Source organism: Peromyscus maniculatus, chromosome 4 (genome assembly GCF_049852395.1).
Source record: "Peromyscus maniculatus bairdii isolate BWxNUB_F1_BW_parent chromosome 4, HU_Pman_BW_mat_3.1, whole genome shotgun sequence".
NCBI lineage: Eukaryota > Metazoa > Chordata > Mammalia > Rodentia > Cricetidae > Peromyscus > Peromyscus maniculatus.
In genome coordinates, this window is record NC_134855.1 from 87,465,384 (window position 1) to 87,537,472 (window position 72,089).

Sequence of the window (72,089 nt, forward strand, 5' to 3'; positions counted from 1 at the left end):
ACTGTCAGAATATGTATGCCTGGTGAAGTAGTGGTGGTGGTACTTGTACCCTTTTTTTAAGCTATAATATTTTAAAGGTAGTTCAACATTCAATATTTATCTTTATGATAATGCTTACAAAGGTTTTATGTAAATATCACTGTCTTAATTAGAAAGTTTCAAAAATACACAGGTGAATATATACCTGATTTGACTAAGTATATGAAATTATCAAGTGTAATAAAAAGCAGAAAATATCAAATATCCTAATCTATAAGAGTGATCATTTAAAAATAAGTTTATGCAATAGTATTATTTCCCAAATTTATATCACATAACTAACATTCACTTTGTCTAAACAATTCTTATAGGAATTTCACAAATAGTTCTTTGCTAAAAATTAATTTTAGAGACAAATGAATAAACTTATTGGGCTTTCTACATATATGTGTTTTCCTTACTTGTTTAGGTAATATTGAAGTGATTTTCTAATGCTTAATTCTTCATGATGGAGGTACTTAGATCATTCCAGTTCCAATGCACTTAATGCTCCTCTGCTAACTTTTTATTTAGAGAGTGTAGATTTAAGGCTTCTAATTTTGGTTTCCATCACATTTATTGTTGAAGCTGTGTGACTCTCAAGAATTCTGAGTATGGTTTAGTTGTTGTTTGTGCCTGAAACATTAAAAGCAAAACAAAACAATGTCAAAAACAATTGTACTCAGCTAATGCAGGTGTTTGATGACTGTAGTTTTAAGTCAGTGAGTAAGAGAAAATACAAATATACAGTAATTAAGTGATACTAGAATCTCAAGTCTTCATCAGTATCAATTGTATTATGCCAGCACAAAATTTGACTTGCAAAATTGTTTACATCTGAGGCACTTGGACATCAAAACCAGATCTTTCCATTTGTTAGGTACATGCTCTAACACATGAGCCACATCTTCAGCCTTTAAATGTGATATGTTCTGTATCTTTAAAAGAAAGAGCCTCAAAAGATCCAAAGTTATTGCTAGAGGGAGCTCATGGACCACAAAGAGACTGACTGGAAATTATAAAGGTAATGAAGCTTAGAGGAAGCTACCTAACAGCTGAATATTAAATTTACTTGATACACAAGTTAAAAATCCATGTAACACAGAAGAGCCAACATTTACTGTGTGCAAATTCTGGTTTCTAGTTTTTACACTACCCATGTACAAATTGTTAAAAAAAAAATGGCAGTGTGAATGACTTCTAATGAGATCAAACCCAGATGCCACTGGGAATCCACACTCGTAAAAGGACCATGGATGTAAGAATTCAGAAAATTCTAAGGCAAGGTCACAAATTTTCTGGTGAACCTTAGAGTCCTGGTCTAAAACATTGTCATAGTTGGCCTAAATGGGAAGCCAAGATAATGAGTTCATCTCAAAAGGATTTCTGAAAGTTCCTTTTAGAATGGCATGAGTTCCAATAGAATTCCAAGGAGATTCAAAGCTCTTAGAAGAAATGTGGTAGCTGTTTGCTCACTTGAGTGAAGGGAGACCAATATAAATTTGCATAAACACATACATACATACAAAATAATATATGTATGTAACAATAGCAGTGAAGAAGATGCTATCAACTTAAAAGGAGATCAGATGGGTTTGAGGTAGGGTTGCTGGGAGGGGAGAGAGGAATGAAAAAGAGGCGTAAAGTGATGGACTTTTATTTCAATGAAGATTGTGTTAAAATAGAGAGAGAGAAAAAATAATATTATTGAAAGAGGTGACAAAATGTAGCTAGAAACCAAGATGAAAAAGTGATTCCGTTGCTCAGACACAGGCTGTTTCTTAGATAAAGGAAAAAGTGGAGGATCTAGGGCATAGCAAAGAGTCAAAAAGAATGATCTCAATATGGAGGGCTAATTTCTCAACGTGACCTCACAGCCTGCACTTAATAAATACTGTACACAGAGGAAAGAGAAGGGGTCCCAATTATGGGACACAGGAAAGAATAAATACCTTAGGAGCAGTATCTGAACAAAGAGTTGGAATGAATCCATCATGTCCCACAAAATAAATCAGCACAGGCCCTGAGGCTAACTGGGGAGAATGATGAAGCTAATAATAATGCAATACACCAGAAAATCAGGCAATAAAAGTTCAGTTATTAATAAACATCTTCAACAATAACTTTACACTTAAGTAAGCCAAACACATCAATAAATAAAATCTAGATTGGCTTATTGCATTAACAAAAGTGCATCCAATGATCTGAGGTCTCCATGAAATACTGGTAAAGGAACTCATGGACAAAGGGTGAAAATCAACCTACCAAGTGATTAGAAACAAAGAAAGTAGGCATAACTACTCTGATAGCTGATAGTAAACTTCAAACTAAAATTAGGCCATTGCATATCAACAGATAATAGATAACAGAAACATTTATTGACATTTTCCTTGGGTATAATCCTCACAGCAACAGCAAGGCTAATTTGTGGTTTCAATTATCAACACAGGAGCACTGAGAAGAAACAGACAGATTAACAACTAATAGTTTTGTTAATTAGGAAGTAGAATTCCATTCTAGCAAGCAGCTTCCTTTTGCAACTCTCCAGATGTAGTTTTAGAACAAAATTTGCTTCAGATGTGCTATCAAAATCCATGTCTCTGGAATATTTTACTGGCAAAATTGTGAGTACGGTATAGATTGAAACTCATTTTCTTAAATATTCACATACTACATTTTATATGGATTAGGTAATCTAATTCCTTACTGATGGTTATTTTAAGTGTAACACTATAATCTGATGATGCTTAAATAAATACCCTTGTTTCTTGAACATACATCTACATATGCATTCAAATTCTGTATATTATTCTTCAACTTTGTTTAATATGTATCACATATGTTTGCATCTTTTCTATTTTGCCTATGATAGACAATATTGTTTTTCAGAATGTCTGTGGTTGTGTTTAAAAGCAATATTTTCCTAATCTAAAAGAACTCATCCTCAAAATGAAATTGTTAGATAAAAACAGTGATACTTTGGAATTGTGTGAATCATTGCTACTATATTATACACACTGGTTCCCAAGTTTGTTTTGCCTCACATTTTTGACAACCTTGGTTATTATCTTTTAAACAAAATGCATCAATATTAATGGGACACAATGGTACATAATTTTGTTATTTATTTTTTTAGTTATTTGTTGTTGTTTGTTTGTTTGTTTGTTTGATGTCTTCCCATTCAGGATTATCCCTAGTAAAATCAAGTTAGGTATGGAAATTATCAAGAAGTAGAATTCATTCAACAGGCAGGAACAATACCTAGTTTTAAATCTTCCTAGTTTACCCATCATGTTCTTCTGCCTCCTCAACGTGGGGTTGCTGCTTTCTTGCTTCCACATGCTTTCCTTGTAGAATCAATGCTGTGGGATGTTCTGTATGTCCTGTGGGAGCCCATTCTCAGGTTCCTTGTGGCGTTACCCAGCAGGTCCGTATAGAGGATGATTAGGACCATGGGCCTGAGTGCAGGTGTTTGAGATGGTCTGCACTTGGCTGTGCTGGGGGATGGTCTGTATGTCAAGTTGTTCTAATTGGTCAATAAATAAAACCTGATCAGCCTTGGCTAGGCAGGAAAGATAGGCGGGACTAACAGAGAGGAGAAATAAAAGGACAGAAAGGCAGAAGGAGACGCTGCAGCGGCCGCCATGACCAGAGAGGCTGCAGCCGCCGCCATGACCAGAGAGGCTGCAGCCGCCGCCATGACCAGCAGCATGTGAAGACACCAGTAAGCCACCAGCCACATGGCAAGGTATAGATGTATGGAAATGGACTAATTTAAGATAAAAGCACAGTTAGCAAGATAAGGACAGTTAGCAGGAAGCCTGCCACGGCCATGCAGTTTGTAAGCAAAATAAGTCTCTGTGTTTACTTGGTTGGGTCTGAGCGGCTGTGGGACTGGCGGGTGACAAAGATTTGTCCTGATTGTGGGCAAGGCGAAAAAATCAAGCTACAAATCAATCCACTTTTTGTAGCAGCAGCAGCAGCAGCAGCAGCAGCAGCAGCAGCAGCAGCAGCAGCAGCGGGTGCAGCAAAGGAAGCATCAGGAGGATCCAGGGCTGCACCAGCAACAGCAGCAGTAGTAGTAAACGCAGGAGTACCTGGAGGAACAGCAATGGCAGTGTCTAGAGCAGCAGCAGCACCAACAACAACAGGAACAGCAGAACTGTCCAGTGCAGCACCAGGAGCAACAGCAGTAGAGGCAGCAGGGGCTGCAGCAGCGGGAGTAGTTGCAGCAACGATAGCAGCGACAACAGAAGCCTCGGAGGACCAGGAGCGGCAGACGATGCTGCACAACCGTAGGAGTGTGTTGCTTCTTCCGGTTCATTGCTTGCACGTTTCTTCCTGTTTGCTGCAACCTTTAATGAGAGTTGAACATTAAAGATAACTGTTTTCATAATAAAGATCTATTTTTCCCAATAGTCTTTATGAGTTGACTGTTGAAAATACTGAAGAACTTATTTCATAAAATCTTTATGTGCTTAGTTTGTTATAAGAGGTCATGGAAAGTTTAGGGGGAAATGTTTCATTTATTTCTAAGTAAAAACGATATGCCTTCTTTTATTTTTTAAAATTTTAAATGGGGCATTCCTCATTTTGAGCTTTTTCTTCCATGTATGCTTTGCTAACTCATACTTCTAACTCCTATACAACTGTTATAAAAGAAACGCTCTGTTAGTGATATGTAACATTAAAAGCCATCTTTAGAACTGTAACTTTTAGTTCTTCCAAAACAAAGGTGTTGGGGGGGGGGGGAGTGTCTCCTCTATCTGCACTAAGGTATTTTCTCATATAGTCTTTTATGTTCCCTCCTTTTTCACTGGGATTTGGGGTAACCAAAATCTGAAGGAGCCCACAAAAATGAAGCCAGGTTTGCTCAAAGCAAGGGAGAGAGTGGAACTTCAGAGTTCTAAGTATAATAATTTGAAATAACTGGAAAATGTAAGATAATTTCCAAATTTCACATTGATCCACCATAAAATTTGACAAATGCGAGAAATTTTTATCACCATGATAGAGTCAAAATCCAATTATAAAATTCAGCAAAGTATCTACTTTAATTAAACAGTATAGCTGACAAAGTGGTTTGATGTCTTTGAGGAAGATGGGAGCCTTAACATAGTTTTACTTTTAAGACTGCCTCTGGAACCCACAGCCAAACATTAGGCAGAGCTCAGGGAATCCTGCAGAAGAGGGGGAGAAAGGACTGTAGCAGCCAGAAGGGTCAAGGACACCATAGGACCCACAGTATCAAGTCACCTGAGCTCATAGGGGCTCACAGAGACTGACTCAACCACCAGGGAGCCCGCACAGGACTCATGTAGGCACTGTTTATGCTACAATTATATAGTTTGATGATCTTTTGGAACCCCTAATAGCAGGGGCTGTCTCTGACTCTGGTACTGGCTTTTAGGACTCCTTTCCTCACACCGGATCACCTTGCCTAGCCTTAACACATGGGGAGGTGCTTTGTCTTGCTGCGACTTGATATGCCACGTTTTGTTGATATCAATGGGAGACCTGCCCTATCCTGAACAGAAATGGAGGAGGAGTGCATTGGGGGTAGGAACAGAGGGAGAGTTGGGGAGAGGGGCTGGGAGGAGGGAAGGGAAACCACAGCCAGGATGTAAAGTTAATTAATTCAAAGAAAGAATGCCTCTGTATATTTTTTACTGTCTTTGATTCAATATACCTCACAACTCAGTCTTCTACTTATTAACATATGCGGATACAAAGCAAAGAAGGTGAATTAATTCTATTTGATAACAATAACCTGTTACCTACCTTAAAGTTTATTGTTTCTAGCCTAACAGTAACTATAGCTCTTCTAGAAGGAACATTTATCATTTAAGGATATTTAAAATAAAGTATGAAATTATTACCTTTCTATCCCATGGAGAAGTTTAAAAAACATTAGTGCTATTTGCTCTATGCTACAGTATTTAAAACAAAAACAAAAACAAAAACATTGTAACGTTAGTCTTTTAAATGTAATATTTACATACCAATGGCTGGTTATTTTGCTTCCATCACACATAATTTGATCATCTTGAATGCCACTGTTCGTAATAAATAAATGTATTTAGTTATACCACAAACATTAAAGAAAACAACACAGATTTAATATTAGCCAAAATTTTTTAAATCTGCAATAATAAGTACTATTTTTTCTAAGATCTGCAATAAAAATATTATTTTTTTTATTTGCCCATTTGAGAATTTCAATTCAGCTTATTTATCTTTAGCTGAAAACTTTACTTTAGGAGATAATTCCCATTATCTAAAACTTCAATATAACCCTTTACAGATGCCAAATATTTCTTAGCTTTAAGGCAACAGAATTGGGAGATTTAGTCAAAATTGTATCCACCATATCTATCTATCTATCTATGGCCAATATTTTTTAAAAATTTAAAACTAAAGTTAAATGTAAAAAAACAACACACACGCACACACACACACACACACACACATATGAATTCACCATGTATACCATTCATTACTTCAAAACAGAAAATTTAAACAGCCTGCTAAACACTACAGTCATTTTCCTGATATAACTTTTCATTCATTTGGTCACTGTGGTGCTAACTTTCCTTGCTCCTTTTAAGGTTCAGTTGACTTTGAGAAGTTTTCCTTCACTCTTTTTCCCCCTGAATGCTAGGCCTCTCTTTTGAATTAAATTAATGCTTTACATGATTTTTTTCTACTTTGGCTTTACCAGCAAAACTTTATTTGCTTTTCAAAATTATTCCTTTTACTCCTGGTTAGGTACGTTAAACTTTTGCAATCATCTTAGTTTAAATAGTCACTATTTATTTTTCTCAGTAAATACTGAGGTCCTCGAAAATGCAAGGTGCTTAAGATTATTAAAAGCTATTGGTGAAAGTTTTCAGGCATGATATTCCAAGAGGGAAAGATAGAGCTGAGATTTGTAGAGTGACTTAGGCAGATGGAATAGTGTGAAACATGAGCAGCAACAGAAAAAGAATATTAAGTGAGTTATAACTTGAAAACCCAAGAAAGGACTATTAATCCATGCAAGAGGGAAACAGGAAAGGTGAGAAAAAAGTTGTAATTAAATCACTTTAGTGAATGAATAATTTATTACATGTGACTTTCAGGTTCTAATCCAGAAGACAGTTTATAATGATGAGTTACATACACTGTCAATATGAAAACTGATATATATTTTTATATAATGTATATATTATGTAATGTGATTTGTTGTCACAGACTTCATTCCATGATCTCTTAAAAACACTGAATAAATTGGGTCAAAAATCAAACCAAATGCTGGATGTAGCTAGTTATTAGACTAGTGTTCATTGTACTAGAAAATAATCTGTGAAACACAAATTGCTAAATGATCTTATTAATAGAAAACCTGGAGCCAGATATTCAGGTGAATGCTGAAAGATCAGAGAGACAGAACAAGCCACAGCCAGCCTCACCTCACCAACTCCTCAACTGATCCTGTTTCCTCAGACTGAAAGCCTCTGAGTCCTCACCTGAATAGATCTCAGCTGAGCTGCTCCAAAGCCTCTAGTTTCTGATCCACACACCTTATACACCTTTCTGCTTCCTGCCATCACTTCCTGAGATTAAAGTTGTGTGTCCTTCAACAAGCAAAGATATGAGATTTCAAGTGCTGGGATTAAAGGCATGTGCCACCATGCCTGGCTCTGTTCCTAGTGTGGCCTTGAACTCACAGAGATCCAGATGGATCTCTGTCTCCCAAGTGATAGGATTAAAGGCGTGTGTGGTACCACTGTCTACCCTCTGTGTCTAATCTAGTGGCTGAATCTGTCCTCTAATTCCTAGATAAGTTTATTAGGGTATACTATGAGGTACACAATATATTGGTGTGAACAATATATCACCACAAATCTGCATACTACTGAAGGAGAAAGGAAAACACCACCCCTTAGGCTACAATGGTGACATGCATGGAAGATGTGCTAGTCCAAAAGTGGCACCAAGCTTGTGGGAGTAACACCCAATATCTGATTGGATTTAAGATCCACTCTGTGGTCTGGAACTTATCCCTGATACCTCTCTGGTCATCAAAAACCTGAAGTTAGATAGGCTGGAGACAGAACCTAAGGGAAAACCAAATATAAAAGGGATGTAGACAAAGTGACTCCTAGCAGTATTCTGCTACACTCATAGATCTGTTCTTATTCAGCCATCATCAGAAAAACTTCCTCCTGCAGTAGATGGGAACAAATATAGAGACCATAGCTAGATATTATGCAGAGAATGAGAGACCTCTGAACACCCATGGAGGTCTCCATGAACTCCCTCCCCTCAAAATTCAGGGAACCCTGTGGAATAGGAGGTAGAAAGAATGTAGGAGCCAGAGAGGATGGAGGACACCAAGGAAACAAGTCCTTCTAAAAACAGAAGGACTGATACACATGTGAACTCACAGAGACTCTGGCAGCTTGCATAGGGCCTGAACAGGTCTGCACTAGATGGAGTACCAGCACTGAGAGAAATGGACGTAAGCCACCATTTCTAACCCAGAGGCTATCTCCAATTGACAACCACTCGCAAGTGAAAATAGTTTTCTCCAGTGGATTCTCATTGGACAGACAAACCTTTTTTTAAAGCAAGGACCTCTTCCCAGCAGTAGATGGCCAACACATTTTGCTGTTGTTGTCTCTGAACGATTTGTCTGACATTTCTTTTTACTTTTAACTTACTTATTTTTAATCTACAAGTCTCGTTTGTGTATCATGGCTTCCAATGTTGTTTTTAGGGAATTCTAGTGTGTGCCATGCGTGAGGCTCTGTCTTCATCTGTTCCTGTGCTGTAGCTATCATTTTAATAATTTCCCATTTTCTATCCAAATTCTTACTTCTTGAAATTATCCAGATAAAAATAATTTACCATATAATTCTTATGCAGCATTCATCTTGACAATAACAGCCTAAAATGTTACTGAAATTTCATAAGCTGTATAATACCTTATCACTGAATAAATCTGAACCCACACTACACATTTGATATGCAATTTTTGGGCTAGTAAAATATATTGTGTTCCCTGATTTAAAAAAAAAAATGTGTTCAATGACTTACTGATGACATAGGAGTCTTAGCTTCTCCTGAATTAAGATCTGTGAATCTTGGAATTAGTCTCATTGATGAATGAGGACTATGCCCTGGTTGCAGATCCATGATGTTATTCTGACAAAGTAAATATCAATAGTGAATTCCATGAATTTTTTTCAAGGAGTTTATCATAGAAGATTTCCTATTTTGAAGAAATATTATTGAAACCAAAAGAAACATGTTTTCCAAACTTAGAAAAACACAGGCATACAAAATGTTACAAGACACAAATTTTAAAAAGTTATAGAATAACTTGATGATAAGTACTTCATTGTTCATATATTCATGTCCTTCTCATTAAAAATTTTCAAAGAAAGGAAGTGTACAGGATAAAAACTTAAAGACGAATCTAAGAAAGTTCTAAGTTTCTAAAAATTAAATATTTTTAAAATTAATTTTAATTATGACAAATCAATATAAAGGCATATACATAAGAAAACTTCATTGAGCCTATGATAAATTATTTCACAAAAGAAAATATCTAAGTAGCAACTCAAATTTAACATTGACTTACAGATAGTTGAGTATTTTTATTGTTCTCAAGATTGTTTTGACTTTTCACTGATTTCTTTTGTAATTCAGCCTCTGTTGATTGTTTATGAATTTGAAAAAAAAAGACAGAAAACAAAATGAAGAATAGCATTGGAAAGAAGTCTGTATATCCAAAAATAAAGATTAAAATTTATTTTTATGGAAAAGAATGTTTGTCTTTCTAACTTTAGTGCTCAATTGAGCTTAACCTTTAACTGCACATATACAGAAAATATAGTTAGCAAGTACATCAGTGACTTGGATCACAAAAGGTTCCATATTCAAAATATGAAGATATGTCAGATGTTCATTCCACATTACCTCCCATTTAGAGTATTGCTTACAAAAACTTAAAAGACATAAATTCAATTATGTGCTAATATCCCTAAATAAGACAGAATTCCATATAGAACTAAACTGGTAAATTAATGTAGGATTTCTCTGGGGGAAAAGTTACTGGAGTTTGGAAATATAGTCAATTATCATATTACTTGTGCTGTAGCCAAGCTGTGTCATAAGTATACATAATATTCATGTAAAAATAAGACCAAGTATTTGACTAAATGATTCCAAGGTTATGATCCCACTAAACATAGTTAATTAAATTCAAGAATAAAGTTTAAAATTCTTAGAAGTGAATGAATATTAATACACATCATAAAAAAATCTATAAGGCACAATGGCTATACTAAGAGGACATGCAGATATTCAAGGGATTTGAATTTAATAAATTAATGATGTATCCAGAAGCCTAGGGAAAATGATATCAAGCAACACTCAAAAAGGAAAATGAAAAGACATAATCAAAATAAGGTTTGAAATTTACCAACAGAAATTATAAAATACAAAAGAATTAGTTGGTTCTTTTGAAAAGAAAAAACAGATTGACAAACTTTTAGCCAAGTTAAACAAAGTAAAGAGAGAAGATTCAAATTTAATAAAAATAGAAACAAAAGGGCAAACATTACATCAGACATCTGGAAAATTCAGATAATCACAACATACTTTAAAATCTACCAAACTGAAAAAACCTAAAATAAACAGATGAATATATGTGGCCTACAAAACTAAATAAAGATGAAATTAACAGTTTAAATAGACTAATAATATGAAATGAGATAAACATTAATTTAAAATCTCTCAGTAAGAAGTCCAGAACCATATGGTCTCAGCAAATAATTCTATCAGAACTTCAATGAAAATAATACCCAATACTCCTCAAATCACTCCACAAAATAGAAAATGAAAAAATCTTTTCAAATTCTTTTTATGAAGTCCCTATTATACCCAGATATCAAAACTAGTAGGAGAGACACACCTGCCCCCCCAAATATAGGCCAATATCAAAATATCTTTATTTACAGATGATACAATTCTATACATAAAACCCAAAAGACTCCACTAGAAATCTCCTACAACATATAAATAAATTCATTACATTATCAAAATACAAAATTAACATAAAAAATCAGTAGCCTTTCTACACAATGACAAGCATACCAAGAAAGAAGTAAGCAAAACAATTCCATTCACAGCTACCTCAAAGAAAATAAAATGTCTTATAATATACTGAAGTGAAAAACTGGCACAATAAAAACTCCAAGACAGTGAAAAAGGAAACTGAAGAGGATTTCAGAAGATGAAAATTCCTCCCATGCTCAAGATTTGATAAGATTCATATTATGAAAATGGCCATGCTACTAAGGGAGTATTTTATATATTTAATGCAATCCTTATCAGAATTCCTATGCAATTTTTCACAGTGGTTGAGAAAATTAATCATAATTTCTATACAAAAACACAAGACATCCTGGATAGCCATAACAATTCTGAACAATAAATGAATGTATAAAGGTATCAGCATTCTAGATTGCAAATTATGCTATAGACCTATAGCACTGAAAACAATGTGGTACTGGTTTAAAAACAAAGTCATTGGTCAATAAAATAGAATTGAGGAACAAGGTATGAGCCCATGTTTCTACATGCATATGTTTTTGACAAAGAGCTATTGAAAAGGAGACAGCATCTTCAACAAGGGGTGCTGGTCAAATTTCATAGCTCTATTTTGAAGAATGAAAAGAGATTCTTTTGTCTCACCCTGCATAAAACTCAACTCCAAATGGATCACAGACCCCAATATAAGATGTGATACCCTGAATCTGACAGAGGAGAAAGTATGGAATATACTTGAACTCGTTGACACAGGAGAGAGCTTTCTGAATAGGATTGTAATAGTTAAGGCTCTACCAGAACATTTAGTAAATGGAACCTCAGGAAACTAAAATGCTGATGACATTGTTTATTATCCCTTGCTTCTACCTGATGTTCTCATTTTGGCTTATATATCAGTATCATGAAAGGAGCAACATTATTTGTGATATTAAATTGTGAGTATATTTGGCTAACATTGGTATTTATTATAATCTGTTATGAATGAAAGAAGCTATGCTAAGACCCAGTCCTCCAATCTTTCATGTCTTTTTATAATTGATAAGGCAAAAATTATAACACCCTTTTCCTACCTCTCAGTCATGTTTCCATACCACTAGCTTATTCTTTGGAATTCCTCGGATAACAAACACTCCATCATGTAGTTACATTTGAGCTTTCATCATGATACTCTCAACTTAAAATTTAATGGAAACTCACAAGATTAATAGTGTATTACAACCTAATAAGTTATATTCCTTACTAACTAAACATTTTATATGCAACTTTTTGTTCTTGTAAAATATGTTACTCCCCCAATTTTAATAAAAAGTCTTTGAAATGACTTGCTGATGACATAATCTTTACCTTTTCGTCCTTCAATTAGAAGATGCCTGGGGATTGAAGTTAGTTGTGCTGGTAAGTGAAGATCTGTCATGGTATCCTAGTAAAACAGATATCAGCAGTGGGTTTGTTCCATGAAGATTTACAATCATGATGCAGTAAAATAAATTTATTTCTTACTATAAAAGCATATCATTTTATGCAGGGTGCCTAGTCCAGTCCCATGAAGGCTCCACAGCTGTGGGTCTAAAGTTCATGAGTTCCCTGGTGTGGGATGTTCTTTATGGCAAATATGTTAATAAATAAAACACTGATTGGGCAGTAGTCAGACAGGAAGTATAGGCAGGACTAACAGAGAGGAGAATTAAGGGAATAGGAAGGGAAGGAGGAGACTGCCTGCAGGACAAGGAAGATGTAAGGTACCAGTAAGCCACAAGCCATGTGGCAAAGTTTAGATTAATATAAATGGGCTGAATATAAGAGTAAGAGCTAGACAATGATAGACCTGAGCTAATGGCCAAGCAGTTTAAATAATATAAGCCTCTGTATGTTTATTTTATAAGTGGGTTAAGGGACTGCCAGGGCTTGGCGGGACCCAGAAAGAAAACTCTCCAGCTACAGTTCCCACTAGCTTTGTTTGGTTGATCTTTATGCCCCTTGCTGATAGAATCTCTCTTCTCTCTCTTCAATTCGACTCCTGGAGCTCAGCCTGGTGCTTAGCTGTAGATCTCTGTATCTGCTTCCATTAGTTAGATGCAGGGGGAGGGTCTTGGACCTGCCTCAACTGAATGTACCAGGCTCTGCTCACTCCCCATGGCAGGCCTTATCTTGTCAGAGGAGAGAATAGGGGATGGATTGGGGAGATAATGCTGGGGGGCAGTGGAGGGAAGAGAGAGGGATCTTTGGTTGCTATGTAAAATGAATAAAAAATTTCTTCATAATAAAAAAATTAAAAAGCATACCTGTTTAAAATTAAGAAATCACATTACTTTCCTGGTGAAGTCTGTTTTCGAGTATGTTGCTAATAGTCTTGGTTCTCTAAATGCATGTTCCCTCATCCATCTAGGATTATAAAGACTTATATGATAAACAGATATTATTTCTCTTTACTTTACCCATTATGACACTGTTCTTTCAAAGTCTTTCTTCAGAAGGAAAGGTTTTTATCCTGAATATAAATCTGCACTTTTTCTGATTTTCACTGTAATAGAAAAGTTGAATAATTTTCAGTAGTTTTCAATAATGCTATAGCTTCAGAATTATTTGTTTTAATCACTTAAGATGTGTTTTCTGATTACTTATTTTTATCAAAGAAAAGCATAAACACGTCTGTAATACTCATTGCCTTACTTTCTGATAGTGCCTAGATATTCCATATATGGAAAATGAGTCAAGGGTAAGGAAATGAGCAGAACTTGGCTGTGACTTCTATGTCTGCTTTGATGGCAAGAACTTCTGAAAGACTATTCAATCTCAAAGGAATTGAATGGCTTTGTTGAGACTCAAGCTCAGATCACTCTATCCCCACAATAGGTCCTTCTAACAGTTTTCTGCAAATTACAAGTTCAGTGTCAGATGCCTACATAGTGTATTTTAACTAGAATCACATCTACTATACTCTAAACTGAGTTCATGCCAGTGATTATTATTTTGATTTGATCTACTGTTTTTTTTTTCAGTGAAATAAAAAGTCTGGATGCCTATCAGGAGCAGAACAACAGGACATCAGAGCCACATTTTTCATATGTTCACGTGCTTAGGAATATTCTGTTTCTGGGATTAAAGGCGTGCGCCATCACCTTCCCCCGTGCCCCCTCCCCCATTTCTAGAATATAAAGGGGGAAAATGAAGGGACATACAAGGGATAATAAGAAAAAAATATTAGGAACAAATATCTGAGAAATTTTTAGCTCTGAGTTAGTGTAGATAATAGCTGAGAAAATTCAATATTCCTAACTAGTTAAATGTTTTAAAATAAAAGTTTAATCTTAATGCTATTCATGATGATGCATTCTAGAAGAAGACATAATTTAGCCTGTGTACATTGTTTATAAAAATATATAATAAATGGAAATTCAAATTTAACAATACATACATATAACTGAGTACTCTCATTTCCTTTGAGATTTTTTATGTATATCTGCTTCTGCTGAAATCAATCAATATTTATATAGTTAAAATAAACTAGAAATAACATTTCTATACTAGAAGTCTTTGCAACAACAGATAAAATAAGTTATTATGAAATACATTTTTGGTTTTCTTATTTTGAGGCTCAGTTAAGCTTATACTTCCAATGGAGATTTACTGATGTAAAAAATACACACAATAACAAGAACTTCTATACACAACCCATATCATAAAGTGTTCCATGTTCAAACATGAACATATGCTAAATGTTCATCTACACAGTCAGGTATCAACAAAAAAGAAAAATACTTAGTATAACTGAAAATAAATTGAAAAGAGAATATTAAACAAAAATAGACAAAAGTATAAATTATGAATTACAGTAAAGATATAAGTCAAAATGTAGTAGTAAGGTAGGTAGAGAAATATTAAATGAGAAGCAAATCAATTTGGAAATATACAACAGATGAGAAAGAGTTAAGAGCAAACAGTCAAGTCATAGAAAATAGCAAAAAACAAAAGTAAAATATAAAAAATAAAACATGTAGAAATCATGGAGGAATTTCAAGGCTTCCAAACAACACAGAGAATAAAAACAATAATATTAGATATTCATGAAACTGTCATAATATTAGACACTACTTTTTGTGCCCAAAACAATCAATAAAAATGTATCTATACCTAAAACATTGATGATATGTCAAAATAATTTGTATAGTGACATTTTCATGAATACCTAAAGTATGGACAATGATATATGATAGAGGCTGATGGTCTGTGCAGCTGAGCAGACCCTCTAATGTGAGGATAACACTGACTGTGAGTGGCATGAATGAAAATGGAGAAAAATAATATTGAGGTAAATAAACATCTATAGCAATGATGTAATCTTTAATTCACAGAATGCTTTAAAAATATCTCCTGGAATTTGATTAGAAAACAATACAGAAAAAACATCAATTGATGAGTGTCAATATAAACGAGATCCCTTTGTGACAACACACTGTCATTATATTATCAAATAGGATATGACTGTACTGCATAGAATGAGTAAGTTGTATGTTTTCAAATTGACCTTTCTTTTCATTGCACCTATGTTGATGGAATTCATTTGCATTTTCAGGAACATGTGCTTCTTATGGGTAACCAGGTCACAGAGAAACTAAATAATGAGTAGTGTTTTTAGTTCAATGGTTAAGGATATGGATAGCATGTGAAATGCCCTCGAGACAATTTCCCACTCCTGATGCTAAATAAGTACACAAACTAAGTGCCAAAACCATAACTAACTATTAATTGGAAGGGAAAATATCAAATTAAAATGATAAAAATCAAATGAACCAAAAAGGAACGATGAACATGATGGAGGTAATAAATGTTTGTGAAAGTCACTGGATATTTTTGTTTGTTAATTTTTTTGTTTTTTCGAGACAGGGTTTCTCTGTGTAGCTTTGTGCCTTTCCTGGCTTTCGCTCTGTAGACCAGGCTGGCCTCAAACTCACAAAGATCTGCCTGCCTCTGCCTTCCGAGTGCTGGGATTAAAGGCGTGTGCTTGTCAAACAGATTTGCAGGTTAGGAAAAGACAAGAGGATGCAGTTCACCAAATTGTAGCATATAAATCCCAGCATATAAATACCAGATACTGTGAATGACCAGAGGCACTGTGATAGAATACAAACTAGAACTCAAATCACTTCTAGTAGACAACTCACAGAATGGATTATCAAGTGCAATTAAAGCACACATATAACTAAATACACAAGTTCTTCCTATACAGGATCCCTCAAGACCCTTGATAAAGGAATCGCTTGTCTCAGATACAGGCATAGACCACCAACAATATGTAGAATAGGTTTTGTGTTTTTTTTTTTTTTTTTTTTTTTTTTTTTTTTTTTTTTGAGACAGAGTTTCTCTATGTAGTTTTGGTGCCTGTCATGGATCTCACTCTGTAGACCAGGGTGGCCTTGAACTCAGAGAGATCCACTGAGCTCTGCCCCCCTGAGTGCTAGGATTAAAGGTCTGTGCACCACCACCCAGCTAGAATAAACAGATTTTAACTTCATAAAATGGGTGAGTGTGTTTTTGTTTGTTTATCAAACTAAAATCACGAAAAAGATAACTAAGCTTTCAAAGAGGAAATGCAGGTATAAAATTATAAATGCTTAATTATATCTAACATTTTAAATTCATGCCAATTTAATAACCACTGTGGGGACCCACAGAGGCTCCCTAGCTAGGTCTTACTCAAGATCAGAGTATCTGAGCTTGCTTTGCCCCTGTGAATATTTGAGATTTAAGATTCTAATAACCCCAATAGTTGCTGTACCGCGTTTGTAGACAGGGAGTGAGTGACAGAGGCTTTTAACATTTACCTCATTCCATCTCATTAATGGTCATCTATGCAACAGTGGTAATATAGGGTTTTTGAAATGAGTTCTCTCCTATGTCCTCAGCATTAACTCCAAGTTTATGTAAGTTGTAGTCTGTCTCTTTTTCTATTCCTCTGGATCATCACCTCTGTTTTTAAAACATTCTCTGAAGCAGTGTCTGTATGTTTTCAAATTGATATTCTCTTAATGAACTTAAATCTATGTGTATTTTTCTGTATTCTATCCTGTGTGGTAATATTTTGAGAAGTAGTTACAATGTATGACACTGTATCAAAACTATGTAGAGAAGATCATACATAATTATGCTCAAGTAATGTAAAAAGTAGCTCTGTATGGCCTGGTTCTTGTATCCTTTTTGTCTTCCTAAGAATTGAGGAGCACATCACAAAAAAGCAGAGTGATATTTACTTGTGCCTCTGAAACACGTAGCGGTACTAGCAGGTTCATTTATAGTTACCCCACATATTTAATACTCTGAGACTTCTTTTTCTAAATAAATGGGTATTACAGTATCCCCTATACATACCTACCTCATTTTCCTTCATGTAATTCTCATCCCTCTACCTTTCCTAATCATCATTTCCATGACTTCACTATTCCTTATGTCTTAGCACTCATAAAATGAATAAAACCCTGATATCCCCACTCTTCCTTTATTTATATTTCATTCATTTCTGCTTGGATTTTTATGATTTCTTGCCATCTACTGAACCTGGGTTTGATTTGAGATATACAAATAATTGTCACTTAATATAAATTTATAAATTCATAAATGTTTCATAACTGATTTTCTTTTGTGTAGAGGGACACTTGGCTCCTTCATTGTCAAAGAAGCTCTCGGTATAATGCAATGCTCTTACCTTGCTTCTCCATGTTTACTTGGTTTCTGGCTCTTCTATATTTTTCAAATTTACTATAGTAAATACCCTTGGGCTGGGACTGCTTAAGCATGTGCTGTTAAAAAAATATATATATATATCAAAGACTAGCTAGATAAAAATGTTCTAATCCATTTCCCAGAAAACCTCACAATCCTTTTTAATATTAATTACATAGAAAATTAAAGAAACAAGAAATCAAAACCAAGAGATTTGAAAAAAATGATCAAACACCTTTCATCATTAATATCTAACTTTAATCCTCAGTGAGTCTCTATCTATGTAAATAAGACAGTGAAGTATGCCGGGCGTGGTGGCGCACGCCTTTAATCCCAGCACTCGGGAGGCAGAGCCAGGCGGATCCCTGTGAGTTCGAGGCCAGCCTGGGCTACCAAGTGAGCTCCAGGAAAGGCGCAAAGCTACACAGAGAAACCCTGTCTCGAAAAAACCAAAAAAAAAAAAAAAAAAAAAAAAAAAAAAAAAAAAAGACAGTGAAGTACAGATGAGATATATTTGTAAATAAAAGACTAGCCCAAGTACATATTAAATGAAGAACAGACTTCAAAATTCATAAATGTTATTTTCATTCCACAGAAAACAAAAAAATTTACAAATGTTAATTTTAGAAAATACTTATAAATTAATTAGCTTTAATACAATATTAATTATTTAGAGAATATGCAATGACAGATATACTTATTGTCCAAAGTAGAAAAATGAAAAGAGGTTTCAAGATGTATGAAATTTTTCAATGCAAACTTTGTAGCAGCTGCTACAGATCAGAAGAATTGTAAAGAAACCTAGTAGTATAAACTGATAGATTTTTATAGATTTTTTAGGGATATGTTTAAATAAAGCTATTCTAACATTAAACAACACAGACAGGTAGGTTGTTATCAATTCAGAGAGAACTTTAAACACTCATAGCAGGGACTAATAAGGATGGAATTTTGCAGATATCTCTAATTAAATGTGTATACTACAACAGATTTTTGCTTGCGGATTTTACTTTACATATGAAGTGGGGAAACAATGACTGTATTGACATCTCTGTTTCTTCCAGCTTTCTGGCAACTCCTTGTTGCTAAGCCTCCAATGGAAAACATGTTATCACTGTACATTTTTTTCCCATTTGTCATCCTGATAGAATTCTATGCGTATCTCTATCTCTCTCCTTTAGTTGGCAGCTTCATGTTCACATTCTTGTCCATATTCACAAGGATTTATTTCAGTACAAATTTCCCACCTGACTACTACTCCACTACAAATATAAACTCTCTTCTTATGAAACATGTTACTTGTTTTTTTCTTACACTCTAGTATATGTCTTCATCTGCCATGTTCATTGTTTTCCAGAACAGCATCTACTTAATAATGAATATTATTATATCCAATAATATTATATAATAATATTAAAGTTTCTTCAGGAAGGCTTCAAGTTTCAGTTGCAATTCCAGTAGCATGGGTCTTTAAAAGTTTTCTACAAATTAGAAGCTCATATAGGAATGTACATTTACATATACATTCTATGTTATGCATAGTTCTGATATAGTCTTATGCCAATAAAGTCAGGAGTTATATGTTTATAATATTTGCTGATTTTATTTGTTTAAATAAAAACAAGCCAGCAATTTGATTTTTGGATAACAAATTTCACATTCTGAATGATATTCTCTCTACATACACACACACACACACACACACACACACACACACACATATATATATATATATATATATATATATATATATATATATATGATGGGGTTGTTTATACATCCTATTCTCTACCATGACAGAGACAATGAAGACAAATAGAGAGCCTAATTAAGAATTGAAACTTGAAGCTTTGCAATACTAACAGATACAGGAAAACATAAATCATGTGCCATTAGGAATGAAGACACTTTAGCTGGAATTTAACTCAGGAAAGAAACTGCTCATCTGTTTGTAATATCAATTTAATAATTTATTAAAGAAAGCTGCTGAGTGTGCACTGCATGCCTCTAACCTCAACTGAGAAGTTAAGACAGTTTGAATCAGGAGTTTAAAACCAACCTCAACTACACGGTAAGATAGAAGCCATGACAGGATAACTGAAATAATGTCTCAACATAGACAAAAAAATAAATATGTTCAGTGAGGTTACTATAACTACATATCAAAAAGACAACCTTTAATGGGAGATAACTTAAAATTAGAGCAACAAATGTGAGTGCTGTTGCCTAAATTAAAATACTGAAAATAAGGGAAGAAGTTTCAATTGTATATGCTTAGAAAACATGTAATAACAGTGTTGGTTTATATTGGTTGTGCGATAATCATGAGTTTAATATTCACTTCTCATTGTCATATGACTTACCTGGATTGCCATCTTTATTTTTAATATGTAACTTTATTTCATAGTCCATAAGAATCTTTCGACTACTGCCGAGTGAAAAAAAAATTCTATTTTAGTATTGATATGAAAAACATCTTTATGCTATGTTGAATTTTCCAGAATACTGCAGACAATATCAAAGGCATTACCATACTTGAGTAAAGCCCAATGTATTATTTCTTTTCACAGCTTATATTCAGTTATTATAGCTATCTAGAAAACATGAAATCTTTTTCTAATTTCAGTTCTGTTGCTGTGATAAAACAGCCTGGCAAAAGAAAATTAGGGGAAGAAGGACTTACTTTGACTCACAATGGTAATCATTATTACAGCAAGGTTGAGACAGCAGGAACTTAAAGTAGGTAGTTGCATCATATCCACAATCAAGAGCATAAACAAGGGAATGCAATGCACGTTCCTCACATACACTATTCTTATACAATTCAGGAATATTATTGTTGGTGGTTTCCTTTACTCTTTTGCTCTTAGCTCTTTAGGGAGCCTGCCACCAAGCTCCCAAATAAATCACACACAGAAGCTTCTTCTTTCTTACAAATGCCTGGCCCTAGCTTGGCTTGTTTCTATCCAGCTTTTCTTAAATTATTCCATCTACCTTTTGCCTCTGGGCTTTTCCCTTTTCTAACTTCTGTTATTCTTACTTTCACTCTTATTCCATGGCTGGCTCTGCGGCTGGGTGGCTGGTTCCTAGCATCTTTCTCCTTCTCTGTCTTTCCCTTATCTTTTCTTTCCCAGATTTCTCCTCCCATTTGTTCTCCCTGCCTGCCAGCCCCACCTGTCCTTTCTCCTGCCTAACTATTGGACAATCAGCTCTTTATTAGACCATCAGGTGTTTTAGACAGGCAAAGTAACACAGGTTCACAGAGTTAAACAAATGCAACATAAAAGAATGCAACACAACTTTGCATCATTAAAACAAATGTTTCACAGCATAAACAAAGGTAACACACCTTAAATTAATATTCCACAACAGACTCCTGCCTAGGAAATGATGCTACTCCTAGGCTGGGTCTTCCCACATCTATCAACAATCAAGAAAGTTCCCCACTGACCATCTTACAGGTCAATCTGATCTAAATGATCACTCCTTGACACCCTTCCTCCAGGAGACTTTAAGCTTCATGACTTGATAATTAGAATTTAACATCATAAGCCCTCTAAATTACAGCTATCAATGTAATTTTGTCTTATCATTTGGGGAAAAATGAGCTATTTAACAACTTGAAAATATAAGCTTTTTATCATGGGATTTCTTTCCACTAAATAAAATGATTGTTTGCTATTATCAAACACACAATGACCAAAAACTTAAAACTAACACTTTACAAAATTTCACTTAATTACTTCCAGTCTTCCTGTACCGAATCAAGCTCTGAACCTGCAGATCCTTGTTAGAAAGATTGATTGGTCTGTTTGTGTCCAAATTCCTTCCAAGATAAAATCCTATCCTACCCATGGATTCCATTGGAACATAATGTGAATGAGGTCTCTTAAATACAGACTAAGGCTGACAAATACTCACTCAGAGAATGATAATATTGGCTCTCATAGCACCTAGGAAAGGATGCTGCACAAAATGCAAAGGGGTCTGGTTCTAGTAGTACTGAATAAAGATTTGTGATATTCCCTGAAACATGATTTAAACATTCATGACAGCTTACAATGATCCCTAGTCACATTTTCTACCAAAAGAGATGAACAAACTCTTCACAGTTAATAAACAAAAAAGGTCTAGGGTTAAAATGACATGTGGATCCATGGAAGGTTCTGAATAACTGAGAATGGTCAAATAGGTAGCAATGTGTGTGGCACAAGCTGAAACGCCCAGCAGCCAAAGGAAAGCACTGTCACTTTGGGACTAACAGCTCAATTAATATATTGTAACTTTTCAGTGTAAATGTGAACTGCCATAAATCGTTAGAGAACTGATTCAACAAAGGCAGCCTCGTCATAGAGGTCAGGCTCTACTGATCTCCAGGACAAGTGTGACTAGCAACAGTGCAGCAACAGAATCATAAAAACAAAAGAAGGACTAGATGTCCTCTTCTTGCTCCACCTGTCTTGTGAAAGAGAGTATTCCTCCTGGGAATTAAGGAATCCGGAAACCTGTACATTTTTCAAGATTCAAAAATAATATATAGAAGAAAGCCCCCCAGAGGAAGAAACACAATTTTCTGCAACACTGTAATTGAAGACTAAAACAGCTAATTAGAATATGAAACATCTGAATATATAAAGTATAGGGTTTATAATTGGATGAAATGGAAAATGTTAGGGTCCATAATTTCTAAGTTCCAGAAAGTTCTACACAGAGATTTAGTTCATTTACAGAACTGCCCAGCACAAATGAGGCACTTGGTTCAGTCTTCAGCAATACAAAACCAAATCATGAGATAAAGAAACACTTCTTCATTTCTAATTCTAATGGTATGCATTTTGCATACTGGATATTCACTGTTATTCCAAAACAACCTAGAGTCAACAATAATACATTATGAGAGGAAGATGAAGACTTTGGGATTAATTTGAACTGCAAGTTAGTGTTTGCTAGCATTATAGTGCAAACACCTACCCTTTACTTGTGCCTTCAATAGCATAGCGTAACGCAGTCCATCCAAACACATCTTTAACGAAAAAGTCAATGCCTTCATCCAGAAATAGACTGACCATATCTGTTGAATCCCATCTTATGGCATATAAGAGTGTGTTTCTGAAATAACACAGAATAGCTTCATTATTAGATAACTTAATTAAAACTGTTAATACTTGGGTATATTTTACAAATTTAATATCTTGCTTGTCTGTTTGGAATTGTCCTTTTTATACACATAAATATTATTTGTTACAAAAATCCAACTTTATATTTGGTGTGCAAAGATAAAATAAGAAAATGGATAGGAAGCCTCTGGCAGTGTTTTGTATCTTCTTAGTAGAATTCTTAGATTCATCGACTTTGATAGAATATAAGTGTATAAAAGTTATTCTTCTTAAGTAGATAAGGACCTAAACAAAGATGTTTCCATTTTCTTTAGTTTGCTGTAACATATAATTACTAATCAGATAACCATCAGATAATTGAAAGGTATTTTCATTATTTAAACTATAACAACATTATAAAATACTCTGTTAATAATAAATTCATTATAGTTACAGTTAGTAATGAGGATAACCTGTCCTATGCACTGCCCTAAATTTTACATAAATGATCTCATGTAAACCTTTACAAGGTATTATCCTTCTTTTCATATTTGATGATATGTAACACTAGCAGTTCAGACACCTAGCAGCTAGGTAGCTGATATTTAAACCAAGTCATCTATGAATCTGCATCTACCCACCTATTACTTAGCTTCATAATGTTTCTACTAATAAAGTGAATTTACTTTGCTTTCCCAACTCTATGTAAATATAAACACATCAATACCAGTTGTACAGGACAAAAGGGGGTAGAGTTGAGCAGCATCCTGAAATAACAATTCTTAGTCATCATAGGATATTCTAACCTCATTATTTCTCAAACAAAGGGAATTGAAAGGCAAGAGTCATCTAATAGACTGTGATTGTCAACTCTTTTTATGAATAATAGGGCATTTTATAGGATAAGCATATAAGAGCAAGGAACAACAGTACAAAATGATTGAGTTTTGTTATGAATCAAAGTTAATCAAAAAGTTTAGACTTCTTAAAAAATTAGTAAAACCAAACTGAAAACCCATTAATCTACCATAATATCAGTTGTCCAATCAAACAAAATATCAAATAAGAAGCATCAATAATTATAATAAGGGGATATGAAACTTATAAATGATTTGTGTTGCTCACCTCAATTTATTGCTTTGCTTACCCAACTAATTAGACTGATGACTAATTGATACCTGATCCCTGAATCCCTGTAAGTTAGTCTTCTTTCCATCAAGTTGATATTTCTTGGTCGTAAGATTGTTATTTCAGTATGTCGCACATTTTTATTGAAAAAATTCAAACAACTGTACCTTTTCATCTTATCAAATACATGTATATTTGCCCCCTTCTTTACTAAAAATTTCGCCATCTCCATTTTGTTTTCCTTGAGAGCCAGTAAAAGTGGTGTAAAGCCATCCTGCAAAACAAAACAAAAGAATCTGTAATCCAAAATCATTGTAATCTTCAACTTAATGGAGCCTTAAACAGTCCTTTGAATACAAAGCCTTGCTAAAGTGAATAAGCAGCTTCTTCCTTGCAGGCCCCTGCACATTCCTTCTCCTTGAAATGCCCTACAACTATTTACATGCGACACATGAAACCTGCTCATCACTTCCATAGATGACTTTAAAACTGTGTTTGTTCTACAAACATTTCCTTCTACCTTAGCATTTAATATATGGAGTCATGTAATTGCTCTCTTCACCTCTTTAAGAGCAATTTGATAAGCAGGTTTCTGCATGAATATCTTGAGGCTCAGCAGTGTGCTTAGTTGTTAGAGGAAACTACTGTTATCTGTGGACCATACTGAGTCCATAGCTTCTGAGGTTTTTACCTTTCCAGTGAGTGTTTCCTCCAATGCGTTTGTATAAACCATTTTTTACTTGTGAAATCATCTAACACATTTTATAAAAATGATATTTAGCCCAAAGGACATATAACTCAACATCGACCCAGAAATTTTCAAACTTTTGTTAATTTATACTTCACTTGCACTCTGTTTTCCCCTAATGTTGATGGAATGAAGCATTAGTGTTAAATCAAAATCATTCAGTTGATTTTCAACACTGTCTTTAACTCACTGTTTTTGCAGTGTTTACAATTGTTAGGATATGACACCCAGGCTTTATAAACTTACCAAGCCACACAGTAATGGCTCAAATGTCAAGGTTGTGATTCGCTACTCTTTCAATATAGGAAAGAAAACTTGCAATTACTAGTCTGGGATCTGTTTACCTGAATACTAATAATACATAGAATTCTTAAAAGTCTAGCTTCTTATTATTTTCAATATCTTTTAAAAGTAATGAATTATTGTTGTCTTTTTTTTTTTTTTTTTTTTTTGGTTTTTCGAGACAGGGTTTCTCTGCGTAGTTTTGTGCCTTTCCTGGAGCTCACTTGGTAGTAGCCCAGGCTGGCCTCAAACTCACAGCGATCCGCCTGGCTCTGCCTCCCGAGTGCTGGGATTTAAGGCATGCGCCACCACCGCCCGGCAAATTATTGTTGTCTTAAAGCAAGAAGTGTTATAAGCTAATCTTCACCATTGTTACTATTTTTTTTTCCCAAACATAAAAATAGTAAAAGAAGAAAGTAGGACTAAGATTATAGGAGTCAAACCATGGCTCTTCCAGAGTTCCTTAGGATTTTGAGATCTAGCATCCACACATTCAATGTTTATTCAGGAACTCTTTCAGAATTTCAAGGAAATAAATTTTGTAAATGCCTTTGTCCATGACTAATTAGATTTAAAGATTCAAACTCTGCATAGAAAACTCTACTTGTAATACAGATATTCAAACTTCTCCTGAGGTCATCGGGACACACAATCCAGAACTAAGAATTTCAGTCTCATGTCTAACCCACATGTCTAATTCCCTTCACCATTTGTTCTTATCACTGAAAAGAGAAAGGACTCAGTCACTGAAAACTTCTTAGTTTCCTTTGATGGGAACAGACAGGGGACAAGCTGCTAGGGTTACATTTCATTTCAATATGAAAAAATGTCGGTTCCATCTTCTCCTTCTCCCAATCCAGGCATCCTAGATTGGAAAACAGAGGTTAGTTTTTGACCTAAAAGGTAGTCATATCTTCAAAAAAAGGGAAATACACCAGTGCATTCTGTGATCTTTCGTCTTTTTTCACATATCCACCACCTACTCACTACTTACTCCTCAGATTGAACTACAGGCATGTTTGTAGCTCAGTAACTTCAACAAATGAAGAATGAACACTCCTAAAACAGAAAACACAGTAGCAAAACCTGTAAACTCATTCCAAAATAATTCTCTTAGTTTTGATTTTTGTTTTTTTTTTTTTGGTTGGTGGTGGTGGCTTTGCTTTTTTGTGAAAGGGGTCATGAAGCTGAACAGTTAAGAAGGGGGATTGGTGGGGATATGGAAGGAGTTGGGTGATGGTAAAGAATGTGATCAAAATAAATGAAAAATGTTCATTAAAATAATAAGTTGAAAATAGTAATAATTCTTCATGTATGCCTCCAATTGCCCAAGTTCCAAGTGGGCCTTCATATTTCTGTTCAGATTCTTGTTCTGTATTCTTGATTTAATCTTCACACAGAGAAATATATCATTTGATATTATTTGTCAACAGCAATAAGATTTAAAATTTGCCAAAATTCTTTTGTTTCACTTGAGATTTAAAATAGTTTATTTAGCAAGGGAACTTTTGCTCTACAGTTCTGTTACTTCGCACAGGTTAGAAACAAATTTTAGTGGAAAAAAATCATAAAAAGAGAAGCTTTACCTTGAATAAATATAGCAAACATAGTTTCTGGACCAGCAGCAGGCTGCCTCAGCCACAAAAAGGAGTTACATCATCACCTGTCTCCAGCTGCCTTTCCCCCATCAGCTAAGTGACATGTGCACCCTTAAAAGTGCCCTCCAGGCTCAGCTCGCTCTCTTTTGCCTCTTTACTTTTCTTGTCTCTCATCTCTCTCGTTTCTTGCTACTCTTTTTTCTTCTTTCCTCTTTTGCCTTTTCTTCTCTCCCTTGCTTTTCTTCTTCCTCTTGTCTGTCTGCCTCTTTCAAGTCCCCATGCTGACATGGCCTTCCAATCTCCACTCTCTTCCTTCACCAGTAAACCTTGCACTAAGTCTGTAATGCACGGCCTGTTTGCTTAGTGGCATACCTTGGCAGGACCCTCCAAAATATACCCACTACTGTCTTCCTTTTTATTTATCCTTTCACATAGTGTTTCACTAATACTACTCCTCTATGCAGGAAAGTTCTAGACTCTAACACTTCGTTCAAAGTAAGTCACATTCTCTATTTCAAGTCATATGCTTAAACAATTAAGCTATTTCAAAGTATTTTCATTCAAGTAAGTTAATCCTATGTGTATTGCTATTAACACACATGTATTTCAGATTATTTTGGGGACTACAATGCTGTGAATTATACCTTGTTCTTTTGTTCCATGTCTGCATTGTATTTAAGCAAATATTCAACCAGCTTCTGATTGTCTTCAGACACAGCATAGTGAAGAGAAGTATTGCCATTTTTGTCCATATGATTGGGATTAGCACCGTGCTTCAACAATGTACACATGCACCCATATGACCAGTTTTGTACAGCCTAGGGATTATACCAAGAAAGAGATTGCTTGTTCAATGAATTCAATATGATCATCACATAGAGTTCACCAAGTAGTGACATGTTCATGGGGCAAGTTTGTTCTAAAATCATTTAAATTAAGTCTGTGTTATGCTAGATTTGGACAGATATACATACCTTCATCAGAGGTGTGATGGAGTTCCTGTCAACAGCATCAATATCACAATTATTTCTCAGTAGAACATTTACTACTTCTTCCCTGCCATAGATGCAAGCAAAATGCAAAGCAGTCCTATGGAAATGAGAAAGTTTTAAAGAATTTCTAGAACACTATCTTAAAATTTACAATTACTCATGTAATCAAAAAATATTAAATGACTCATAAACATTGGATGATATGTGTTTCTTCTAACTTCTGAACAAATAAGTCCTTGTAAAAAAATGGAAATATTTATTAGCTTGTATTACTCACTATACTGGTAAAAACAACATTTTTGATGGTGTATTTTGTGTGGTGCTATGAACTGAGCACATGGCCTCTTTCATGCTTAGAAATTAATCTGCCAGTGTTCAATACCATCCAACCAGGAGCAGGTTTAGAGAAAAAGCATGGCATTGAGTTTAAATCACCATAGGTTTAATTATAACTTAAACTTTGCTACAAACTTAGACTTCCTATGAATCAATTCTCTCATCAGTAAAGCAAGTATCAAAAACAGTAGTTATCTCACAGAATACCATTGTGATGCATCAATGGGAAATGCAAAATGTCTAGAATAGCTCCCTGCACTCAACATCTCAATTTAATCACTATCCCTTCTGCTCAGCAAACAAGATTTCAAGTACTTAAAATTATATGATAATAATTCTTCTGATATGTTTAAGTATTATTAATTTCAAGGACTCTAAATTGTATTTAAATTTGCTTAGAGGAGCAAAGCAGCATTGTTTTAAGAATAGTACAATAGGAATGCTACATAATAGATGTTCATGTTATCAATGGTGAATAAATTACATGGTAAATTCATGATTTATCAGGATAAATTTGTAGGCAGGATGGGACAATCTGGACTAGAGACCTCTAGCCCGGGTGTAAGTCTGGAGACAGTACTGAGGATCCAGAGAAGACAGAACACAGAGAGGCCGTCCCCTCCTACTGGGTCCCCTATTCTGGTCTTTGAATATATCAGAGGCCATATCACATCCTCCACACAGGCCCCTCCAACCAGCTCATAAGCGCTGTTACCTTTCCTTAAAGTCTCTGTCATGCACGCTGTGTTTCCCAAGGTTTATCATTCTCTGCAGTTTCTTGATATCACCTTCACTTGCAGCCTGGTGGATCTTTTTGCGAGGTTTGTATCTGGCTTCGTTTGCACAAATGCTTTTCATATCCCGTAAAAAGTCCAACAAGTTTTTTCCTGGGACATCGCAGAAACCCATAGGTGTCTTTTCCTTAATTCCATGAACCAAGTTCTTCATGACTGAAGATACTTACTGGCCTCACCGCCTGGCCCTGACCTTCGGATTTTCCCTAGTATTTGTCCTTTAGCCCACTAATTCCCCAACTCAGAATTAGCTCAGTATTTGTCCTTTGGCCCACTAATTCCCCAACTCAGAATTATGGAAAAATCAAGATACGCCCACAAGCTCCCCCACTAAAACTGTATGGTGGGGGAAATAGCTTATGACACCCCTAGATACAGTTGCTGGACTCCAGGTTGCCAAGCAACACAGGTAAACATTGGTGTGCATGCGCAAGAGCGGGCCTCCTGCACTGCTAACATCCCTAGAGTTTAAGGGTGTTCATTGTGAATGTACAAGCCACTTCTGGCCATCTTTCTTCAGGAAAACAAGTCTGTGTTCCATTAAATATCCATATTACCCTCACTGCAAACAATATTCCTCCTCAGCTTCCATCTCTCAGTCTGAGATCTAGCTCCTTACTCCCCTTCTACACTTTGCTCTCCTTTCCTCTTCCCTTCTTCTCTCTCCCTCTTCTATCCCTCCATTATTCATACAACCTTAAGTTCTTTTTCTTCCTCTTCCATTTTTCACTACCCCCTTCTCAACCCCATTCTTCTCCCCAGGAGCAGCAGCCCAACCCAGCTCTTACATTAGTTCATCATTCAAATGCACCCCTGGAAAGTCCATCTTTCTTTCTACCTTACTTCCTTCTCTCCACACCCCTTTCACTAGGTTTCCCACAAGATTCCAGAATACACCTATCTCTTCTTCCTGCTGACCTTCACCCACACCATATAATCTCACCATTCATTCATTCACCACACATACACACAGTGAAAAGCAAGCAAACAAGACGTGATGGTGCACATTTTAATCCTAGTGCTCAGGAGGCTAATGCAGGAGAATTTTGAGTTTGCTGCTAGCTTTGATTAAACTTAGCTCCAAATAGGAAAAAGTACCAGAAATGTCTGGAAGGCAGTGATGAACTGTTCAGGTGTGAAAACAATGGATAATTTTTAACTTTCATTTCCATTAGTGCTTTTTATATAGTCTAAAATATGTATTTCATAATAGCTAGTAAATATGTGACCACTGAATAACAAAAAAGTGATATATAAATAATAACCAAGCAATAAATATGTAATAATATATGGCTTATAACCAATAGATATGATCATTTCATCTTCAATTTGAAATAAATTATTCAAGTTTATCAAGCAGTTAGAGAAGAAATAATAAATCGTGTCAAAGTGGAGGACATCATTTAACATTTGTGTTTATAATACAGTATTCAGGTTGTATATTCTTTTTTCCCCCTTTTTTTATTATTATTATTATTTTACAACACCATTCAGTTCAACATAATAGCCACAGATTCCCCTGTTCTCCCCCTCTCGCCCACCCCTCCCCCCAGCCCACCCCCCATTCCCACCTCCTCCAGATCAAGGTCTCCCCCGAGTACCAGGGTTGACCTGGTAGACTCAGTTCAGGTTGTATATTCTTGTGAGGAGCTTAGGAGACCCTTTTCATACTCAGGAGTTGTTTACTCAGTCTCTTCATTGCCACCTTCATGTCTTTGTTTCTCAGTGTATAAATGACAGGGTTCAGGATGGGCGTAATCATGAAGTCCAGAATGGCAAGAAACTTATCCACTGGGACATTAGGAAATGGCCATATGTACACGAAGATGCATGGTCCAAAGAACAAAACCACCACAGAGATGTGAGCAGAAAGTGTAGAGAGGGCCTTAGACAAACTGCCCAAGGACTGTTTCCGTACAGTGAACAGTATGAAGATGTAGGAGACAATCAATAAGAAAAAGGTAGTGACAGAAATTAATCCACTGTCAGCAGTAACCAAGAACTCCATTCTGTAGGTGTCTATGCAGGCCAGTTTGATGAACCTAGGAAGGTCACAGTAAAAACTATCTATCTCATTCGAACCACAAAAAGGCAAATGGACAACAAAAGCTAACTGAGCCACTGAGTGAATGAGACCAATAACCCATGCACCAATCACAAGCAAAAGGCACATTCGTGGGCTCATGATGGTCAGGTAGTGAAGGGGCTTGCATATGGCCACATATCTGTCCCAGGCCATGGCTACCAGCAACACCATCTCACATCCCCCCAGGACATGAAGGACAAACATCTGGAAGATACAGCCCTGGAATGAAATGGTATTATGACTGGAGTACAGATCAGAAATCAACTTAGGAACAGTTGAGGTAGAAAAACATAAGTCAACAAATGAAAGATTAGCTAAAAGGAGGTACATGGGTGAATGTAAATGAGGGTCAAGGACAACTGTAAGCACAACTGAGAAATTCCCCAGAAAAATGGTTGCATATGATATTGTAGAAAACACAAAGAGGAAACATTGTGTTGGTCTGTAGATTGATAATCCCAGGAATATAAACTCAGATACTTCAGAGTAATTTGCTTCATTCATTGGATCTTTCTTGAGTTATCTACAATACTCAAAACAAAACAAGCAAAGCAGTTACCAGAAATAATAAAATAATAACCTAGCAGTGAAATATTTTATTTGTGAACTCATTACAATAAAATGATTTTATATTAAAAAGTATAATTTAAAATAAATATCTATTGAAAGAAATAAACATAAATTGTTTCAAAATATGTATTAATAAAAACATTTCTTCATGACAGAACATATTTTGAAGAATTAATGTCTCTATTCTTCCAATATCCATTATGAATATATACTGTATCCCAAATACTATGTTGTGTCCTTTGGTAAGACGGTGATCCTGTTTCTGGCAGAATTGCAGACACATTGAATACTTTAAGCGTGAACAACTTTAAACACAAAACCTTGATGACTAAGATGAAGAAAAAGCATAGGAGAATGGTTGGTTTATATCAGTGCCATCTGACTGAAGAGGAATTAGAGTGTAAAGGGTTTGAAATGTCCTCTGCAATGACCTTGAAACAAGGGAAGTACATCAGAGTAAAGCAAGCATTTGTGTTAAAGAACTTTGCTGTTTTATCCTAAGAACAGTCTCTTAGTCACCATACAAATGGTAAATCGACTTTTGTACTATCTGAGAAAACATAAACAAAAGAGTAAATTTTATTAATTTTCACTTGTTATCAAATTCTTCATAATCTGATGAAGTTCTATAAATACGGCAGTGAGGGGGAAAGACAGTTTCATACGCTGTCAATTGGAATGTAACTTGATATAATTTCTTTAACAGACACCTTCAAAAGAATGTTAAAGCAACTACAAGGAATGAAAATCAATATTATATAAAGTGGTGAATAATGTATTTTTAATGAAAATTGTCACTAGACAAAATACCTAAGAAGCTTGTATTTAAGAGCTACATGTCTAAGAAAAACAGAGGATGATTCTCTCATGCTTACCTGTTAGTTGCTTATTTCTATGCTACCCTAGATGCATTTAATAGTTTAAACCATACAAAATTGACATATCTGCATCTTCCAAAATATATATTACATAATATATTAATTTACTTTTTCTGTCTTATTAACTACTTAATTTTTAGGCAACTCAATCAAACAATTTATGTTTAACTTACACATGACTGACTGCCATTGTTTCCCCCTTGTAATTCAACTACCTTGCTCCTTCTAGACTCAGCACTGACAATGACTCATTTTCAATTTTTATGCCACTTCCTCTCCTATGTGTAATTTTTTAATAAGCTGGTATTCACAAGAATAAATCCTTATACTGCATACTCACAAAATAGAATATATTGATGCAAACACCAGGAACTCACTGGAGTCAGAAATAGAGTTCTGTGCAGCAAAACCATACAAGAAGAGGCATCATGATGGTCAGAATGTAGGAATAGATATTAAAGCAAAACAAAACACTGCAGAGGTTAAAAAAAAAAAGACCACTTAGTGATTATTAAACAGATAGTCACCAGGGAACATTAGAGCTGAAATCAGTGATCAATTTGATACTGACCCAGAAGAGAAAAATAGCATTTTTCCAACAAAGTTATGACAAATATGTGAGCATATATATAGGTTAACCCTAATTTGAATAATATACAATATGAAATTATATATACTTTTTGTCAAATCATTCATGGTATATACATTTTTGTGTAACAGGTAAATCTTTATAATTCAAATTCACAGAATCTAAGCAAGGAGTAAAGGCATAATCACAGAATTGAATGACAATATATTTTTCCCATCAAGGGAGCTTTAGTTAGGCCTAAAACTTGTAATCATTCATTGTGAGGAAACCAAGGCATGCACATTTAGAAGTGCAAAGTTATACATACTGTATTTCCAAAGAATAGGCATAGAAAAGCACCAAGACCAAAAGTCAGGGCTGCAGAGATGGTTCAGCTAGTAAAGTGCTTATTGTGTAAGCATGAGGTTCTAATTTCACCCAGGAACCCAGGTTAAAAATTCAAGCATAGTGATGTGAGTTTGTAATTCCAGTATGCACACAAGCACATCCCTAAACCTTACTGACTAACCCAGTCTAACCAAATTTGTGAGCCTCAGGCCAGTGAGAAACCTTGTCTCTCTCATACATACTCAAACAAAATCAAGGTATGTGCCATTTGAGGAACAACAACCATCATTGTTCTCTTGCATGCTCACAGACGTGGACACACACATGAACAAACACGCCCACTATATGCACAAACACTAACAGAAAGCAATACTACTAGGTTTATTGTTTGTTTCTAAATGATTGGGCAACTGACTAGTTTACTCTGACTTTCTTTTTATGTCAAACTGTTCTTTGCTACTTTTTGACTATGGCTTGGAAAACTATCACAATTTTACTACTATTATTAATGAAGAATCAAAGTAATCATGCTGGAAGGAGTAGATCTAATTTTAAGGAGAAAGAAAGTATGTGCAGAGAACTCACAAAACAGGCATGCAAAGGCCAGTAGGCTTATTAACAATCAACCTTATAAGTCATTAGTAGTTTGGTAGCTTTTAGTTTAACAATCAAAATAGTCAAGAAAAAGATCAACAAAGAGTGATAAAATATAGATGAGAAATAATTCTCAGTATTATCAATGTTTCAGAACAAAAATTTTCTTACACTCTTGATTTATAAGTTGAAAACATTAATTAAGATGAGACACCAGGTTGACTTCTAGAAAACAAATGACAACACAAGTTTTGTGCATAAGTAAGTAATGTTTATTATACATCCTATATCATGAATATTATTAATGTTGAATAGTACAAACCTATTACCTACATAATTGTGCATATATGCAATGGAATAGATTGAAGTTATTAGACTAAGTCATTTTACATATGTAAATCTGGAAATATTTCCAATTTGAAGATTGGAGGGTATTAAGTAAAATTAGTAATAGGAAAATTTTTATTTGAAAGAGAAATAATATTCTAGAATGTATATTAAGTACCATCATTCAATAATCTGGAAATGTAAGCTCCCATTTGCTTTTACCTCCCCACATTTATACTTATGTGTTATTCAGATGGCTAAAACGAAGTTATATGCTGTCAAGTTAAAAGTGGATTATTTTACAACAGAATAGAATCAAGATAAACAGCTCTACAAATTCAATATAGTAATGTCAGAGTCATTCAAACAAACTTTAGAAATTATGACAAAGATTACCAATATTAAAACACTGGTTTTCTCATAAAATATCACAATTCCATTAACAAAGAGAATTCTCAGCAAGAGTTTTATCACTAATATTAAGTTCAAGTTTGTGAGCAATCCATTGTTAGTTTTCCCTAAAATATACCTATTCTTAGCCAGCTGATACTAATAAGGAAGTAGATGAAAAGCAAATAGAGAAGAGAGGAGATGGGACATGAAAAGCAAGCAGAAAGAAACAGGAGAAAATAGAAACAAGCAGAGGGAATTCCATAAACACTAAAGGAGATGCAGTTGACAAGCACACCAGTGGAAAATTTCTTGATGCTTCTCTGCTCCACTCACTGCTCTCACTTTTTGTGTGCCAGAAAAGTTCTTGTAATCCTTCTATCTCCCCAGCCTCTGCCTCATCTGTCTCAAACACCTTTTGCTCCTTTATGGCTGTAAATGTTTCCTTGTTTTATTTAAAAGATCACTTAATGTTTTTATTTAGCAGGTTATGTCTTATTGCAAAAACTCTCTCCTATGTCAATTCATCAAGAATGCCTTTTTACTTAATTATGGACTAGATAGCCGTCCTCCATGCCCTTACATCATGCTTGTAAATATGTTATATTTCATATTCCATAGCATAATTTACAATGAATATTCTCTTGGAGCTATACCAAGTCCATGAGCATCTCAAAAGCAGGGAGTGTATCTTATTAATAAATCCTGATCCATGGTAAATTAAGTTTGAGATAGACAATAATATAAATATAAGGATAATTGATGATACCATTTTATTGATAATGAAGATGTGCCTTCCATCTTAAAGCTACTCAAAACTGATTCCAGAAGAATTATCAATTGCTACTCTAGAGATTATTATATTCCTATGGCAGAACTGAAGAATATCAAGTAAAAGCAAGTTTCCAAAACCTTAGCTAATCTTTGCAGAAATACAATCGGTACTGAGCAAAGCAAGATAGAAACAGGATAAGAGTAAGGAGTCAAAATTTTGACTTCTCTGTGGAAGTCCAGTTTAAGTAAAGGTTCAATAAATGCTTTTTTAAATAAAAATAACAATAAAGAATAAAAAGTTTTATTGTTGTGACCTGAGACTTATCCATTACTTACACCAGAAAAATAACTGCTAACTTTAGTAGGCTATTGACTAATTGCAGCATCTCAACTTACCTGATTAATGAGAATAAAGGCAATAGAAATCCTTATTTCTAGTATTATTGAATCTCTTAAGAAGTGTCCTCTCTTTGGTACTGTGTGGAGTTTTTGGCCACTTGAAGGCTGGTGAGCTGAGTCCCTAAGACTTTTATCATGGGAATTCCACTATTATAGCCCTGTTGACTCAAAGGGTAAATGTTGAACAACAATCGAGTGAAAAACAAAGATAATTCCATCTAGTAGCATAACAGCAAAATATTCAGGAATTTCAATTAATGACATTTCATTGTTTACTTAAATAGTAGATATCATTGATGAAAAGAGATGGATATTAAAATGATTAACTAATCATTATTTTAAACTACTAGTAAGTTTATTCATGTAATTGCCTTTGTATGCAATTATCCAGTTCACACAGCACCTTTAGTTAGAGAATACCTTGAACAGTCATGGCACTTATAACAAGAGTGAATGATACTACATATCAGAGCTTAGTTCTTGAAACACATTGTGCTATATTTGCCCTGTTTTTAACTTGCTACGACATTTTTTTTTTATCATGAGAGGTTGAACTTCACCACAAACAAAATGTACATAATCATTTGATGAATCAATTGATGCAACAATATTGATATAAAGAACTGCATTAATTCATTGAAAAACACTAATTCAGCCTTGCATGGTTAGAATAAATCTAGCAGTTGGCCATGGCTACAGTTTGCATACTTACTGAATTTACTAAGCTATTACTTTATTAAATATTTTTTGCCAATAGACAAAATTTGTTTCAAATTTTTGTAATGTCTATAGTTATTATTTCTCCATTTGAAATGGTCAAGAGTCTCAACTTGTACCTCCTTTTGTGAAAGAAATTTTCAACAATTGATATCCATTCTTCCATAATGTTTAATAAAATCAATTGCATGTTTTAAGAAAATTAGTAATTTCTGATTAAGTTTTGCTATTAGATACTAATAAATCTTATCATTTATTTCCCTTTCATATGATTTTTGATAATTTATTTCTCTTCTATGAATTGCTCTATTTGTATGAAAGATCAAAATTTTAGTTTTTAAATTATAATCTCCTAGTTTTATTTTTAATTTAGGTTTAAATATTTTAGTTGTTGAATTAAAATCCTTTATCTGTTTTCTGATCTTTTTATTGCTGTTATAGAGTTTTGTATATGAAAGAAAATGTGTGGCACTTTCTGTTTCTGATATATTTTTCTTAATTTATGAGGTAACTTATTTGCATTCATCTTAATGTTACTTATAGTCTTTTATGACTCAGTATTATTCAATTAAGTGCATATATGTGTCTCCATTTTCATTCATCTGAAAAGCACCAGCCACTTGGGTAGTTCTATAACTTGGATATTGTGAGTTAGTACCTCAGTTTCATTGGGCTCTGGCTCCAGACTCCACTTAGCTCCCCAGTCTTCCTGTCTTCCTGCTCCATCAAAAAAAGTCAGATGACATGTGTTCATACTATAGAGCATAGAGATTTTTAAAGAGCAAATAAAATATAGTCTTTCCAAGGGCTGGGAATAGGCAGTTGCCAAAAGGATATTTGCTTAAACTTACATTTATATGGCTGTATGTGTGTGTGTGTGTGTGTGTGTGTGTGTGTGTGTGTGTGAAGTTTTTATTCATTAAACTTCCCAACTCTTTATTTTTACATGATCTTTGATAATGTTGCACAATATATTTGATGATATTGATCCCATCAACTCTTCCCAGATACATCCCTTTTCTTTACACACTCACCTTTGTGTTCTTTTTTTTTTCTTTAATTTTATCAAATCTATTTGTGTTGCACAAAAATTCTTGAATGTGTGGCTATCCTCTAAAATGACCAGTGGCTACCTATGACCAAACAGGTCATAGGTCCTGGGGAAAAATCTATTAATATATATTCCAGTATAGGGTCACAGATTTAAACTTTTTATTATACCTATATATTCGTGTATCCCTCAATCTTTTTCTAAGAGGAATCTATTGGCAGTAGATGGAGATTAACACAGAGATCCAAAACTAGTCTTGAAGCAGAAATAAGGAAGGAACTGCAGAAACAGTATCTGATAGGCTAAAAAATGAATAATAAACAAAGCTGGGTGGGAAGAGGAGGAGAGTGAAGCTTAGAGGAGTCAGAGGAACAGGATATGACCAAATATCTTGTATGAAATTCCCAATGAACCACTATAATCAAACAAAGGACCACAAAGAAAGACACAAAATTTAATTTATCAGTATAAAGTTGGCCTCATTTTGGAAACGCAAGGATGATTCATCATATACAAGCCAATATATGCAATACATCACATAAATGTATTTAATGATAGAAAAGATCTCAATAAATACAGAAAGACAATTCTGACTTATCTGTATTATCATAATATATTCATGATAAAAGCACTGAAGCACGAATCAAGATGGCGGAGACAAGCAGACGCAGGTAGGCCTGTGGCAGCGGCCCGCGGAGGTAGACAGGCCAGGCGGCAGCGGCCGACAGGGACATTCAGGCCCAGCGGCGACCCACAGAGGTGGACAGGCCCTGCAGCAGAATTAAGCAGACGGAGGTGGACGGGCCCGGCTGCAGTGACAAGCTGAGGTGGGTGGGCCCACTGAGGCAGCCGGCAGAGACATACAGGCCCATTGGCGGCCCGCTGAGGCAGACAGACCCAGCGGCAGCTGACAGGGACATATAGGCCCTGCGGCAGAGACAAGTGGACGCAGGTGGGCCTGTGGTGGCGGGCCACAGGGGTGGACGGGCCCGGGGATGGAGAGGGGCGGACGCAGCCTGGAACAGGGACACCCTAGCCCCAACACCTGGGGAAGAGGCTATCTTGGAACCAGGGCGAGTCTGGGCACTCTGTCTGGGGACAACCCAGGAAGATTCTCTCAAGACACAGGTTGTGTGATAATGGTGTGTTGTGTGTGTGTGAATGAGAATTTATGAATGTTGAATCCTGGGCTTTGACAATCATTGTCAGTGCAGATTAAGCTGCAAGTATTTGTGTTTTGGAACTTAAATTATAAAGCTCGTTACGTCTTTCTGACAGCTAGTTTTGGTGTTTGTGAGCATAATTTACCTACATTGCCTTTTCAGGATGTTGAGAAAGATGCATCACGGGCACAGACTGGAGGCTGGGGGCTGGATGGTTTTGAGGAAGAGGTCTTGGTGGACTCTTTCGTGGAGCAAAGGGAAGCAATGCCTTCTGGGAAATGAGTTGAGTTTTAATCTAGTCTTTAAGATTAGAAGTCAAAAACAAAAATATTAAGGAAAGGAAAACCTGATTGATCTTTGAAGTATTGTTATGACTTTTGAGTCCTTTCTTCCAGAAAACAAGGACTTGGTTGTCAGGCCTATGTTAGGCCTAGGCCATGGTGCCATGTAGTTGTACTTGAATCATTTCAATGGAAAGTGTCTTGGTGATTGGAACTTCTAGTGCAGTTTGGAGTTCTTCCATTTGAAAAATGTGATATTTGCATGGGATTGTTTGAATCTTGTTTTCTGGTCCCTCCCCATCACCACCCTCATACCCTGAAGGTAGATTTTTCTCTTGATAAAGGAACAAAAAAAGTGAACATCTTGTTTGTAAATAGGTATCTAGTAACTAGTGGTAAACTTGAAATGGTAGAATTCTTTAAAGCCTAATTCTAGGTAGCCTTAAGAAAATGAATCTTAATTATTTTTGAACCTGTATTCACCTTGTTTTTTTTCAAATATCTTAAGTTATATTTTCTTTTTCAGAGCTGCTTCTTATTTGGGGCTACTTTTTTTTTTTTTATTTGAGGAGTAATTCATAAAAGGGTATATTGTTTTGATGAGATTTTTTACAACTGTGGCTGGATGTCTTTCTTTAGTCTTCCAAGAAGGGCCATTTTACTTTTTTAGAGTTACTTTTTAAACTCATGAGGTCAACAACTTGGACTACTATGCATGTAAGTGCTAATGCAAATTAAAACCCAAGTTGACCTCCAGCAGCAGTTCATTCTATGTTGACAGTGAGAGAACACTTTGCCTGTTAGGATACAGTTACTCGTGAACTGAAATGCTGAAGAAACCCCTCCCCCTATTTTGCTTTTTGCAAAAATCAAGGTATATTCTAGGGTTTCCTGGTTGACCTCAACAGACAAACTGAGATGATAGTCTTAGTTCAGAAATGATCTGAATGTAGATTTACAGTCTACGTGTACAACTGGCTAAGTGAGATCGCTTTCACAGTTGTGCATGTATCCCATTGGCTCCCCATTAGTCACTGAACTCTTAAAACTGGTATTGTAACATTATCACAATGTTTTGTGCCAATTTTATAAACTTTACAGTGCAATATGTGTTCCTTTTCTGAGGCAAACCAAAGGTATATTTCTCAAGGTTCTGCTGCTGACAGCAGCGTTGATGGAGGATTTTTTATACATTTGTAATAGATAGAAATAAACCAGAAAAAAAGAAGAAAAAAAAGTGGTGGAGGAAAAGGTAAACACTGCAAGAATACTCAAAAGGGCTGAGAGTTGCAAACGCCAAGAATGGCTTTGCATAGTAAATGGAATAGAACAGCTCTGAACTATAGCTTACTTTTCCTGGTTTGGTCTGACAGAATGATTGAATGCTTTTGTACAAAAATCAGAGTCTTAAAAACAAGGATTTGGTGAGACTGTAAAATGGTGTGCCACTTTGGCAAAACAGTTTGGTGGTTGGTCAAAATGCAAAACATTGTTACTCTGTTACTCAACAATTCTACCCTTAGGAATATATCCTCAAACTACTGAAAATGTGCACCTATGAAACATGTACATGAAAGTTTACAGCAATGTGTTGCTAATAGTAAAAAAGTTAAAACAACTCAAATAGCTATCAAATACTGGAGAGAAATAAAATGTGGCTTATTCATACAATAGAATATTTTTAAGACATAAAAATGAATGAGAAACTGACAGATTAAATGACTTTGGTGAACCTTCATAATTTCATTAGTAGATCTTTCAATTTCTAATTTATAAATACATTTGGGGTTATAAATTATAAATGTACTACCTCCTGTCAACATTGTATACTTCTATTTGATGATTTCTGTGTCAAACATTATATGGAAATGTTTCCAAGTATTTTCTGTATTAACTGTGAATGAATAGAACAAAATAAATTGCCTGTGATGGAAAAAAAAAAAGAAAATGCCATACAGGCCTGCCTAAAAGGAAAAAAAAAAAGCACTGAAGCACATATTAATTATATGTGGATATCAGCTGTTAAGTCTTCGATAAGCAGGCTATAATCCATGTAACTGCAGAGCTTAGGAATAGAAAAAGGGACTGGGCTTGAATCCTCCTAGAAGGGGAAACAAATACATAGCTATGCATGTCTCTGCATATGTGTGCATTTCTTGTGCTTCTTCTTCTGTTTGTTTTGTCCTTCTTTGTTTATATTAGTATTAATAATAATAATTATTATTATTATCAAAATGCCTATTTTCTTTTTTTAATTTAATTTTATTTTATTTTACAATACCATTCAGTTCTACATAACAGCCACAGATTCCCTTGTTCTCCCCCTTCCTGCCCCCCTCCCCTTCCCTCCAGCCCACCTCCCATTCCCACATCCTCCAGGGCAAAGCCTCCCCAGAGGACTGAGATCGACCTGGTAGACCCAGTCCAGGCAGGTCCAGTCCACTCCTCCCAGATTGAGCAAAGCGACCCTGCATAAGTCCCAGGTTTCAAACAGCTAACTCATGCAATGAGCCTAGGATCTGGTACCACTGCCTAGATGCCTCCCAAACAGATCAAGCCAATCAACTGTCTCACCTATTCAGAGGGCCTGATCCAGTTGGGGGCGCCTCAGCCTTTGGTTCATAGTTCATGTGTTTCTATTCGTTTGGCTATTTGTCCCTGTGCTTTATCCAACCTTGGTTTCAACAATTCTCACTCATATAAACCCTCCTCTTTCTCGCTAATTAGACTCCCGGAGCTCCACCCGGGGCCTAGCCATGGATGTCTGCATCCAGATTCCTCAGTCCTGGGATGGGGTTTCTGGCACAACTATTAGGGTGTTTGGCCATCCCATCACCAGAGTATGTCAGTCCCAGCTGTCTCTCAACCATTGCCAGCAGTCTTTTGTGGGGGTATCTTTGTAGATTTCTGTGGGCCTCTTTAGCACTTTGTTTCTTCCTTTTCTCGTGTGGTCTTCATTTACCATAGTCTCCTATTCCTTGTTCTCCCTCTCTGTTCTTGATCCAGTTGGGATCTCCTGCTCTCTTTCCCTCGACCCTTGCCCTTCATTGCTCCCACTCATGTCCAGGTTGTACATATAGATCTCAGCCATTTCTTCATCATTGGGCTATCCTCGTGTCTTTCTAGGGGTGCTGTTTTCCAGGTAACCTCACTGGGGATGTGAGTAGCAGTTCAGTCATCCTTGTTCCACATCTAGTATCCTCCTATGAGTGAGTACATACCATATTTGTCTTTCTGAGTCTGGGTTACCTCACTCAGGATGATTTTTTTTCTAGATCCATCCACTTGCCTGCAAACCTCATGATGTCATTGTTTTTCTCTGCTGAGTAGTATTCCATTGTGTATATGTGCCACAATTTATTTATCCATTCTTCAGTTGAAGGGCATCTAGGTTGTTTCCAGGTTTTGGCTATTACAAACAATGCTGGTATGAACATACCTGAGCAAGTGCTCTTGTGGTATGCTTGAGCATTTCTTGGGTATATGGCCAAGAGTGGGATAGCTGGATCTTGGGGGAGATTGATTCTCAATTTTCTAAGAAAGTGCCATATTGATTTCCAAAGTGGTTGTACAAGCTTGCATTCCCACCAGCAGTGGAGGAGAGTTCCCCTAGTTCCACATCCTCTCCAGCATAAGGTGTCTTCAGTGTTTTTGATCTTAGCCATTCTGACAGGCATAAGGTGGTATCTCAGAGTTGTTTTGATTTGCATTTCCCTGATGATTAGGGATGTTGAGCAATTTCTTAAATGTCTTTCAGCCATTTGAGTTTCCTCTGTTGAGTATTTTCTGTTTAGTTCTGTAGCCCATTTCTTAAATGGACTGTTGGTCGTTTTGATGTCTAATTTCTTGAGTTCCTTATATATTCTGGATATCAGTCCTCTGTCAGATGTGAGGTTGGTGAAGATCTTTTCCCATTCTGTAGGCTGTTGCTTTGCCTTGTTGACCATATCTTTTGCTCTACAAAAGATTCTCAGTTTCATGATGTCCCATTGATTGATTGTTTCTCTCAGTGTCTGTGCTCCTGGTGTTATATTTAGGAAGTGATCTCCTATGCTAATGCATTCAAGACTACTTCCTACTTTCTCTTCTAGCAGGTTCAGAGTAGCTGGATTTATGTTGAGGTCTTTAATCCACTTGGACTTAAGTTTTGTGCATGGTGACAGATATGGATCTATTTGCAGCCTTCTACACTTTGATATCCAGTTATGCCAGCACCAATTGTTGAAGATGCTTTCTTTTTTCCATTGTACACTTTTGGCTTCGTTGTCAAAAATTATATGTTCATAGGTGTGTGGGTTAATGTCAGGGTCTTCAATTTGATTCCATTGGTCCACATGTCAGTTTCTATGCCAATACCAAGCTATTTTTATTACTGTAGCTCTATAGTAGAGCTTGAAGTCAGGGATTATGATGCCTCCAGAGGTTATTTTATTGTACATGATTCTTTTGGCTATCCTGGGTTTTTTGTTTTTCCATATGAAGTTGAGTATTATTCTTTCCAGGTCTGTGAAGAATTGTATTGGAATTTTGATGGGGATTGCATTGAATCTGTAGATTGCTATTGGCAAAATTGCCATTTTTACTATGTTGGTCCTTCCTATCCATGAGCATGGGAGGTCTTTCCATTTTCTGACATCTTCAATTTCTTTTTTCAGGGACTTAAAGTTCTTATCATGTAGGTACTTCACTTGCTTGGTTAGTGTTACCCCAGGATATTTTATGTCATTTGTGGCTATTGTAAAGGGTGATGTATCTCTGATTTCCTTCTCAGCTTCTTTGTCCATTGTATATAGGAGGGCTACTGATTTTTTTGAGTTGATCTTATATCCTGCTATGTTGCTGAAGGTGTTTATAAGCTGTGTCAGTTCCTGGGTGGAATCTTTGGGGTCACTCAAGTATACTATCATGTCATCTGCAAATAGGGAAAGCTTGACTTCTTCCTTTCCAATTTGTATCCCCTTAATCTCCTTATGTTGTCTTATTGCTCTGGCTAGAACTTCAAGTACTATATTGAATAAGTATGGGGAGAGTGGACAGCCTTGCCTCGTTCCTGATTTTAGTGGAATTGTTTTGAGTTTCTCTCCATTTAATTTGATGTTGGCTGTTGGCTTGCTGTAAATTGCCTTTCTTATGTTTAGGTATGTTCCCTGTATTCCTAATCGCTCCAAGACTTTTATCTTGAAGGGGTGTTGGATTTTGTCAAATAACTTTTCTGCATCTAGTGAGATGATCGTGTTTTTTTTTTTTTTTCTTTGAGTTTGTTTATATGGTGTATTACATTGACAGACTTTCGTATGTTGAACCACCCTTGCATCCCTGGGATGAAGCCTACTTGAACATGGTGGATAATTGTTCTGATGTGTTCTAGGAGTCTGTTTGCCAGTATTTTATTGAGTATTTTTCATCAATGTTCATGAGGGAGGTCAGTCTGTAGTTCTCTTTCTTTGTTGTATCATTGTTTGGTTTAGGAATCAGGGTAATTGTAGCCTCATAGAAGGAGTCTGGTAATGTTCCTTCTGTTTCTATTATGTGGAACAATTTAGAGAGTATTGGTATTAGCTCTTCTTTGAAGATCTTGTAGAATTCTGTACTGAAACTATCTGGTCCTGGGCTTTGTTTGGTTGGGAGACTTTTAATGTCTGTTTCTAATTCCTTAGGAGTTATTGGACTATTTAAATAGTTTATCTGGTCTTGATTTAACTTAGGTATGTGGTAGCTATCCAGAAAATTGTCCATTTCTTTTAGTTTTTCCAGTTTTGTGGAGTAGAGGTTTTTGAAATATGACCTGATAATTCTCTGGATTTCCTCAATGTCTGTTGTTATGTCCCCCTTTTCATTTCTGATTTTGTTGATTTGGATTCTCTCTCTCTGTCTTTTGGTTATTTTGGAAAAGGGCTTGTCTATCTTGTTGATTTTCTCAAAGAACCAACTCTTTGTTTCATTAATTTTTTGTATTGTTCTCTTAGTTTCTATTTTATTAATTTCACCTCTCACTTTGATAATTTCCTGGCGTCTATTCTTCCTGGGAGACTTTGCTTCTTCTTGTTCTAGAGCTTTCAGGTGTGCTGTTAAGTCACTAGTGTGAGATTTCTCCAACTTCTTCATGTGGGAAAATGCCTATTTTCTATTCTATATATAGAGAGACAGAAAGTGTGTGGATATGAGTGGGTGGGGAAGGGAAGTGGTGTGGATCTGGGAGGGTTTGAGAGTAGAAACCGTTTTTCAGAAGATATTTTATGAAAAAAAATAACATTAGTAAAAAGCAGACCTTTTTCCTACAACTTTAAAAATGCATTGAAGAAACTAGGGAAAGAAAGATCATTTCTCAACATAATAAAAACTACATATGGCTAGTCTGCAGACAGTATAACATTAAATGAGTGGGGGTTGGTAGAATCAGTCATAAACCATCACAGGCAGCAAAGTAACAATCCACAGGAGGCACGAAGGCAGTTCAACTTAGCAAGACTAAGTAGTAGGTACTGGTTTAAACTTGGGGAGTCTGGCCCCAAGGAGTTTCTTTTAGGCAAATTTAAGAACAGCAGAATTTGATGAAAACTATTCTGGTAATAATTTCTTCAGTCCCATGTATACAATAAAGCATATATAAATCTCTTTGATGAACAAATAAACTGAATAATGATCATGTATGAGTATATCTAAACTCTGCAAAGTACATTTAACATCTTCCATAAATATTGGGTTTATAGACTGACTGAGAAAAATAAGGTCATGATAGGGGTCTGGAGGAGGACCTAGTGCGGTCTTGTTCACACAGGTAGTACAAAGGTAACTGAGTTATTAACTATGGCTGCTCTCTGCCTACTGGGTAAATACCAGATTGTTCATCTCTTCATTTGAAGGAACAGCCCTTCATGTTTAACATTCCTGGTTTCCTCCATGCTTATCTTTGAGCACAAGGAACTAGTGACACTTACAATGTATGCCAAAATCAGTAATCAGACAAAGATGTCTTCTTATTTCAGTCTGGTTTAATATATTGCTTGACATCTTTATTAAATCTTAAAGACATGAGAAGAAAATCAATGGGAAGAGAAAAAATTAAAATATCCTTATTTACAGCTATAATGTACATATAAGACACTCTAAAGACTCCACCAGAAAATTTGTTTTTTTCTTTTATTTTTGAGATTATAATGACATCATTTGCCTCTCCTTCTATTCCCTCCAAAGCCTCCCATAAAACTTTCCTTCCTTTCTTTCAAATTTATACTTTTTCATTGATTTTTGTTACCTGCAGTACACACACACACACACACACACACACACACACACACACACACACACACACATTCCTAAATGTAATCTGCTCAGTGTATGTATTACTTCTACGTATGTTTTCAGGGATGGCCATTTGGTGTTGGATAACCAATTGATGTGCTCTTTTGTGGGGAACACTGTTTATCCAATATTCAGCATTCTTTATTTGCCTGTAATTCTTTTTTGTATTTATTTTACATCCTGGCCACAGTTTCCACTCCCTCCTCTCCTCTGGGCCCCTCCCCCAAATCTCCCTCTTTTCCTCATCCCCAATCCACTCCTCTTCTTTTTCTTTTCAGAAAAGTGCAGGTCTCCTATGGATATCTACAAAATATGGCATATTGAGTTGCGGTAAGACTAAGCACCTCCCATGCACTATGGCTGGGCAAGGTGACCCAATATAAGGAGTAGGGTCCCAAGAGACAGTTCTTGCTCCAACTGTTAGGAGTCCCACAAGAGGACCAACCTACACAAATGTAACATACATGCAGAATGCCTTGGTCAGTCCTATGTAGGCTCCCTGTTTGTCAGTTAAGTCTTTGTGAGGCCCTGTGAGGCCAGGTTAGTTGATTCTGTGGGTTTTCTTATGATTTCCTTGATCCCTCTGGCTCCTACAATCTTTTCTCCCCTTCTTGTGCAAGATTTCCCAAGTTCTGCCTAATGTTTGGCTGTATGTCTACATCTGTTTCCATTAGTTCCTGATGAAGCCTCTCTGATTACTATTGGACTAGGCACCAATCTATGTGTATAGCAGAATATTGTTAGGCACCATTACATTGACATTTTTTCATCCAATTGTATTTGGTTCTATCCTAGGTTTCTGGGTCATCCAGCCTGTGGTTCCTTGTCTTCTAGGCAGTGTCAGTGATGGGTTTACTTTCTTGGCATGGTTTTACACTAGATCAACCATTTCTTGGTCACTCCCTCAATCTCTAGACCACCCTTACCCAAGCATATATCGTAGGCAGGACAGACTCTAGGTCAAGGTTATGTGGCTGGTTTGGTTTTCCACTCCCTCTACTTGAAGACTTGGATGATCACAGGTGTCCAGTTCAGTATAGTAGTCTTTTGCTAAAATTTTCAGCTGGGGTTATCCTTGTAGATTACTGTGAGATTCCCTTGTACCAGGTTTTTACCTGACCTGAAATGCCCCCCTTCCCAGTAGTCTCTTTCAGTACTCTCCCCATCTCCCCCTTCCCAATCTGATATCTCATGTTACCATGCCCACTCATGCAAAATCCACTCACAAACTCTCTTCTATTCCCCCATCCTGGGGAGATCCAGCATTCCTCTCTTTGAATCCTTCTTGTCACCTAGTTTCTATGGGTCTGTGGATTGCAGTATAGTTATCCTTTACTTTACAGCAAATATCCACTTATTAATGATTACATACCATGTTTATCTTTCTGGGTCTGTGTGATAGTTTGAATGCAATTTGCCCCTGTAAGTTCATAGTGGGTGGCACTATTAGGAGGTATGGATTTGTTGGACTAGGTGTGGCTTTGTTAGAGGAAATGTGGTACTGTGGGGTGGGCTTTGAGGTCTCACATATGTTCAAGCCATGCTCAGTGTCTTAGTTCACTTTCCTGTTGCCTTCTGATCAAGATGTAGCCAGCACCATGTCTGCATGCATGCCACCATACTCTCTGCCATGATGATAATGGACTGAACCTCTGAAACTGTAAGCAAGACACCACAGTTAAATGTTTTCTTTATAAGAGTTGCAGTGGTCATGGTGTCTCTTCACAGCAATAGAAATCCTAAGACAGAAGTTGGTACCAGGGACTGGGATGTTGCTGAGATAGACCAGGCTATGTTTTTGTTTAGAGTAATATGGACTTTGAAGTTTAGGATAGGAAAGCAGTGGGATGATTTAAGCACTACTTAATTGGCCATACTAGTAGAAGCATGGAAGACAATGATGCAAAGAGTTATTTGAACTCTGGGGTGCTAGCTTAAGAGGTTATAGAGGAGACAAATATTAATAAGCAACCTATGGTTCTTGTGATATTTTGGTGAAGAATGTGGCTGCTTTTTTGTCCTTGTCCAAAGAGTCTGCCTAAGGCTAAAGTGAAGACTTTTGGATTAATTTTGTTAGCAGAGGAATTCTCAAAACAGCCTAGTATAAACTCTGTCATGTAGTTATTAGTGTTAACTCTGATGAAGATTTATCTCCATCAGATCAAGTTGAGAAAATGAAAAGATAAAATGTACAGAATGAGAAAAGGGGCACCAGGTGTTAAGGAATATTATTTCAAGGTGTGTTACTTTTGTACATTTGTTTAACTTTGTGATGCTGTGTTACTCCATCTGTCTAAAATATCTGATGGTCTAATAAAGAACTGAATGGCCAATAGCAAGGCAGGGAAAGGATAGGTGGGGCCGACAGGCAGAGAATATATAGAAGGAGAATCTGGGAAGAGATAGGAAGAAGGGGCAAGAGAAGGAGGAGGACATCAGGGACCAGCCACTCAGCTACATAGCAAGCCTTGGAGTAAGTTTAAGATTTACAGAATGAGAGAATGGGAAAAGCCCAGAGGCAAAAGGTAGATGGAATAATTTAAGTTAAGGAAAGCTGGCAAGAAACAAGCCAAACCAAGGCTAGGCATTCATAACTAAAAATAAGACTCTGTGTATGATTTATTTGGGAGCTGGGTGGTGGGGCCCCAAAGAACAAAAAATAAAAACAACCAACAACACCCTGGAAATGGAATAGAACTAAATCCTGTGCTCAAGGAGATAGATTAAGAAATGGAATAAAGGGAGTGATGACCTTGGGGCAAGATCCCACCCAGCTAAATTTCCAACTTGAGAAAAGGAATTAAAGAAAAATTAGAGCCAGGTGTTGTGGTGCATGCCTTTAATCCCAGCACTGGGAAGGCAAAGAGGCTGGCAGATCTCTGAGTTTGAGCAAGTTTCTAGATAGCCAAGCTTAGGCAGTGAAAGACAAAAGGCTGGTAAAGATGTAACTGAATGAGAAGCCATGTTCCAGCACCAAAAACACCAGAACTTGGCAGCTTCAGCCATGGAGTTCTGACATTAGAGGTAAGTTTAGAAGTAATGGGTTATGGAATTTACCTTGATGACTAAGGAAAGCTGTTGAGGCTAGGAATGTGTCAGTGATATCCCTGTATGGAGGCTCAGTGAGACCATTTCATGAGGCTATGACGTTGAAGCCTGAATTGCCTTGGAGACCCCAAGATGTTGGAGATGCCAAAGCCATGAGATACCTGCCAAGGAAAGCTGCTAAGGGGGAGTGGAACTAGCCTAAGAGAAAGAAGTGTGTTGCAGTCAATAAAGCTGAAAAGAGTTTGAAATCAGAAGAGTGTTTTGATATTAGACATGGAGAAACAGTTTGTAGTATGCCCAGCTGGGTTTTGGTCTTGCTTTGGTCCAGTACTTCCTCACTATGCTCCCTTCCCTAAGTTTTGGAATGATAATATATATACTGAGCCATTATATATTGGAAGTATATGATCTCTTTTTGTATTATGATTTTATAGGGGGTTACAGTTAAAAGATTGCATGTACCTCAGACAATACTTTGCACTTTGGACTTTTAAAAATATTGAGACTGTGACAGACTATGGGGACTTTTGAAGTTGGACTAAATGTATTTTGCATTATGATATTGTTAAAAGCTTACAAAGGCCATGGAATGGAATGTGGTAGTTTGAATCTAATTTGCTCCCATAAGCACATAGGGAGTGGCACTATTATGAGGTCTGGCTTTGCCGGGCGGTGGTTGCAGAGACCTTTAATCCTAGCACTCTGGAGGAAGAGACAGGTGGATTTCTGTTAGTTCAAGGCCACCCTGGTCTATAGAGGGAGCTCTAGGACAGACTCCAATGCTACACAAAGAAACCCTGTCTCAAAAAACCAAAAAAAAAAAATGTGTGGCTTTCCTGGAGTAGATATGGCTTGTTGGATAAAGTATGTCACTGGGGGAGTTGGCTTTAATGTCTTGTATGTGGTCAAGCCATGCCCAATCTTGTAGCAGTCCACTCTCCTGATGTCTTCTGATCAAGACGTAGCCATCACCATGTCTGCCTGCATGCCACCATGCTCCCCACCATGATGATAATGGACTGAACCTCTAAAACTGTAAGCAAGACAATTAAATGTTATCCTTATGAGAATTGCCTTGCTAATGATGTCTCTTCACAGTAATAGAAACCCTAACTAAGGCAGTCTAGGTTAACTTCACTCAGGATGATATTTTGCTAGTTCCATTTGTCTTCAAATTTCATGATGTCATTGTTTTTAACAGCTGAGTAATACTACATTGGGTAAATGTACCACATTTTCTTTATCCATTCCTCAGTTGAGGGACATCTATGTTGTTTCCAGGTTCTGGCTATTACAAATAAAGTTGTTATGAACATAGTTGAGCAAGTTTTTTGTGGTATGATTGACTATCCTATGAGTATATTTCTAAGAGTGATATAACTGGGTCTTGTGGTAGATTGATTCCCAGTTTTCTGAGAAACTACCACACTGACTTCCAAAGTGGCTGTATAAGTTTTCACTCCCACCAGAAATGGAAGATAGTTTCCCTTGCTCCACAATCTCTCCAGTATGAGGTTTCACTTGTGTTTTTGATCTTAGCCATTCTGACAGATGTAAGATGAAATCTTGAAGTAGTTTTGATTTGCGTTTCCCTGATGTCTAAGAATGGTGAACATTTCTTTAAATGTTTCTAGACCATTTGAGTTTCCTCTGTTAAGAATTCCCTGTTTAAGACAAAGAATTCTCTTTTAGGACAAATAAAGACTCCCTACAAAAGCCATTATAGTTAGCTTATTATTTTTTTTAACCAAAATTACACATTGCACAATAGAAAACAAATAAACAAGTAAAGAAAGAGCCCATAGAATAGGCATATATATTTACTAGCTATGTATCTAGGATGGGATTAATATGTAGAGTATATGGAGAATTTTAAAACTAAACAAAAAGAAATCAAACAATACAATGAATACATGGGCTAATAAAAAGAATAAAGTTCTCAAAACATGAAGTACAAATGTCTTTTCAACATGAAGGTATGTTTGACCTTACTATCCATCAGAGAAAGAAAAATTAAAAATACACTGAGATTCCATTTCACCCCAGCCATAATGGCAGTCACTAAGAACAAAAAGTGCTAGGTTGTCTGATGAACCCTTACACACTGTTAATGGAAATGTCAACTATCCCCCATGGAAATTTCTAAATAAACAAATAAAACTTGTAAGAGATCTATCATATAAGCCAACTATGCCACTCCTGATTATTTACCCACAAGTTCTAAGCCAACTTTTAAAAGAGATACTTATGTATAATGTTTATTGCATCCCTATTTACAGTGGCTGTGTTAATAGATCAACCTAGGTGTCCAACCACACATCAATAGATAAGAAAATGTGGTTTACATACATAATGAAAATGTTTTCAGTCAAAAAGGAGAGCAAAGTTTTATCATTTGTAGGAAAGTGGACATATCTACATGTAATCATATTTACTGAATTAAACCAGTCTTTATGAAATGTTTTCTCTCATATGTGATTCCTGAGTTTTATATAAACATGTAAGATCACTTATGTATGTATGATACAAAAGTAGAAGTGATACCAACTGTCTAGGGGAACAAGGAGAGTTAGAAAAGATGAGAGGGAATGAGGGAGGGAAGAGGTTATGGTGCAAATATGTTCAACTTACACTATGGATATGTTGTCTTGGGGTTTCTATTGCTGTGAAGGGACACCATGACCATGGAAACTCTTATAAAGAAAAACATTTAATTGGGTGGCTTACAGTTCATAGGTTGAGTCCATTATTATCATGTTGGGACATGGCAAAAAACAGGCAGACATGATATTGAAGAAGGAGCTGAGAAGTATACATCTTTGATCCACAGGCAACAGGAAGTGAACTGAGATACTTGGCATGGCTTGAGCATATATGAGACCTCAAAGCCTGCCTCTACAGTAGCACACTTCCTCCAAGAAGGCCATAGCTACTCCAAAAAAGCCATACCTCCTAATAGTGTCACTCCCTTTGAGCTTATGGGGATTAATTACATTCAAACTACCACATATGTACAAGAATGTTGTGTGTCATAAATCACTATGTATGATGAAACTATGGAATTATTTCTAAAAAACAGGCAACTTCAAAAATCAGATAAATATGACAACAATCTCTGAGAACCAATTTTGATATGATGGGAAACATACAAATTTCTGAAGTAGAGTGAAAACCCTGAAGTGAAATTAATCAAGTTACTTGTTCAGGGAAAGACTAATGTCAAAACCATCATTCTTTGACATATTTCATTGTCTTTCCAGCTGTGGTGCCCAATCTTACAGGCATAGGTGATCTTCTGACCCTTCAGGAATGGTTTCTTTTGCAGAGAAGTCTGCTTATCAAAAAAGCCAAAATAATTACAAAACTTTCCCCTTCTTTTTCCTTCCTATGATACACGGTATTTTCCACTTTGCTCTATCTCAAATTCCTTTCCTTTTTTTCTTTAACTTTTAATATACACTCTTAAATATATGAATATTTTCTTCTCTGTCCATGTAATATTACCCATTTTTCCATAAAGTAATTGGTATGCTTTACTTAAAAATAGTAATTTCGCAGGGCAGCAGAGGCACAAGCCATTAACCCCTGCCCTAGGGAGGCAGAGCCAGGTGGATCTTGACACCAGCCTGGCGAGATCCAGGACAGGCACCAAAACTACACCTAGATGCCCTGTCTCGAGCCCTTCCCCCAGAAAGGAAATTATATGTATGTTTCTAAAATACAATATTTCACCGTTTCAATGAAATTCTCGCGTCATAGCAGGAATGGGGTTGGGGGGAGAAAAGGGAAAATCACACAAATGATCATAGGTCGGGCACCGCCTCCATGTCCCCGGGCACTCAACTGTCAGTCTGAAAGACCCCCGAAGGCAGTCTTCCCTCTGGAGAGACCCTCACCCAGAGATCACACCAAGACCACAAGTCAGATGCAAACAGCAAGAGGCTTTATTCAGGAACACGGGTACCCGGGGCAACACAGTCCCTCAAGAGGCTCAAGAGACTGGCACGCCGACGGGCTGGGGTGGAGGGTTTTTATAGGGTCGGGCAGCAGAAGGGCGGGTACAGAAGCGAGAAGCATGGTTTACAGGGTTCTGATTGGACGATTCATATGAGGCCAGGATTCAAACTCAGGACAGCTCGTGGTTTTTCCCCGAGCTCGACACGCCTGCTGACTTGGCTCCAAGTTGTTTTTCTGACCTTTAGTACCCTGTTTGTTCCTATGCCCATGTCCTCTAACTTTCCCCGTACTTTTCAGGCCTTGCTCAAAATGGTGTTAGGCTAAGCAAGTATGCTGGGGGCTTTCATTCCCCCATTTTCTTATCTCAGGGAATGGAATCCTCCATTCATGGGGAAGAATAGGGATGTGGCTCCATTTCCACCTGGTTGAGTCGTCGGTATTGTTGGGTCAATACCAAGGTCTGAACAGTAGAAACGCGTTCCCTGATAAATTGGACAAGTCTGTTTAGGATACAGGGCCCGAGCGTCAGAAGGAGCAATAAAATCAGAAGGGGTCCCATAAGGGTGGAGATGAGGGTGGTGAGCCAGGGGGACCTTCCGAACCATCCTTCAAACCATCCCTGCTGTTCTTCAAAGAGTTTTTGTCTTTGTTCTAATCTCTTTCTTAATTTAGCCATGCTATCTCTCACCACCCCAGTATGATCCGCATAGAAGCAACATTCTTCTTTAAGGGCGGCACATAACCCCCCTTCCTGCAGGAAGAGGAGGTCTAATCCCCTCCGGTTCTGCAGAACTACCTCAGACAGGGAGGTGAGTGACTTTTCCAAGGCACTCACGGATTCCTCCAGTGCCTGGATATCGGTATGCATGGCAACCTGGAGTTGTCTGAACTGGTTGGTTTCCATGAGGGCAGTGGTACTTGTGCCTATTCCGGCGGCGACTCCTCCCATAGTTAATCCACCTAGTATCAGGGCCAGGGTTAGCGAGACTGGCTCTCTTTTTATGCGGGGGACCCCTATTTCATACCGGGCATAGATATCTTCAGGTGTATGGTAGACTATCTTGTACATTTGTTTATCTTTGTGATGCTGTGTTATTCCATCTGTCTAAAACATCTGATGGTCTAATAAAGAACTGAATGGCCAATAGCAAGGCAGGGAAAGGATAGGTGGGGCTGACAGGCAGAGAATATATAGAAAGAGAATCTGGGAACAGATAGGAAGAAGGAGCAAGAGAAGGTGGAGGATATCAGGGGCCAGCCACTCAGCTACATAGCAAGCCTTGGAGTAAGTTTAAGATTTACAGAATGAGAGAATGGGAAAAGCCCAGAGGCAAAAGGTAGATGGAATAATTTAAGTTAAGGAAAGCTGGCAAGAAACAAGCCAAACCAAGGCTAGGCATTCATAACTAAAAAAGAGACTCTGTGTATGATTTATTTGGGAGCTGGGTGGTGGTGCCCCAAAGAGCAAAAAAAAAAAAAAAACAACCAACAACACCCTGGAAATGGAATAGAACTAAATCCTGTGCTCAAGGAGATAGATTAAGAATGGAATATTCCTCTTAGCACTGCTTTCATAGTGTCCCATAAGTTTGGGTATGTTGTACTTTCATTTTCATTGAATTCTAGGAACTCTTTAATTTCTTTCTTTATTTATTCCTTGACCCATTGATGTTTTAGGTGGGCATTATTCAGTTTCCATGAGTTTGTGGGTTTTCTATAATTTTTGTTGTTGTTGTTGAGGTCTAACTTTAAGGCATGGTGGTCTGATAAGATACAGGAGGTCATTCCAATTTTTTTGTATCTGTTGAGATTTGTTTTGTGGCCAAGCATGTGGTCAATTTTTGAGAAGGTTCCATGGGGTGCTGAGAAGAAGGTATATTCTTTTTTGTTAGGATGGAATGTTCTGTAGATATCTATAAAAGTTCCTATAATTCAATGAAAATGAAAGTACAACATACCCAAACTAATGGGACACTATGAAAGCAGTGCTAAGAGGAAAATTCATAGCTCTAAATGCACACACAAAGAAGATGGAGCAATCTCATACCAATGAATTAACAGCACAACTGAAAGCTCCAGAACAAAAAGAAACAAACTCGCCCAGGAGAAATAGACACCAGGAAATAATCAAATTGAGGGCTGAAATCAACGAAATAGAAAACAAGAGAACAATACAAAAAATAAATGAAACAAAGAGTTGGTTCTTTGAAAAAATCAACAAGATAGACAAACCCCTAGCCAAATTAACCAAAAGGCAAAGAGAGAGCACCCAAATTCACAAAATCAGAAATGAAAAGGGAGACATAACAACAGACAACGAGGAAATCCAGAAAATCATCAGATCATACTTCAAAAACCTGTACTCCACAAAAATGGAAAACCAGGAAGAAATGGACAATTTTCTGGATAAATACCACATACCAAAATTAAATCAAGACCAGATAAACCATTTACATAGACCAATAACCCCTAAAGAAATAGAAACAGTCATCAAAAGTCTCCCAACCAAAAAAAGCCCAGGACCAGATGGTTTCAGTGCAGAATTCTTCCAGACTTTCAAAGAAGAACTTATACCAATACTCATCAAAGTGTTCCACACAATAGAAACAGAAGGAACACTACCAAACTCTTTTTATGAGGCTACAATCACCCTGATACCCAAACCACACAAAGATGCAACAAAGAAAGAGAACTACAGACCAATCTCCCTCAAGAATATTGATGCAAAAATACTCAACAAAATATTGGCAAACCGAATCCAAGAATACATCAAAACAATCATCCATCACGACCAAGTAGGATTCATCCCAGGGATGCAAGGATGGTTCAACATACGAAAATCAGTCAATGTAATACACCATATAAACAAACTGAAAGAAAAAAACCACATGATCATCTCCTTAGATGCTGAAAAAGCCTTTGACAAAATCCAACACCCCTTCATGATAAAGGTCTTAGAAAGATCAGGAATACAAGGAACATTTCTAAACATAATAAAAGCAATTTATAGCAAGCCAACAGCAAACATCAAATTAAATGGAGAGAAACTCAAAGCGATACCACTAAATTCAGGAACAAGACAAGGCTGTCTACTCTCCCCATATTTATTCAATATAGTACTAGAAGTTCTAGCTAGAGCAATAAGACAACAAAAGAAGATCAAATGGATACAAATTGGCAAGGAAGAAGTCAAACTTTCACTATTTGCAGATGATATGATAGTATACATAAGTGACCCCAAAAACTCTACCAGGGAACTCCTACAGCTGATAAACTCCTTCAGTAAAGTGGCAGGATACAAGATCAACTCAAAAAAATCAGTAGCCCTCCTATACACAAATGATAAAAGGGCTGAGAAAGAAGTCAGAGAAACATCACCCTTTACAATAGCCACAAATAATATAAAATACCTTGGGATAACACTAACTAAACAAGTGAAGGACCTTTTTGATAAGAACTTTAAATCTCTAAAGAAAGAAATTGAAGAAGATATCAGAAAATGGAAGGATCTACCGTGCTCATGGATAGGTAGGATTAACGTAGTAAAAATGGCAATCTTACTAAAAGCAATCTACAGATTCAATGAAATCCCCATCAAAATCCCAACACAATTCTTCACAGACTTGGAAAGAAAAATACTCAACTTCATATGGAAAAACAAAAGACCCAGGATAGCTAAAAGAATCCTATATGATAAAGCAACCTTTGGAGACATCACCATCCCTGACCTCAAACTCTACTAAAGAGCTATAGTAATAAAAACAGCTTGGTACTGGTATAAAAAATCGACGTACAGACCAATGGAATCAAATTGAAGACCCTGACACTAATCCATGCACATATGAACACCTGGTTTTTGACAAAGGAACCAAAACTATACAATGGAAAAAAGAAAGTATCTTCAACAAATGGTGCTGGCATAACTGGATGTCAATATGTAAAAGATTACAAATAGATCCATATCTGTCACCATGCACAAAACTCAAGTCCAAGTGGATCAAAGACCTGAACATAAATCCAGTTACACTAAACTTAATAGAAAAGAAAGTAGGAAGCACTCTTGAACGCATTGGCACCGGAGACCTTTTCCTAAATTAAACACCAACAGCACAGACCCTGAGCACAACAATTAATAAATGGCACTTCTCGAAATTGAGAATCTTTTGCAGGGCAAAAGACACAGTCAATAAGACAAAAAGACAGCCAACAGAATGGGAAAAGATCTTCACCAACCCCACATCTAACAGAGGATTGATCTCCACAGTATATAAATAACTCAAGAAACTAGACATCAAAATACTGACCAGTCCAATGAAAAAATGGGCAAAAGAGCTAAACAGAGAATTCACAAAACAAGAACTACAAATGGCTGAAAGACATTTAAAGAAATGCTCAACATCCTTAATAATCAGAGAAATGCAAATCAAAACGACTCTGAGATACCACCTTACACCTGTTAGAATGGCTACGATCAAAAACACCAATGACAGCCAATGTTGGAGAGGATATGGAGCAAAGGGAACACTCCTCCACTGTTGGTGGGAATGTAAACTTGTACAACCACTGTGGAAATTAGTATAGCGGTTTCTCAGAAAATTAGGAATTGAACTACCTCAAGACCCAGCCATCCCACTCTTGGGCATATACCCAAGAAATGCTGATTAATACCATAAAGATACATGCTCAGCTATGTTCATAGCAGCACTATTTGTAATAGCCAGAACCTGGAAACAACCTAGATGCCCATCAACAGAAGAATGGATGGAAAAAATGTGGTACATATACACAATGGAGTACTACTCAGCAGAGAAAAACAATGAAAGCATGAAATTTGCAGGCAAATGGATGGAACTAGAAAAAATCATTCTGAGTGAGGTAACCCAAACCCAGAAAGACAGTCATGGTATGTACTCACTCATAAGTGGATTCTAGATATAAAATAAAGAACAACCATACCACAGCCCATAGAACCATAGAGGCTATATATATAGTATGGAGGTCCCAAAGACGACTGTGGCTTATAATAAATATAGGTTCTACTCAATTATTGAAAAAATATAGCCAAATGAATGGAAACACCTGAACTATGAACCAAAGGCTGAGGGGCTCCCAGATGGATCAGGCCCTCTGAATAGGTGAGACAGTTGAATGGCTTGATCAGTTTGAGAGGCAACTAGGCAGTGGACCAAGTCCTGTGCTCATTGCATGAGTTGGCTGTTTGAAACCTGGAGCTTATGCAGGGACACTTGGCTCAGTCTGGGAGGAAGGGACTGGACCTGCCTGGACTGAGTCTACCAGGTTGATTGTAGTTCTCGGGGGAGGATTTGCCCTGGAGGAGGTGGGAATGGGGTATAGGCTGGGGGTAAGGAGAGGGTGTGGGAGGGGGGAGAATAGGGGAACCCATGGCTGATATGTAGAACTGAATGGTATTGTAAAATAAAAAGAATGGAATAAAGGGAGTGATGACCTTGGGGCAAGATCCCACCCAGCTAAATTTCCAACTTGGGAAAAGGAATTAAAGAAAAATTAGAGCTAGGTGTTGTGGTACATGCCTTTAATCCCAGCACTGGGAAGGCAAAGAGGCTGGCAGATCTCTGAGATTGAGCAAGTTTCTGGACAGCCAAGCTTAGGCAGTGAAAGACAGAAGGCTGGTAAAGATGTAACTGAATGAGAAGCCATGTTCCAGCACCAAAAAAACACCAGAACTTGGCAGCTTCAGCCATGGAGTTCTGACTTTAGAGGTAAGTTTAGAAGTAATGGGTTATGGAATTTACCTTGATGACTAAGGAAAGCTATTGAGGCTAGGAATGTGTCAGTGATATCCCTGTATGGAGGCTCAGAAAGACCATTTCATGAGGCTATGACGTTGAAGCCTAAATGCCTTGAAGACCCCAAGATGTTGAGGATGCCAGAGCCATGAGATACCTGCCAAAGAAAGCTGCTAAGGAGGAGTGGAACTAGCCTAAGAGAAAGAAGTGTGTTGCAGTCAATAAAGTTGAAAAGAGTTTAAAATCAGAAGAGTGTTTTGATATTAGACATGGAGAAACAGTTTGTAGTATGCCCAGCTGGGTTTTGGTCTTGCTTTGGTCCAGTACTTCCTCACTATGCTCCCTTCCCTAAGTTTTGGAATGTTAATGTATATACTGAGCCATTATATATTGGAAGTATATGATCTGTTTTTGTATTATGATTTTAGAGGGGTTTACAGTTAAGAGATTGCATGTACCTCAGACAATACTTTGCACTTTGGACTTTTAAAAATATTGAGACTGTGACAGACTATGGGGACTTTTGAAGTTGGACTAAATGTATTTTGCATTATGATATTGTTAAAAGCTTACAAGGGCCATGGAATGGAATGTGGTAGTTTGAATCTAATTTGCTCCCATAAGCACATAGGGAATGGCACTATTATGAGGTGTGGCTTTGCTGGGCGGTGGTGGCAGAGACCTTTAATCCTAGCACTCTGGAGGAAGAGACAGGTGGATTTCTGTTAGTTCAAGGCCACCCAACGGAGCTCCAGGACAGACTCCAATGCTACACAAAGAAACCCTGTCTCAAAAAACCAAAAAAAAAAAAGTTGTGGTTTACCTGGAGTAGATATGGCTTGTTCGATGAAGTATGTCACTGGGGGAGTTGGCTTTAATGTCTTGTATGTGGTCAAGCCATGCCTAATATTGTAGCAGTCCACTCTCCTGTTGTCTTCTGATCAAGACGTAGCCAGCACCATGTCTGCCTACATACCAACATGCTCCCCACCATGATGATAACGGACTGAACCTCTAAAACTGTAAGCAAGCTAATTAAATGTTATCCTTATGAGAATTGCCTTGCTAATGATGTCTCTTCACAGTAACAGAAACCCTAACTAAGACAGTCTAGGTTAACTTCACTCAGGATGATTTTTCTCTAGTTCCATTTGTCTTCAAATTTCATGATGTCAATGTTTTTAACAGCTGAGTAATACTACATTGGGTAAACATACCACATTTTCTTTATCCATTCCTCAGTTGAGGGACATCTATGTTGTTTCCAGGTTCTGGCTATTACAAATAAAGTTGTTATGAACATAGTTGAGCAAGTTCTTTGTGGTATGATTGACTATGCTTTGGGTATATTTCCAAGAGTGATATAACTGGGTCTTGTGGTAGATTGATTCCCAGTTTTTGAGAAACCACCACACTGACTTCCAAAGTGGCTGTATATGTTTTCACTCCCATCAGAAATGGAAGATAGTTTCCCTTGCTCCACAATCACTCCAGTATGAGCTGTCACTTGTGTTTTTAATCTTATCCATTCTGACAAATGTAAGATGAAATCTTGAAGTAGTTTTGATTTGCATTTCCCTGATGTCTAAGAATGCTGAACATTTCTTTAAATGTTTCTAGGCCATTTGAGTTTCCTCTGTTAAGAAGTCTCTGTTTAAGACAAAGAATTCTCTTTTAGGACAAATAAAGACTCCCTACAAATGCCATTATAGTTAGCTTATTTTTTTTTTACCAAAATTACACATTGCACAATAGAAAACAAATAAACAAGTAAAGAAGGAGCCCACAGAATAGGCATATATATTTACTAGCTATGTATCTAGGATGGGATTAATATGTAGAGTATATGGAGAATTTTAAAACTAAACAAAAAGAAATCAAACAATACAATGAATACATGGACTAATAAAAAGAATAAAGTTCTCAAAACATGAAGTACAAATGTCTTTTCAACGTGAAGGTATGTTTGACCTTACTATCCATCAGAGAAAGAAAAATTAAAAATACACTGAGATTCCATTTCACCCCAGCCATAATGGCAGTCATTAAGAACAAAAAGTGCTAGGTTGTATTGTGAACACTTACACACTGTTTATGGAAATGTCAACTATGCCCCATGGAAATTTCTAAATAAACAAATAAAACTCGTAAGAGATCTATCATATAAGCCAACTATGCCAGTCCTGATTATTTACCCTCAAGTTCTAAGCCAACTTTTAAAAGAGTTATTTAAGTATAATGTTTATTGCATCCCTATTTACAGTGGCTTTGTTAATAGATCAACCTAGGTGTCCAACCACAGATAAATAGATAAAGAAAATGTGGTTTACATTCATAATGAAAATGTTTTCAGTCAAAAAGGAGAGCAAAGTTTTAACATTTGTAGGAAAGTGGACATATCTACATGTAATCATATTTACTGAATTAAACCAGTCTTTATGAAATGTTTTCTCTCATATGTGATTCCTGAGTTTTATATAAACATTTAAGATCACTTATGTATGCATGACACAAAAGTAGAAGTGATACCAACTGTCTAGGGGAACAAGGAGAGTTAGGAAAGATGAGAGGGAATGAGGGAGGGAAGAGGTTATAGCACAAATATGTTCAACTTACACTATGGATATGTTGTCTTAGGTTTCTATTGCTGTGAAGAGACAGCATGACCATGGCAACTCTTATAAAGAAAAACATTTAATTGGGTGGCTTACAGTTCATAGGTTGAGTCCATTATCATCATGTTGGGACATGGCAACAAACAGGCAGACATGATATTGAAGAAGGAGCTGAGAAGTATACATCTTTGATCCACAGGGAACAGGAAGTGAACTGAGACACTTGGCATGGCTTGAGCATATATGAAACTTCAAAGCCTGCCTCTACAGTGGCACACTTCCTCCAAGAAGGCCATACCTACTCCAACAAAGCCATACCTCCTAATAGTGTCACTCCCTTTGAGCTTATGGGGATTAATTACATTCAAACTACCACATATGTACAAAAATGCTGTGTGTCATAAATCACTATGTATGATGAAACTATGGAATTATTTTTAAAAAACAGGCAACTTCGAAAATCAGATAAATATGACAACAATCTCTGAGAACCCATTTTGATATGATGGGAAACATACAAATTTCTGAAGTAGAGTGAAAACCCTGAAGTGAAATTAATCAAGTTACTTGTTCAGGGAAAGACTAATGTCAAAACCATCATTCTTTGACATATTTCATTGTCTTTCCAGCTGTGGTGCCCGATCTTACAGGCATAGGTGATCTTCTGACCCTTCAGGAATGATTTCTTTTGCAGAGAAGTCTGCTTATCAAAAAAGCCAAAATAATTACAAAACTTTCCCCTTCTTTTTCCTTCCTATGATACACGGTATTTTCCACTTTGCTCTATCTCAAATTCCTTTCCTTTTTTTCTTTAACTTTTAATATACACTCTTAAATATATGAATATTTTATTCTCTGTCCATGTAATATTACCCATTTTTCCATAAAGTAATTGGTATGCTTTACTTAAAAATAGTAATTTCGCAGGGCAGCAGAGGCACAAGCCATTAACCCCTGCCCTAGGGAGACAGAGCCAGGTGGATCTTGACACCAGCCTGGCGAGATCCAGGACAGGCACCAAAACTACACCTAGATGCCCTGTCTCGAGCCCTTCCCCCAGAAAGGAAATTATATGTATGTTTCTAAAATACAATATTTCACCGTTTCAATGAAATTCTCGCGTCATAGCAGGAATGGGGTTGGGGGGAGAAAAGGGAAAGTCACACAAATGATCATAGGTCGGGCACCGCCTCCACGTCCCCGGGCACTCAACTGTCAGTCCTGGTCACTGCAGGATGACATCACACAGGGGCACCCCAGAGCCCTCAGCGGCAGGCATGGATCCTCAGGGAGATGCCCAGGAGGCCATGTCATGCTTGTTCAGCACTGCTCTACTTCAGGGAACCTCCTTGGCGGCTTTCTCCATGTCAGAGGGCAGGGCCTGTCACGGAAGCCACACAAGGAAGCCACATGTGACCCTCCATCACTAGGATGACATCGGCAGTGAGGACCTCAGATCCTGCACAGCCTGCATGACATCTTCCAGTACCTGTCCACGACCACGCGGGTGCTGTCCCCGGACATGAGGTCCTTCCCAGGCACCGAGAGCCACGGCTAGTCTGCACAGGACACTGCACCCGGGGCACCAGAAACAGCCGGAAGCGGAACGGGAAACACGCGTGACAGCCGGAAAGGTGAGTCACGAGGACGCCAAGGTCTAATGGAAACCAAGCGCGACTACTCCACGGAGCCCAGCGTGATGATCTCAGTGGGCAATGTTGACCAGTGTGGAAATATTTTTGAATTTTTATTTTAATTACGATGCACCAAGAAAGAAAAGAATTATAATCGGCAAGTTCCCCCTGTGCTGGGTGAGGAGTAGACCCTGGACACAGAGCAACGCTCAGAGGGAGTTTTTTTTTTTCCACATCATGAGTCGCGGGGGAAGAAAGACTTTTACTATTCAAAAAAACCTACCTGCAGAAACACTGATTTAGAAAAAAAAAAAAAAAAAAAAAAACACGAAAAAATGATAATCACTGCACAAAGGTATTTCCGGCCCATACTCTATTTAAGAAAACTTTATAAAAGAAATATTATTATAATAAATAAAAAAAAGGTTAAACTGTAAATAGTATCTGGGGGCTGAAAGGGGAGAATTTTGTATAGCATGGGGGTGGGGATGAAAATAAAAACAAAAAAAAAATTAAAAACCAATTTTCTTGATGTTTTCAGTTTGAGAAATTTGCTTTGGGCAAAAGTTATGTTTTCCTGAATGTATATAAATATCGATATAAATGTGTGTGTGTGTGTGTGTGTGTGTGTGTGTGTATGTGTGTGTGTGTGTGTGTGAAGGTTAGTCCTTCACCTCTGACCTCTGAATCAATGTCCATCCCATCAAAAAAGAAAATCACGAGGGAAAAAATTAAAAAAGGAAGTTTTTTGCTTTCCATTTTTTGTCATGTCATAAGACACAGACTTCCAAATGGGCAATATGAGCCTCTAGATACATGAAAGTGAAAATACCTGACTCACAATTCAATAACTTGTTTTGAAATGATGATGTTAGAATACTATTTTGATCATTCACATCAAATCTTTCCCTAAACAATTGGAAACAGATGTTTGGAGATTAGAAGATTATGAGAATTTCATGTTTGAAAATAGAGACTATATATATAAAGTATTTTACTGATATCAATATAGTCCTGGCTCTCTGTTTCCAACTTTAAGTCTGCATCTATTAAAAGAAATCAATACTTACATAGTTAAAAGAAACCTGACATGACATTGCTAAAGACATGTAGTTTGTAGAGTTTACCTCCTGGGAATCCTTGTTCATGCATCACTGCTGAAATCTTGGGGGGGGGGTCACAATCTTTCATTTCCTTGGGAGGCTGAATGGGTTTTCAAATATATATTTAGTGAGTCTTCTATATGCTATAGCTTATGAATCTAATAATTCAGGAAATAATGTGAAATTATTGCCTTCCATTCAGGAAATTTCTTTTGAAAACCTAAAATGATAGTCAATTATATGTAAATATGCTTAAATAAATTTTAATTTTCATGTATCTAGAGGCTCATATTGTCCATTTGGAAGCCTGTTTTTCCACACGCATATACTATGAAAACATCAAAAATATGGATTTCCTACAGATCTGGAATGAAAAATCATTATAACTGATTTGGGGAATGGGTAAGGATATTTGGAAAGCATTTTGATAGATTTTCTTTTTGCATGTTGTGCTTAGTCCTTCTAGATCTCAAATATAGGATACTAGTTGGTAAAACAAAAAGGTCTAATATTTAATTGAATGAAAAATTCCAAAGCATGAACATAATCCAAATAAAAATAACTAAACTAAATACAAAAGTCATACACACCACTATGAACTCTGCAATTAAAGTAAGAGAACCTATCTCAGAGTGAGTGCAGGTTGAAATCAGCTACCCATAGTGGAATTCCAACCATACATACTAAAGTAGAGTGCTATCTCATATAAACACTCCAGGGACATTCACACCAATATACTCTCAAAGTTTCCATATTGAATTGTAATTCCGCAAACATGAGGCACTGACAAAATACAGTGAAGGGAATAAGTCACTTCTCCAAAAAAAAAAAAAATGTGGATTGAACTGATCAGCAAAGATATCGACTCATAGAATAATAAGGTATAAAAATATTACTTTGTAAACAAACATGCTTAAATCTGTGAGTAATGCATTCCTTGTTACTTTCTAGATTACAGGTGAATTTTGTATTAAGAAATCTTTAGAATCAAGGAAACCTAAATACAAAATAAATTTCATTTATAACGGAAATAAAATCACAATAGCCCGAGTTTTTACAAGTACTAAAAATTATAAAGCATCCTCTCCTACCTTGGGGCACAGGGCCACATCTAATGAAAGCATGCTTCCGTTATTCTACAACTGAACGCTAAGTAGCATTTAATTTGCTTAAAAACCAGACAAATCTGCATCACCTGAACATGACTTATACATGTAGAGGTCCATGGCTGTTGAATCAGAGATTAAATTTTAACAATGGTCCTCCATAGATGGTCCATAAATATTTGAGAAGCCTTAGTTCAATTACAGTCTCAATCCACATTTTGTTATACAGAATTTACATTGTGGTGTCAAACTCATAGGGTTCTTTCGGTGTTCTAATACACACTGCCTAAGGAGCCTGAGGCAATGATCACCACATAGACTGATCATCTGCTGATCTTTTCCGAATCATGTATTGCATCTGCCTGTCATTGATATTTTGGCTGTGTCATAGAATCAGAGAAGTAGAAAAACCTGCATTGAACATTCCGTATATTTTTATAAGAATTTTTTAAATTTATTTTACATACCAACCACAGATCACCCTCTCCTCCTGCCCCCCAATTTTCCCCCCAACCCACCTCCCATTCTCTCCTCTAACAAGGCCAGGCCTCCAATGGGGAGTCAGCAGAGCCTGATACATTCAGCCAAGGCAGATCCAAGCCCCTCCCCACTGCCTCAAGGATGTGCATGGTTTCTAGCCATAGGTAGTGGGCTCTAGAAAGCTGGCTCATGCACCAGGCATGGATCCTACTGGTAAAGGGCCCCTTAAGCATAACAAGGGACACAACTCTCTGCTTATGCAGAAGGCCTAGTTGAGGGGGGCAATATCAGGTAGGGGATGGGGGATGAGAACGTGAGGGAACAGGATGGTCAAGCTAGAACAGGAACTGAGTGGGAGAGCAATGAAAGAGATACCAAGATAGGAGACATCATAGGGACAGGGAGACACCAGATGCTAGAGTTCCCAGGAATCCACAGACATTCCATATATGTTATGGGTGACACAGATGTTTATGATTATCTACTGTAGATTAAAAGAACTTCCATTATGGCCCAGTTCCAGTCTTTTACACCTTTCCACAAGTGATGAAGACACAAGGTACAGCACCCTTTTCTTTTTCCTCTCAGTTATATTTCCATACCACTAGTTCACAACATGTTTCCCCATAAGTACAACTCATTTCATTTCCTAAAGACATTCTTTTTATACCCTTCACAATATACATTACCCCAAATCCCTTCCTCTACACTCATTCTATTTAACATTTCCTATCTTCTTTACAAATTCTTATTGCTTGAAATTCCTCAGATAAACAATATCAAAATATATTTATAATTGTCACCTATTTGTAAAAATTAAGTTACTCTAAATTGCATGTATTTCTGCAAGTCCTTGTGGGGTATGTTTGTTACTGAGCACAGGTGTGTACAGAAGCAGAGAAGTTGGATCCTTCTGGAGCTGAGTTATGGGTGGTTATTTTCCTCGTGATTTGAGTGCTGGGAACTGAACTCAAGTCCTTTGGAAAAATAGTATGTGCTCTTAAGCACTGAGTCAAACTCTATAATTCAATTCTTGACATGCCCAATTTAAAATACTACTGAAGCTTCATGATACTTATAACTTATTACAATCTAATGCTTCTTATTTCTTACTGCATACTTATTTTTATAGACTACATATGGCTGATAAAATACATGCTGGCCCTGATTTTAATAATTCTTTAAAATGGCATACTGATGACATAATTCTTACCTTTTCCTCTATTTAGAATATTTGTGGGTGTTGGAGTTAATCCTAATGATAACGGAGGAATATATATTGGTTGAATACCGGTAGAGGTATCCTGATAAAACAAATGTTAACATAGATCTATCAATTTTCAATTGCTTTTGAATATTTAAGCTATGTTTTTTTTATTTTAAAAGAAGGTATTCTAGGGCTAGAGAGATGGCCCAGTTGTTAAGCAGGTAGCCTGCTCTTGCAGAGAGCCTGTGTTTGGGTCCCAGCATCCACCTCAGGTGGCTCATAACCATCTATAACTCCATCTTCAGTTTGCTGACTCCTCAGGCCTCTCTGGGTTCCTGCACAGAAATGCACATACACATACAGACCTGAGACACAGTCATACATATACTTAAATAGAAAAAGGTAGTCATTTAAAAAATGTAAATGCAAGTATTGTTGATATGAAAATAAATAATTTCAAAATTATTTTTGAAATAGTTTTTAAATTTTAAAAAATTTTAAAATAGGAATACATTATCACACAGATGGTTCCTAATTGAAATATATATTTAACATCACTGAAAACTGACAATATAAACCCACAATGGAATGTAAAAGGGCATGTGTATTAACAACCAGAACATTTAGTGATATGCATATTAGTTAGGATTTAACTTCTGGACACACAGAACATCATTTTTGCAAAGTTCTTATTAATGAGAGGATGTTTAAAAACAGATTTGAGCATAATAATTTCACTGAAATTATAATAAATACTACAGAATAAAGTATTTACAATCCTTACTGTAATTTTTTTAAATCTTGTCTTATTTACAGTGTTCTTTGCCTTGCAGAAGCTTTTCAGTTTCTGAAGGTCCCATTAATTGACTGCTGCTTTCAATGTCTGTGCTGCTGGTGTTATATATAGGAAGTGGTCTCCAGTGCCAATGTGTTGAAGGCTATCTCCCACTTTCTCTTCTATCATGTTCAGTGTACCTGGATTTATGTTGAAGTCTTTGATCCACTTGGGCTTGAGTTTTGTGCATGGTAATATGTATGGATCTATTTTCAATTTTCTACATGTTGACACCCAGTTATGTGAGCACCATTTGTTAAAGATGCTTTCTTTTTTTCTAATTGTACAATTTTGGCTTCTTTGCAAAAAATCATGAAGATTGATGCAAAAATACTCAATAAAATACTGGCAAACTGAATCCAAGAACACATAAAAATATCATACACCATCATCAAGTAGGGTGTTTTTATTTTTGTTTGATTTGGTTAGGCTCCTACCCCCAGGTTTCTACCTTGAGTTCCTGCTTGGCTTCCCTCAAACGACTGTGACCTAAGGTATGTAAGCCCAATATACCCTTTTTCAAGCTGCTTTGGTCATGTATCACAGCAATGGGAATGTGACTAAGACAAAACTTTTGCAATTTCTTCTCTAACCAACTTGAAACCTAACCTTCCCTCATCCCCGACTCTTATTCCAGTTGCTTCTCTATGCAACTTCACTACATCTACATATTAATTCATCATTTCTCTATAATTTAACAGTATCTTTTTTTCCATATCCACCTTCTTGTCTTTCTTTTCCTCACCCTCCATTTATAATGATGAGGCTTCAACTCAGGGTCTTGTACATGCTGGGTAAATGTTTTACCACTGAGCTATAGTTCTATGACTTGATTTCTTAAGACATGGTCTTAGCATATTGTTCAGAGTGGTCTTGGACTCATTATATAAACTGGACTGGCATCAAACTAACCATTGGCCTATCTCAGTCACCCCATTGTCTTGGCTTAGGTTGGCTTATAGGACAACCCACAAAATTGGAAAAGATCTTCACCAAACCCACATCTGACAGAGGACTGATCTCAAAATTTATAAAGAACTCAAGAAACTAGACATCAAAATACAAAATAATCCAATTAAAAATTGGGGTACAGATCTAAACAGAGAATTATCAACAGAAGAATCTCAAATGGCTGAAAGACATTTAAGAAATTGTTCAATATCCTTAGTCACCAGGGAAATGCAAATCAAAACAACTCTTAGATACCATCTTACACCTGTCAGAATGACTAAGATCAAAAACACTGACAGCCTATGTTGGAGATGGTGTGGAGTAAGGGGAATACTTCTCCACTTCTAGTGGGAGTTACAATCTGTACAGCCACTCTGGAAATCAGAACGGTGGTTTCTCCAAAAATTGGGAATCAATCTACCACAAGACCCAGCTATACCAATCTTGGGCATATACCCAAAGCATGCTCAATCATACCACAAGGACACTTGCTCAACTACATTCATAGCAACATTATTCATAATAGCCAGAACCTGGAAACAACCTAGATGCCCCTCAACCAAAGAATAGATAGAGAAAATGTGGTACATTTACACAATTGTGTATTACTCAGCTGTAAAAAACAAGGACATCATGAAATTTGCAGGTAAATGTATAGAACTAGAAAAAATCATCCTGAGTGAGGTAACTCAGACCCAGAAAGGCAAACACAGTATGTATTCATTTATAAGTGGATACTAGATGTAAAGCAAAGGATAACCAGACCACAATCCATAGCTCCAGGTAACAAGGAGGACCCTAATAGGGATGCATGGATCACCCTGGGAAGGGGAAAGAGATGAGATCTTCTGGGTAAACTGGGAGTGTAGGGGGGTGATAAAGGGGAGGGCATGGGGGATGAGAACTTGAAGGAATGGGACACTTGAGTTGGGGGAGGGATGGAGTGGGAGAACAATGAAAGAGATATCTAGATAGAGAGCAGCATTATGGAACTAGGGATAAACCTGATGCTAGGGAAATTCCCAGGAATTCACAAGGATGACCCCACATAAGACCCCAAGCAATAGTGGAGAGAGTACTTGAACTTGCCTTCCCCTGTAATCAGACTGGTGAGGACCCTAACTGTCATCATAGAACTTTTATCCAGTAACTGATGGGAGCAGATGTAGTGACTCACATCCAAGCACCAGGCCTAACTACAGAAGTCCAGTTGAAGAGAGGGAATAGAGATTATAGGAGCAAGGGTGACCAAGATCGTGATGGAAAACCCCACAGAGACAGATGACCTGAACTTGTGGGAGTACATGGCCACTATAACAACAGCTGGGGAGCCTGCCTGGGACCAAGATCTGCATGTGGGCATCATTTTGGTAGCCTGGTCTGTTTGGGGGACCCTTGGTGGTGGGACCAGGATCTATCCCTGGTGCATGAGCTGGCTTTTTGAAGCCCATTCCATATTGGTGTGATGCCTTACTCAGCCTGGATGGGGGGACAGAGTGGGAGGACTTTGTCTTTCCTTTGAGGGGAGGAAGGGTGGAGTGGGAGGAGGGGAGGGAGGGAGAACTTTGGTTGGTATGTAAAATGAATAAAAAAAATTAAATAAAAAATGAAAACACCATAAATAAATAAATAAATTTTCAGTAAAAAGGAAGAAAATTAACTATAGGTAACCAAGTTTAGAAACTTAATCAAGTCTTAGAAAGATACAGGTCATGGATTTTCTCTCATTTTGTATTCCTTGATTGTTTGGTGGGAGGGTGTAAATTAATGCTTAATTACATTAATTAATTAATTAATTAATTAATTTAAATTAATCAGAAAATCACAAGCTGTTGTATTTAATTTTTTTATTCTTTTTTTTTAAAAAAATTCTTCTGTACATTTCTTTCTAGCATCATGAGAGTACTGCATCTGAATCACTCCAGTTCTTCCTTCTCCATCCTAGTTCCAAGTACATTTGCATATAGGACATGAAAGTAAAAAAGGACTTTGTCTTTGGGGAAAAGGGAGCTAAAAAGAGATCTGAGAGGAAGGATGAGATCATGGAGCATGAGAGATGTGTTCAACATGCACAGTTGGATGAATTGCTTGTAAAGAGAAATTTAAAGTTTTAAAGGGAGAAAAGCCAGGGACAACCTCATTTTACTTACATATTTAAGAGATTTTCATGCAAAAATTAACATTCTAACTACTGAAATATTGGAAAATGGTATTTTACACAATACCAAATTAATGCCATTTAGATAATTTGTGGTTTGTGCCATTTTCAGTACATTATGAGAATTTTTTCAAATGTATTAATTTTACATATTTTAAAGATGCATGCCAAAACATTCTTCATAGAATATCAGCAAATATAAACAGAATAAATCAGATGTTTAGTTTAGTTTAAAGTGCAAAATATTTTCCACAAAGTAATAGCTAAGAATAAAACTAATTTAATGAAATAATGAAATAATAAAATAATAACTTGTGTTCATTTGGTTTATATAAAAACATATAAATTATGTTATAGAAGTCTTGCTTCTCCAAATATAAAAATAATCACAAGTCATAATAGGAAAGGAAACAAGATATTTTTGTGTGTCTGAATTTATCCAGATGTTTACTTTTAAATTACATTATAAGAATGGCAGAATGGGGAAAAACAAAGGTTCAATAATTGAATCAGTAACTTCACTATGGTGTACTCACATAATAATATACCATAAAAAATAAAATATGTTTGCAAAAGTAGTGAAGAATAAAAAATAATTTTAGCAACAGAAAGAATACATAGCAAAAATCTGGTGATAATGATGTAAGATTTAGTCTCATATATATGCTTCAAAATATGTTTTATATGATAAATGTATATAATCTTACCTAATTGAAAAATATAGATTATATTTGTAAAATAAAATATAGAAGACAAATTGTTTTACTAAAATAAAAAAAAAAGAATAGGAGCAGAAACAAAGCCCCACAGACAGACACTAGATGACTAGATGGAGCTTGAGGGATCCTGCAGAAGAGGAGGAAGGTTTGTAGGACCCACAAGGGTCAAAAACACCACAAGAAAAAGATCCACAGAATCAACTAAGCAAGACTCACAGGGGCTCACAGAAATTGAAGCAGCAATCATGTAG

At 36.6% G+C, this 72,089-nt stretch overlaps 2 protein-coding genes across 2 annotated transcripts; both read right to left on the minus strand.

The window, feature by feature from the left end:
* Positions 1–440: 440 nt before the first annotated feature.
* LOC143272953 (uncharacterized) lies at positions 441–29,335 on the minus strand. The gene is made up of 13 exons (XM_076570269.1): positions 28,731–29,335; positions 27,662–27,776; positions 27,332–27,505; positions 24,227–24,333; positions 22,807–22,944; positions 20,199–20,263; positions 13,401–13,500; positions 12,463–12,538; positions 9,647–9,717; positions 9,100–9,207; positions 6,021–6,074; positions 4,116–4,373; positions 441–654 (listed from the first exon to the last, which is right to left on the minus strand). The coding sequence occupies exons 1-7, from the start codon at positions 28,961–28,963 to the stop codon at positions 13,493–13,495; spliced, it is 840 nt and encodes a 279-aa protein (XP_076426384.1). The 5' UTR covers positions 28,964–29,335; the 3' UTR covers positions 441–654; positions 4,116–4,373; positions 6,021–6,074; positions 9,100–9,207; positions 9,647–9,717; positions 12,463–12,538; positions 13,401–13,492.
* A 1,109-nt stretch (positions 29,336–30,444) lies between these two features.
* LOC102927116 (olfactory receptor 4F6-like) lies at positions 30,445–31,399 on the minus strand. The gene has a single exon (XM_076570268.1). The coding sequence runs from the start codon at positions 31,397–31,399 to the stop codon at positions 30,461–30,463; it is 939 nt and encodes a 312-aa protein (XP_076426383.1). The 3' UTR covers positions 30,445–30,460.
* Positions 31,400–72,089: the final 40,690 nt, after the last annotated feature.

What these genes read in the sequence shown, in the direction of transcription:
- LOC143272953 (XM_076570269.1), bottom strand. Translation starts at nt 28,963, where the DNA reads ATGAAGAACTTGGTTCATGGAATTAAGGAAAAGACACCTATGGGTTTC. An exon ending in CCATCACACCTCTGATGAAG is followed by an intron (nt 27,506 to 27,661) that starts GTATGTATATCT and finishes TATAATCCCTAG; the next exon opens with GCTGTACAAAACTGGTCATA. An exon ending in GTATTTGATAAGATGAAAAG is followed by an intron (nt 22,945 to 24,226) that starts GTACAGTTGTTT and finishes GTGTTATTTCAG; the next exon opens with AAACACACTCTTATATGCCA.
- LOC102927116 (XM_076570268.1), bottom strand. Translation starts at nt 31,399, where the DNA reads ATGAATGAAGCAAATTACTCTGAAGTATCTGAGTTTATATTCCTGGGA.